Source organism: Lissotriton vulgaris, chromosome 9 (genome assembly GCF_964263255.1).
Source record: "Lissotriton vulgaris chromosome 9, aLisVul1.2, whole genome shotgun sequence".
Lineage (NCBI taxonomy): Eukaryota > Metazoa > Chordata > Amphibia > Caudata > Salamandridae > Lissotriton > Lissotriton vulgaris.
Window position 1 is genome coordinate 238,416,636 of NC_141697.1, and position 72,089 is coordinate 238,488,724.

The following is a 72,089-nucleotide window of genomic DNA, read 5'->3' on the forward strand; positions in this document are numbered from 1 at the left end:
AAGCCACTCACATTGTGTGATAAGACATCGGCTGCTGTAGTACCTATGTTGCAAACATGTAAACCAATCAATATTCTGGTAAGCAAGATACTTTTAGAGACTCCTACTTCCTAATGCATTTCATTGGTCAGGTCAATGAAACAAGGAAACATATAGAAATTGTATATAAGACAGTAGTACAATGGCTCATTCAGCTAAGGAATGACATACACAGAAAACTGCCAGGCAACCTTGAACAGTTAAAAAAGAGAGGAACATCTTGCTCATTGCATTTTCGAAGGAACTCAAATATTACATTAGAGACACCACCCTTGATGCCTCATCTCAAATGGTTTCCCTAAAATGCAAACATTTAAAAGCATACAGAGAAAAGCAAAGGCTTGCTCACATAAAACAGAGTTCCACTATTATTCTGCAAAATGAATAGCTATCAGTTCATCTGACTGCGGCCTAGCAATGCTATTAGAGACAAATTTAAATTTAAGCATGAGTTTCCAATTAATAAAACTCTCCTAAAATACTCCCTGTGATAAATTTACAAAACGATTATCATACTACACTACTATAGAATTTCCTCCATTATTCTTAATTTTGTCAACTTCTTTTGTATGTCTGTTAGGTCATCATAAGCTCTCGATTTTATCTCAACAAGCACAATTTCCTTCTTTGTTCGTACAGTTGACCTTTTCTTCTTCCTGTAGTTAATACCTAAGATTCCAATGCAAATGTTTTTTAAAACATTACAAATCAGTATGACACTCCTTTGTGATTAATATTATTAATATTATTGTTAAAATTATTAGTATTTGTATTATTAACCCTTTTTCAAAATCACCAAATCATGCATTATTTTTTTCCCACACACATTCTTCCATAGTATAAATCTCCTTCATAATTTAGTAATAGTATCAATATATTGATTAATACTTTCTATGTTTATACTCATTTTGTTTTATTCATGTTACTCACACATGTTATTCTTTCTCCATCCAAATTTTAGAACTTGGATGTATCTGTGAATTTTCTATCACTATTTCTTCTTTCAAATTAGATTTCATTTCCTCTGCTCTTCCCAATCTTTCCTTTGATCTCTTTCTATTGTATTTTCTAATATATACATGCTGAACTTCACAAAATTTACATTCATTCTTTGAATTCATAGTGTTAGTATTAGTACTATAACATGATATAGTGCCTGTGAAATAATCAGTTGATTCAGAATTTCCAAGCACAGGTAATTCTTTTGGTATTACATTCATAATCTATATTGTTTTTTTCTAAATATTCTTGATGAATAATGACAGAATATATAATGGAACAAGACACACTGTGTCTAAGAACTAACTGAACATAACTCACACCTTCAGAAACAGAAGTGGTTAGCTGAGTACATATATAACAGTCAGATCAATTCATTAGCACGCGCTATCAGTAATTTTATAGAACAATTTTTCCAAAAAGGTTTTCACTGTGACTATCTATATTATCCAATGTATGCAAATAATAGTAGTATTATGTGACATTGAACTATTAACATATAGAGTTACTGAAATAAAAACCCTAAAAAATATTGAGAAAGTCAAGTAAACTTTTTCTCTAGTTGAAGCCATCTTGCTGTTCAGTGTCCAGTTTCTCAATAAATCTTCAATATCAGAAGCCAGGTACAAAATGTAAAATTCTTCAGGCATCTAACAGAGAGTTTAAGTGGGCATATAGAGGAAAACTTCAAAAATAGACTTCTGAAAATGCTTAATGTGGGCAGATATTAGACAATAAATGTGAACCATTAAAAAGAGAGACTGAAATTGAAATCCAAATTCTCAGAAGCAATGCTGGCGTAAACTTTATTATCAAAATCAATTCAGTTTTTTCAAATGTCTAAATAAAAAAATAAAAAATCAGAGTTCACAATTTCATAACGTGTTTCACTTATCAGTTCATGTGCCATTTCATTGAGGTTCTTCAAGGAAATATGTTAAATCCTCCAGGTCAAGGTTTCTTTCTTCTAGCGTAATGTTTGTCAAATATACTAATTCAGGAGCTGTGTCTTTCTTGCTTAGCACTCTTACCCTTAATTTTTTTGTTTGCATCAGTTTATCGAAGTTTGGAAGTTTTACATTTTACAGAACAACAACAATGCTTTTGAAGATCAGTGCAAATGATCTTGTAACATGCAATGACAATGTCTAAACAAGGCCTCATGGGAAAAATATTGTAGCAAGATGAAAATGGCAGACCGTCTGGCAAATCATGCAGACAGATTAGTACATTTTGATAGTAATGAAACTAAATTCTTTCTAACAAAACAACTTAATGGAGCATCCAGCTTGACTACCCATCACCCCTCCTGACAGTTGCAATCGCTGAAGGTTAGCATGTGACTTACCCAGCGTTTAGGACTTCGGAAGGTGTATGTGTGAGGTACATCACAATGGATAAGGCGGTTAGGAGCAACCAACAGTCCCAGTTACATGTTCAGGGTCCCTACCACATTGGCAAAGCTAGTATCAGAGTACTGTATTTGATTAGACTGCATGTCAGATAGAATAGTATCCCAGTAGGTGGCGATGGGATATTTTCTCAGCCCTAGTGTGTCTTCTCTATACAAGACTACGCTTTCAGATAAGCATTGAGTGTTCCTAGGCCATGAACAGTGGGGGTTCAGAAGATTTCCATCAACGTGTAATAAGACGCTTGACCACTATAAAGCCCAAGTCTAAAAAACGAGAGGTCACCCTGTGTTGTATGACTATGGTACAAACCCAGCAGACATATTTCCTTCTTATGGTGATTCGGTTGCTCTGTACACACAGAAAAACTAGAGGTGAGGCTTGTCCAGTAGTTATGCAGCCTATGGCAGACCCACAGCATATGCAGTAAGTAAATCAGAAAGAGCACAATGTGGACAGGCTGCATCCACTCTGGGATATAATCGGTTCCCTTTAGCAGGAGTAAGGTAAGCCCTGTGTAATAAGTAGAGCTGTATAAGCTTAAACTGGGCATTGTGAAGCACTTGTTTTGAGCCCTCTAGTAAAGAGGCCCATTCCTTATCGGTCCAGGGTCGTGTTAATTCCACTACCCAGCGTTGCCATATTGAAAGGAGCTGTGGAATAGTATGGGAGTGGATGGAGTCCGCAAACCAATGCAGGAGGTGCCTACCCCTCTTCATTTCATGTAACTATTGAATAGTAAGGTGAATGGGCCGTTCAGTAGTCAGATCCCCCTCAGTGGTTCCCTGGTGTGACAAGCAATGAATTGTGAAGTAAAAATGTACCCAGGGGTAGGCTATGTTCCTCAATCAGCATCTTAAATGTCACGGTTAGTTCGGCTATTGACATCGGCCCACCTGCCCTGGGCGTTCTTAACAGAGCCAAACCCAGTCCATAGAGCAGCACATGCTTAGTGATGTGCCTAGAAAATTGTTACATTTTTTATATAAAAGGCATGCATGGTAAAGGCAGATTCATTGTAAAAGTATGCATGGTAAAGACTCATGCGCTGTAAAGCCTGAGTTTTACAGCATGCATGGTTCAGATGTTATTGTAATGGTTGTTTCCCTTTAAAAATGCTTTATCGGGAAACCAATGATGTCATTTCCTGTGTAAAGGGATGATGGAAAATACAGTGATGCCACTTCCTGTGCAGATGGATGGTGGGAAATGCAGGGTTTGTCACTTCCTGTGTAGATGGACAATGGCAAAAAAATTCCTATCCAAAATACAAAGCTGTGTTCTGGTGCGATGATGGGCCACATGTTGTTTCACAACCTCCTGATCACCAGCTGAAACAAGGAGCCAAAGGTTTGTTTCCTTTATTTATTTCCTTGTAGAGCATACACCATGAATTCTATCCTGACAGTAACTGCCAGCAACTGCCATATCACTCAAAAACATCACCTTCTGTTCAGATATTGATTCATAACCGAAGTATATGTAACTCTCTAAGCAGTTGTCACTGGAGCAACACCATCTCAAATGAAAGAATGGGATTGCGTATGTTGATTAACAGATGCCATCGGCTAGACTGAAGGAAAGTCAAGGTGCTCCCACAGCTTTTGCATACTCTCTTGTGTATTGTTTAGTAGGGATGCTATCTGGGGGCGTGGCCACGAGCCGAGCATGGCGGACGCGTTCTGAGGTAGCTCTGTCCTCTGCCCGGAACATTAGCTGTTTATCCTAACTTCCCCGTATCCCACGGGACACCCACTCAAGCCCCGTGAACGCCGTGGATGAGGCGAGCGAAATTATACAAGCTGTGTGTCCCGGAACTCCCCCGGGTGTGAGCGAGACGGACGGCGCCGGAGAGGCCTAGTTCCGAGAAGCGAGCCGCGGCCTAAAGTTGAAGAGTGAGCCGAGCTCAGCGAGACCTGCCGGTGACGAACCGAGTGGAGGCCGCTGCAGACGGGCGGTGTCCTGCTCCGGCGGTATAACTGATGAAAACTGCACCCGATACCACGACTTGCTGCCCAGTCTGTGATAGTGAAGCACAGCGCACATACTGTATATTGAGCCGGCTCTAGAGACAACACTGAGGTGCGTGAACGAGATATTCAGCGCACCGGCACCTGGAGAGACGGAGGCCCCACGGAACCAGCGGGAGAGCTGCAGAAACACTGTGAGCGGTCCCGGGAACCCCACAAGACACTGCCTGGTATGTGCGGGCCCCGAAAGGGAGCTGAAATCCGGGCCGGAAGGGGTGCGCGCCACTGCGACCGGGACTGTGCCGGGGACGCCATCTTGGGCATAGCGAAGCGACCGCCATTGCTCTTTTGTGGCCGGAGCGACCTCCCTGCGGCCAGTCGAGACTGATACTGGGACAATAGTGAGCGCACCGGAACGCCGACACGGTGAAGAGCGCTGCCATAGTGCCATACGGAACGTAACAGGAACAGGTGGGTTCTACTTTGAGCCTCTCCCTGCAGCGCCTTGGCTGAGATCATCAACCTACTGTTTGCATGTACCACCGGTCCCTAGAGTGCTGAGAGACGCGGTTACCAGATTCCCCGGCTATCGTGATACGCTGGAGCTCAGTGGGGAGAGCCACCATTACACACTGCACGCTGAGCGACACACGCTTGGGGGACCCGCGGAACACCCAGCAGGCACGGGACAGTGGCACTAATAGGGTCTGGAGGTTGGACCGGACGCGATTCTAGAGCTGCGGTACACCTGCCCCATCACAAGTACTAGTACCAGTGGGAGTGGCTGCGGTTGGTGGGTGAGTGGCGCCCGAGGACACCCAATAGTGCATTGACATTGGGAGCGCAAGCGGGACCTCACCTCCGCCATCCTGACAACGAGAGCCATGGGGAGGAACAGGGCCAAGATGCCGGACCAGGGCACAAATGTGGACATCCAGTCCACTGGCTCGGACGACCCACTGGCCTCCTCAATATTGAAATGATACCGCCGACAGGCAAGTGCACACAGGACGCTAACCTGGACCTCATACTGGCTGAAATAAAGGCATCTAGGGAGGCACTAGAGACGCGTATGGACAACATGGCGACCGGCTTGTGGCTCCTGAGGGCAGACCACAACAAGCTAGCTGAGATGGTCTTGGAGCATAAGATCGCACTTGACGACTGGATACCGCAGCAGACGGATCACTCCACAAAAATAGAGCATTTGGAGAAACAACTTAAACTAATCTGGGAAAAGATGGACGATGCGGAAGGGCGGGCCCACCGCAATAATGTGCGAATTCTAGGAATTCCGGAGCGCAGTGAAGGGAGGAATCCCACGCAGTTTGTCGAGGATTGGCTGAACAAGGTCGTTGGACCACAAGATCTTACCTCGTTGTACAGCGTGGAGAGGGTGCACAGAATGCCAGCGAAGCCACCTAGGCCGGGTGCACCGCCGCGACCATTGATAGCGCGCCTTCTGCACTACAAAGACAGAGACTCAATACTGAGAGTGGCGAGAGAAAAGGCACCATTGAGATACGAGGATAAGACCATCTCAGTACATCCAAATTTCACCCCGGCGGTACAGAAGGTCAGGTCGACATTTCTGGGGGTGAAGCGCAAACTGCTGGATAGAAACCTGAAATATGCACTGCTATTCCCGGCCCGCCTCGAAATAATACATGGAAGCAAATCATATTTCTTTGACACACCTGAGGAGGCGTTGGAGTGGATGGAGGTGGCTCTGACACCGTTGAATATGAGGAGGAGGACCAGGGTGGAGGACCTTCGCGCCAGGAGGAGCAGTGGACTGACACGAGTGAAGACCACGCGGAGAGGTCAGCGGCAAGCGTAGGAACAACGTCGGATCGAGCTCGGAAGACACCGGAGATAGCCCGGCTGACCGAGGCTGCGCTGGCTGATCACGACGCGAGGAACAAATCGGACATGGGCAGCAACTCGGACTCACACACAGAGGTGTCGGGCTCTGCTAACAGCCGGCAGCTCTTTCCCAAAATTACTGCACAAGTGGCGAATGACTTCTGATTGTAACCATAGAAGACACCGGCTGGTAATGTATGAGATTTGCATAGGGACGAGAGTGGGCAGACAGGGACTGGGAACACACTGGCTTAGGGCACGCTGCAGTAACACCAACAGGTCCTGAGCGAGTGTACGTGGGTACCACCCCCCCAAAGCATAGACATGTTCTGGTTTAACTGTTGCCCATGTTGGGCGATAATGTTTGGACCTCAGGTTTTTTCACTTGGGGACCTCGAAGTTCGGGGATTACACGTTTTGATGGCACTTGGGACACTACATAGGCTGTATGCAACCTTCCTGGTACGGGGCCTGTTGACATCACCTGACACGGACCGCAATGGGGACTCTTAACACCTACAAAATATGCACCTGGAACGTGCGAGGAATGGGGTCCATCCATAAGAGACATAGACTTTTGGCACAACTTAATCGGAGGCACGTCATGGTAGCATGCCTTCAGGAAACTCATCTGAACAATGCAGAGAGCGTAAAGCTGCTTAAAAAGTGGAAGGGACAGTTGTTTGCTACCACTTATTCTGTGTTTTCGAGAGGGGCGGCTATATGGCTAAGAAACTCTGTTTCCTTTAAGCTGGTGGAAAAGAGACTGGACACAGAGGGTAGATACGTGTTCATCCGTGGGATGTTGGATGGCTCCCCTGTTGTGATTGGCAGTGTTTATGCGCCGAACTCAGGCCAGTCGGACTTTTTAACTACCCTTAATAGAGTGTTGGCAGACTGGGCAGACCATCATTGGCTCATAGGTGGGGATTTCAATGCAGTCTTGGATATATCACTAGACAGGTCGCACCCACCACTTCAGGCCACTGACAGTAGGAGACAGGCTGACGTGCTCGCCCAATAGACGGAGGGATGGGATTTGGCTGACGCATGGAGGTGCACACACTTGCTGAACAGAGAATATACCTTCTATTCCCGGCCCCATAGACTGCACACCAGGAGAGATCATGTCTTCTGTGCTAAATCATTATTGGGGACGGTGACCACAGAGGAGCATATGGGTAAGACTTTCTCTGACCATAACCCAGTGGAAGTCACATTACAGTGGGGTAGGGTTCCAACGCCTATACCAACGTGGCGCCTCACCCCGGAATTGCTGGAGGACACTGTTTTCCGAGCGTCGATTGCAGACGCAATAACACGTTACTTTAACATAAACACTGGTACGGCTAGTTCCCGGCAGGTGGAATGGGACGCTTTTAAGGTGTCCATAAGGGGGAGGCGATGAGCACACGGGTGGGCATGAGATATACTGTTCTGGAGAGACTCCGGGAGGTGGAGGGCCGCCTGGCTATGCTGGAAAGTGAGGCTGCAGGTACGAACTTACCCTTCACGCCACTACAGGAGGCGCACATACAACACGCAGAGCTGCTAGAGGAACTGCGTGTGCTGGATTATAGGGAGTACACATGCAGGCAGCACGTGCAAGCAGAGAGATCGGGGCCTTTGCTGGCCCGTATAGAACGAGATGATCCAGTACACTTGCCCATTCTAGAGGTCATTGACCAGGGAGAGACGCCAGCCACGACACAAATAGACATCAATACTGCCTTCAGTGGCTACTATGGGACACTGTACAGCCCACACCGACAGCTGTCAGAAGCGGCGCTTGAGGAGTTTATGGCGGAGCTCGACTTGCCACGGCTGGGGGACCATCAGGGGGAGGCCCTGGCACGCCCTATCATGGTCGCGGAGATACGCCAGGCCATACGTGCGCTTCTGCGGAATAAAACCCCTGGGACGGACGGCCTCCCCGTCGAGTTCTATGGGGCCTACATCGACCTACTTGCCCCATGCTTACATGTAGTGTACCAGGAAGCGCTGAAATCACAGGGACTGCCGCAGTCGTCTGTACAGACGTTGATAGTATCACTTCCGAAGCCGGGCAGGGACGGCTTACAACTGGCTAACTACAGGCCTCTGTCCTTACTAAACACAGACTATAAAATACTGAGTAAGGTCCTTGCGACAAGGCTGGCCCAGTACATCCCACAACTAATACACCCCGACCAATGTGGTTTTGTACCTGGCAGGAGTACGGCCATGAACCTGCGGAGGCTCAGCCAACTCATGCTACACGAGCAAGCACCTGAAGGGACGGAGGGCTGTGATTCTCTGGACCTGAAGCAGGCATTTGATTCCCTCAGTGGCTGGCCTACTGGCTGGCGGAACGTAACTTGCGTGAAATTGGCATGATAAAGGCGGACTGGGCGAGGGGGGTCATCCACACCCTGTTACTGCCAAAGGCGGAGATCCCTAGGTTGACGCCTCCCCTGCTTAAGCTCGCAATTACCTGCTGGAGGAGTGCGGTGAGATACACGACCCCTACGTCCTCTTATGCTCCCACGATACCACTCTTGGGACTTCCGATAGGGACGGGCCCGCTGTCGAATCAGATACTCACTGCGTGGCACGACGCGGGAGTGCTGCAGGTGGGGGACCTGTTCGCGGATGGCCCCGTTATGTCTTTTGAGGACTTTCGCGGCATGCAGCATACCCCGGGAGGACTGTTCCTCGTGCACGCCGGGATGCGACGTTATATTGCGATGACATGGGCGCCGAACGGAGACGAACCACCCACGAACCCGCTGCTCACAATGCAGTACCTCATGGGATGGGGCAGTCACCTGACGAAATGGATAACGACTGGTATAAGAACGGGGAGGGCGACCTCGTTACAACCTTTGCGTGACAAGTGGGAAGGTGATATAGGAAGAACAGTCAGAGACAAGGAGTGGGAACAAATCCTCAAATTCCCAAAGAAAGTGTTGAGGAACCGGAAATTTAAATTCATTCAACTTATGGTCCTACACAGGGCGTACCTAACACCCCATCGATTACACGCAATGTTCCCTAACACGGCTGACACCTGCCCCCGATGCGGCGCGGATGACGCGCAACTACTACATATGTTATGGAATTGCCCAAAACTGGGGTACTATTGGAAGACGGTCCATGATGCTTTGCTTAGACTGGCTCCTTCCAAACCGTACGCTTCTTTGGAGTATAACTTACTGGGGCTGGGACCTACTGAACGGAAAAAAAGCGTAGCCACACGTTTTACTGATCTGGCCCCACTACTTGCTAAGCGTACTATAACAATGAGATGGAAGTCGGCTAGACTGCCAGACCCAGAGGTGTGGAGGGCAGAAGTAGTGCGCTGGGGGAAAGCAGAGGGTATGACACTACAGCGCGAAGAGCGAAGGGGCCTCAGGAAGACCCTAACCTTCCTTAGATTGGAATGCAATGGTGGGGGCCTTTGATGCGGGTGGTGACAATGCATCTTATTTATCAACTACTGATGGTTGAGATGAGGGATGGTATGCTTGGAATATGTGGAGCTTCCCCTATAATCGGTGACACCCCATGCTCCGGTGGGTGAGAGTAGTCCCAGGTGCAGAGTACGTAGAACATTTATGTATCATATTGTATATAGTCCTCTATAGGGCTGTGGCACATAAATGATTGCGAACTAGATATGATAAGTTGAATCCTGTACCGTGAATGATTAAAATGTCTAAATGTTATTGCCGGGGGAGGGAATGAATGGGTGGGGGGTGTCTACAAGGGAATAGTTGGGACTACGTAAAAATGAAAATGTCTGACAAATGACTCACTATTACTGACGAGTGGGAACTGCAAAATACGAAATTTATACTTACAACGGAACTACTGTATTTGTTCTTGCTTAATCTGCTAATAAAAAAGATTTAAAAAAAAATAAAATAGTAGGGATGCTATGTTACGTATGTTACTCCCACTATTTCCAATGCATCATGGCTCATCCTCCGGAATGTATGTATCCACACTGCACAAACATTGACCACTACTCACTCACAATCAATTCTCTGCTCCCTCCCCTGAGTCACTGGACATGCACAATGCGGTCCTTATGTAATCTGTGGATTCAAAGAACATGACACTCATCTTAACCTAGGTCTGACCACACAACGAGAACTACACCAACACACAAATTGCAATAGAAAGGGGTGATCTATCTTATCACATGCCTTTGCATACAATGGTAAATTGGGATGATCACACAAAAAATGTAAACCTGTATCATGGAACATAGGTGTTATGTAAGGTGTTAACGCTCCACGACAAGGACATTTTTTACAGTCAGACTATCAAGAGCATGACATAACGTGGAAAGCCAAAAAATCATCGAACCGCAATCTCATGTACTCAGTCGCTTTCACTGGAAAAAAAACAACAACGGGTCTTCAGATTAGTGACCCACAATACTGGCTCCAACAATAACATTCTGTGGGTGTCTCTGTCAAATATATGAGATCATGCTACCATATCGCTCAGAAGGTAGTTAGAGTTATATAAGTTGTTGGGCAAACAAATATTACCCCACTTATTAGACCTCTTTCTGGGGGTACAATACCACTCAACTTCACCAGAGTCTTGGAAACACACTAACATAGCGATATTTCCAAAAAAGGGGAAACCCCCCCAGCTTCTATCTTCATACAGGCCTATTTCCCTCATAAACTCTGACTCAAAGTTATACGCCAAGATACTTGCAAATCGGCTGAGGGGGGTCATCGAACATCTTGTATCCCCGTGGCAGCATGGCTTTATCCCTGAGCGGGGCACGACTGATCATACCCGCAGAGTCATCTCCCTATTTGACATCATGGGCGCCACGGGGGGAGAAATGTCGATGATCCTACTCGATGCCGAAAAGGCATTCAATCGAGTATCTTGGCGGTTCCTATGGGACATTATGGAATTTAACAACTTTGGCCCAGGCTTTATTAAAGCCATAAAAGCCCTGTATATCAATCCTAGGGCTAAATTATCCATCAGTGGCTTGGAGTCAGAGTTTGTCGAGGTACAAAGAGGCACTAGGCAGGGTTGCCCTTGCTCCCCGATATTATTTGCCCTAGTAATTAATCCTTTAATTTTAAAGCTTCTTGCTTCCCCTCAAATTCAACCAGTTAACGTGGGTCCATTTTCTACTAAAATTCTGGCATATTGCCGTGCTTACAACCAATCCGGCTGATGCAGTAGTAGAAATAGAGCAAATAACCCAGGTTTTCGGATCCTACTCTGACTACTCCCTTAATAGGGATAAAACCATGGTTCTTTGCACAAATAACATCATATATGAAAGCCCATATAAAGTTAAAAACGCAACTTATCTCGGTGCTAATCTATCTCCTGAGGTGAAAGAGATTAATCGGCTTAATTATGATCCTCTGATCAAGCTAGTAAAAACTGATCTTAAGAGGGTAGATAATCTACATCTTTCAATAATAGGAAGAGCGAATTATATTAAAATGAGCATATTTCCTAGAATACTCCATTTATTAAAATCTTCGACTCTACAGTATCTAAATTTATATGGAACTATGGTAAAATCAGGAGAGCGCTACCATTACTAACTCTCCCCTTACATAGAGGCAGCCTGGGCATCCCGAACTTGACATTTTATCTTTGGGCGACACTACTCCAGCAAATGGGCCCGCTCTTTAAAGTTAAACCTTCCAATCCATCCAACATAGACTCTTATATCCCTTCTATTTTTGAACTTGGGCTAGGTGTTAGATGTCAAGGGCTATTTTTGAAACAACTTGAAGCATCATTATAAAAAGACTAAATTTAAGGTGATTGGTGACTCGTGGAAAATTTGGAAACTTGCCTCTAAACAACTAGGCATACCTAAAATAACTAGATACACCTCTCTATGGCATAGTAAGATCATACCTTCATGTTTAAATGATAATGTCTCTAGGAAATGAGAGAATCTAGGCATTTATACAGTAGGTGATTTTTTTGGACAGAATGCTATTCCATCTTTTGAAGGGTTACAGCAGAGATTTGACATTCAATCCACAGATTATTTAAAATAGTTTTTACCAGTATCCGCAACTCTAAACTTAATATTAATTTAGATAGCTTTCATTTTTTCTCTATTATTGAGAAACGAGCTACCAGGATAGGTACCTTATATGACATACTTTCTGAATCCTCTACTGATGACCTAGATCGTGTTGAGCAGTCTTGGGCACTAAAACTCGGAAATCCAGATGTGGATATTGACTATTCCTTAACCCTTTACACAACATTATTTTTAGCTCCTAACCTTAAAGCACAATATTATAAAACTATTTACAACCTTTACTTGACTCCGTTTAAACTTTTCACGTGGGGACTGCGGGTAGATGACTGCTGCCCAAGATGTAGACAGGGGCAAGCAAATTTAATCCATATGTTCCCCGAGTGTCCGAAACTTGATATTCTACAGACAATGATTGGAGGATTTTGGGCTCAAGTTTTTGGGTGGAATCTTAGATCCTCCGCTACTTTATATCTTTTAGGCCATGATGAATCCTTAGGCTACAGTATGGAGGAACAGAGGATTGTCTTCCTGGGTACTGCCGTCTTTCGTATTATTCTGGTGGCCCGATGGAAAGATTCTAATGTACCCACTTTTCAGATGTGGCTTAGTCGATTTCTTGTCACATACAAACAGGAGATAGCTATATATAGCACAAGAGGTAGAAAAGCTAGAGCCCGGGGTACTCAGATCTGGGCCCCAATCTCCGACTGGTACTCCAATGTAAGATCTCCCCACTAATATGAAAGGAACTGATATGATGATATAAACTATTACATATTTTTTTTCTTAGTTGTACACATGTATTGGGTGTCAATGTTTATCTGTCTTTTTTTTCCTTTTTGTCTACCCGTTACTGATGTATACATTTTCTTCCTATTATTTTTCTGGATGTATTATCATTTCATTATGCTGTTATTCTTTTGTAAAGAAAATGTTTGATTGATTACTACAGATCATGCTCAATAAAAAAAACAAAAAAAAAACAGAAGGTATCATAATGATCAACGACTTCTGTGCATTCACACCTCTTTAGTTGTATTTCTACGGATTAGCACCGCCTATTCTAGACTCAGATAATATACTCTTTGACCTCTTGTCCCAGTTACAATATTGATAATTCAGTACCCTAGATGCATTGCCAGGCAAAATACACTCTTACACTCTAAATTCTAATTTTCACTCACTTACTACCTATGGAAGTGTTCACTGTGCTAAGGATCTACGTTTCACATGGTCATATGTACTTCTAAGAGGCAACAACACTTGCTGTCTTCCACCCCTACACAATATTGAGCCAGACTCTTTGTTTTCCGATACTGCACTGATGCCATCTGGACTGCACTTGCCATATTGTTTTGAGCCTCGCCAGACACACAGAGTCCCGTGCTCTCCACACCACTGGAGTCAAGCTATCCTGGGTGAAGACGGCTAATAGCCAAAAACCGGTCCTAGGATGCTTGATTCCGGTCCAGGGAAGACATGACTTGGCAGTTCAGGCTGGACTGTTCCCATGAGGCACAGGGTCAAGGCTGATTTGCATATGGCCATGTCTGAATTGGGGTGGTGTGGAGTGCAAAAAAACTATGGATTTAGGCCCAGATCTCTGTACTGGGGTGAATGTATGACATTGTTCCACATTCTGTCCATCAACTGTTGGGTTTGCATTCGCCAGACACAAAGCATCTCCTAAGCTTGGTGCAGCATTTGAAATAAACGACAACCCAAACAGAGGTAGAACTCTTACACTTGGGGGGCATGCTATCCCCCTTTCAAAGCACTCCTTTTTGTTTACAGCCACCACAAACCTGCTAGCCTGCTGCCTCACAACTAAGGCATGTCTTGTTTAACTGGGGTGGAGGAATCACCTTCCCTTCCTTAAACCTTTGGACTGTTTGATTGGCTATTGCGTAAAATTAGCCTTAATCCTTATATCTCCTGGGTACATCACTACACACCCATCGATGGGGACCTTTCACATGTATGTCCAGTTAATCTATATAAAACATAGTCAATGTTTGGGGTCTAGGGTGCAGGATTACACTGATCACCTGTTTGCTTTTTGTGGGAGTGCAGGCTTGATAAACAGGCGTGGAGGCTGCAATAAGGGTTTAGAAATGGGTGTATTGATAGTATGGGAAAAACACGGAAGAACATGGGCGTCGTTGTAGTCCCCGGCGTACCTGCATTTTCCGGGTGAGTGCGAAATCTTCCTCACACCTTTTTACTTGGTTTTGTCGTGAGCTCTCAAAATCAGACTTTTTCAAACAGTAAGTTAACCCATCTGCTTTTGTCCACATTGAGCATGTTATTTTCTTTCGCAGAATTTGTGAAAGTGTCATTTTAGCTAAACAATAATTAGTCATAATATCAGGTGACGCAAATCTGCGAACAACTACCCAATATCTGCGTTTCTAGGTTTGTCAGTAGATATGTAAGGTAAACATGAAGTCCGGGTTGAAGTATTTTCATCTTGCTGGTTTAAGCCTGTTACATCGCGACTTTGGAAAGCCCCACTAGACTTTGCAATATAGACCAAAAGTCAGTGGTCAATCATATATAGACTCATTAAATGAACCACTAAAATTGAGGGACCTTCACACCAGGTTGTCATTAAGTATGGGCGAATTTAGCGAATCTCGCGTTCGCGAATTTTGCGGATTTGCGAACTCGCAATCCGCAAAATCTGCGAATTTTTTGTGTTCGCACGTGTTTCTGCCAGTATGGCCGAGATACCCGCCACCCCCTCTCAACACAATCCCCAAGAATTTGGGAAACCGGAAACAGTTCTTGAACTTTTGGAAGGCGGGAAGGGAGTCACCCTTCCCGGCCGTATTTATTAAAATATGAAACAAAATAAAACATTAAAATAACAGTTTCATATAATGTACAATTTCATTTCCACATTACGATGTTGGCTAACCTTAACAGATCTCTAATACAAAGGTTCTCCTAGCCGAACTAACATCCTACAAAACATTTGACTTGAAATTGTACATCCTAACGTTAAGGGCCAACGGCAAGGTCGTAACCGGTGTCAGATCCCTAAACCAGAAATACCCCCCTCACTTGTGAGAGGGGCGACCGCACAGAGGCGTACCTCAAGTGCATTTACCAATTTCCCTTTGTACTTGACGGGGGCCCAAATAAACTCGACGCCATTTAACGGTCGTTCGAGGACTCGTGTGAGGTGTCTAAAAGGTAGCGTAAACCCCCTCCCGCACCCCACACAACTTACCCATCTGCCGTCGCAGATGTCCTGGCCCCGGGAAATTCCCCAGGAGGGGCCGTAGCCCCTCCTATCCAGGAAGGGGCCTTGACCACCTTTCCTTTCCTTCCGGCGGCCTCTCCTTAGACAGGACCGCCTCCCCGTTGAGGGGCCAATTGGCCACCTCCCCCGCGCGCTCCCATCCGTAATGGGTGACGCCCCCTCATAGGGATCTTCCAATTACTGCTCACCGATCATGACCTTACCGCCCGACCAAAATAAATACGACAGTTCTACCTAAGTTACTAAGATCAATAAAGCAAAACAACATTCATTATCAAGCGTAAATACTGATCAATCCTTGTCCAAAATTACTTTATTAGCAAAAGCATACTGAAAATAATCAATCTTTATTGCATCGATAAGAACTTTCACGACAATCATCACAACCTGTAAGAAAGCAGAGAAAACCAAAAGATACTATATCAACTGTATTTACAACGAATCGCTGTCCTCAGGGGCTGGTGGGTGGGTCAAAATTGCTCTTCGTTCCGTCTCGAGCTCACGTGCAGCGGGGAGGTGCAGCTTCAGAGCACAGGAACAAGAGGATGCTTTGTTGGGTTCCGCTCCTCTTATCCGTCTTCAGGGTGGGCGTGAACCCGCCCCCGCCTGCCTCCAGGGCGTGGCCGGCCGTGTTGGTGTCTAGGCCAGCCCACTCTAGGGCGGGAAAAAGGCGCGCCCCGGCTACGCCGCTTCGGGCATACCAGCCGAGACTCGCCTCCCGCCCAAGATAGCTTCCCGGGGGGATCGTGGTACTCGACCATACGTTCGGGGGGACCGATTGGTCGCCCCTTTCCATATGGCCGAGATACCCGCCACCCCCTCTCAACACAATCCCCAAGAATTTGGGAAACCGGAAACAGTTCTTGAACTTTTGGAAGGCGGGAAGGGAGTCACCCTTCCCGGCCGTATTTATTAAAATATGAAACAAAATAAAACATTAAAATAACAGTTTCATATAATGTACAATTTCATTTCCACATTACGATGTTGGCTAACCTTAACAGATCTCTAATACAAAGGTTCTCCTAGCCGAACTAACATCCTACAAAACATTTGACTTGAAATTGTACATCCTAACGTTAAGGGCCAACGGCAAGGTCGTAACCGGTGTCAGATCCCTAAACCAGAAATACCCCCCTCACTTGTGAGAGGGGCGACCGCACAGAGGCGTACCTCAAGTGCATTTACCAATTTCCCTTTGTACTTGACGGGGGCCCAAATAAACTCGACGCCATTTAACGGTCGTTCGAGGACTCGTGTGAGGTGTCTAAAAGGTAGCGTAAACCCCCTCCCGCACCCCACACAACTTACCCATCTGCCGTCGCAGATGTCCTGGCCCCGGGAAATTCCCCAGGAGGGGCCGTAGCCCCTCCTATCCAGGAAGGGACCTTGACCACCTTTCCTTTCCTTCCGGCGGCCTCTCCTTAGACAGGACCGCCTCCCCGTTGAGGGGCCAATTGGCCACCTCCCCCGCGCGCTCCCATCCGTAATGGGTGACGCCCCCTCATAGGGATCTTCCAATTACTGCTCACCGATCATGACCTTACCGCCACAGGCCGGATAGTTGACCGGCTATCCGGACCCCCCACAAAACACTCCTACCTAAAGGTCATGCTGTAAACTCCTTAACCATGCTATGAAGTCACCTATGAGTAATTCGTTCCCCACCCGGGACAAATGAACACCGTCCCCCAAATACATACTGTCCCCTTTAATACAACCATGCGAAACAGAATGCAGTGTACTTGAACGAAACAATCTACTCATTTTATTATTAATTTTCCTTACTGAATGATTCAGCGCAGAAACAGAAATAGCCCCCCGCCACACTTTCCGTGGGATCATATGGGACCATGCAATTGTGCACCCTGGAACTCTTCTCGCCAACCAACTTACCGTGGAAAGCATCGCCTCAAGAAGAAGTCGTCTACCAGTGGTCACCAAATCATTGCCCCCAAGATGTACTATGACTACAGACGGCGGTGACCTTGTCCGCCCTAACAAACCCTCGAAAAATGATCGAAACTGGTCAATACAGAGCCCGCCCTTTCCGTAGAAGGACACACTGTACCCGTATTCCCCAGCCACGTGAATCATGTCACCTGCTTTGAATACGTCCGCGGCACGCCTCACGTATGAGTGGCCCACGACCCACACCTCCTTTTTCACAGCCGGTAATGTCTGACCGCTGGCCCCCCGGTGTCGGGTCGACTGGACAGTCCGCCCCGCCTCGTAGGCTTGCGCAACTGAAAACCAAACAAAAACAAGAAGCGTGAGTACATCGTTACAGCTTTACAACATGTGCGACCGTACATACCTCTTATAACAGTTCGAGGACCAACGCCCCACACGTTTTATTTGTTCAACATTCAGACCCCTGGCTGTAGCTTCCGTAGCAGCCCCTATCCGAAAGGAATGGGTCCCAAAGTCGCCGGGGTTCAAGCCCGCGGCAGAAATCGACATCGCAAGCACCCGCTGAAACTGAAACCTCGTCAGTGGGGTGGCGTCAGCGTGTCTTAACAAGGTCCCCCCCATGCTGCCACCCTCTGCGCTAAATATGCTTCTACGCACCCGACAGGGCACATGGCAGACCCGGGGATCCTCTGGATGATTACGCAGTCCCCGATTGCATCTTGATCGGATTTGGATTTTACAAATGAGACCGTCATCGTCTCCTCTCTGACCTGAATGTGTTCCCGGCACAGTCCCCCCATCGTATCCTGCTTGTTCTTTGCCACTAATTCGCTTACCCGCATAGCCCCGTGGAATGCTAATGCAAATGCAGCTCGGAACAACACTGCTTCGTACTGGGATGAACACGTTACCGGTAGCACGGATAATAACAGGGCCAACCTATCCAAACCTATCGGGTGCCGATCGTCTACTCTGCGACCCTCAAGGCGTTGCCACCCACGTAGCGCTTTCTGCACAACGAAAGACGCTGTTGGGTCCTGGATCCCATGAGCCTTTGCCATGAAGGAAATGGCGGCCCGATGCCTCTGGGCCGTAGCTACTGACTTGCCTGCATGACGTAAAGAGAGCAGGAATCTTACTACAGACTCTTCCAGACCCCAAAGCCCCCTCCCGGCAGTACCCAAAAAGGCCCAATAGGAACGGAACGCCCCTTCATATGCCTTCCTCGTCCTGGGTGCTAAACTCTCTCCCACGAGGTCTTGTAGTTCAGGGCACCGAGAGACCAGAGAGCTTCGGGAAAGGGTGCCGCCACCGGGTCCGCTGTGGGCAGAAAACCCCAGAAGGCCTGCATACGGAAACGAGAGAGCGCATCAGCCGCTTGGTTCATCACCCCCGGCACGTGTCGCGCCCTAAACAGTACATTTAGTTGCATGCACAACAACACAATTTCCTTGAGTAGTCTCAGAATCAATTTGCAACGTGCTGCCTGACTATTGATACACTCAACCACGGTCATGTTATCAGACCAGAAAACCACAGAGTGACCCCTAAACCTTTCTGGCCATGTTTTCAAGGCCACCAGAATAGGGAACAGTTCGAGAAAAGCAATGTTACTCGTCAACCCGCACTCATGCCACCATGACGGCCATTTTTGAGCCGACCATTGTGTACCCAATATGGCGCCAAAACCCACACTCCCCGCCGAGTCTGTCCATAGTCCCAACTCCTCGGAAGACACTGCTGGTTTATTCCAGACAATTCGACCATTGAAATCCGCCAGGAACGCGATCCAAATGCGCATGTCCTGGCGAACCTCTGCCGAGAGTCTCGTACGATGATGTCCTTCCTTCAAGCCGACCATGGACTGTGCAATCGAGCGGGAAAAGGGGCGTGCCATCGGCATTACTCTTAGGGCAAAATTCAACTGTCCTACCACCTGTTGTAATTGATGTAAGTTCACTTTCGTTGCACGAATACATGACTCAAGGGATAACCTGAATTTTAACACCTTTTCTTTAGGTACACGAAAACAACCTTCCACTGAGTCGAGTTCGATCCCCAGAAACTCGATTAAGGTCGAGGGACCCACCGTCTTACCTGGCGCCAATGGCACACCAAATTGATTCATTAGGACACAAAATTCCTGTAAGGCCTGTCCACACTCAGAATCCCCGGCTGCCCCCAGAAACAGAAAGTCATCGAGATAGTGCATAACATGTTGAAAACCTGTCTTCCTCGTGAATACCCACTGCAGAAAACAACAGAATTTCTCGAAATAGGCACATGAAATCGAACATCCCATAGGCATACATTTATCCATGTAATAGCGACCCTGAAACTGAAAACCAAGGAGACGCTGATCGTCTGGGTGTACCGGGAGCAACCGGAACGCTGACTCGATGTCCGATTTGGCCATCAGCGTCCCGGGCCCCAGGCGATTCAACATGGCAACGGCCTCATCGAAAGATGCGTACCGCACCGAACATACTTCCGGGTCTATCGCGTCATTCACGGAAAGACCATGTGGGGCTGACAAATTGTGTATCAGCCGAAACTCACCCGGGTCCTTCTTGGGAACCACCCCTAGAGGAGAACACACAAAATTAGCAACTGGTGGCAAATCGAATGGACCGGCGACACGACCTCGAGTCACCTCTTTCCTAATCTTTACCTGCACCACAGCCGTGTGCTGTAAGACCGACATTTGATTCTTACAGTCCGGTACCCCCTGAAAATCCCCCACTGGGATGCGGAAACCATATGAAAACCCGTTCCGCAACACCCCAGCGGAAGCATAATCTGGGTATTCGCTGAGCCAAGGAATCATTGCCATGGTATCAATCGGGGTCGGTAAAGGCGCCCCTCGGACTATATTAGACCTGTTTGGCGCCTCCCTTACCACCGTTATCACCCGTTTTGGCTCTGCACATGGACTCAGGATGGGATGGCTGCCCGCATCCCCCACACTCATGTCTGAATTTGCATGACCCCTGGGGCCTGGTACATTTGCCCCTGTTAAAATTCCAACAGATCCCCCTTTTACCTGTGTTGCCACTCGGCTTCGTGTGGGACTCGTTACCTGTACCCGTCCGAAAGGGTGTCCCAGAGTTTTGGCGGGAGGATTCCCCCCCGTTACTCCCTACTAATGGCACCTTCAACATCCCTGTACTCTCCATTTTTTGCCAAGACACAGAGTCGTAACAGTCCCAGGACAACAACGGGTTGTGTTCCTTAGCTTTTCTAAACAGATTATCATAGCAGAACCACTGATTCCCCCCATATGCCACAGAATACTCCATAATACGTGACTGATAAATGGGTAACTCGGTCAGTAACTCAGGTCTGCGCTCCCCCATGATGGAAGTAAAAATTCCCCACGCTCTGCCCCAAGTACCAATGGTCTCATCAACCTTAAAGGCGGCCATTTTAGCGCGCCAAACACTCGGATGCATGAGCTCCTTTTGACTCTTTACATGCTCGATCTCGTAATGGTCGGTAAGCAATGAAAACATGTTTACATATTTGTCCGCCCAAATCAATTCCTTGACTTCTAGTGGGACGTGCTGGGCAATCTTCTCTTTTCGAGAAGGTGCAGAGTCCCCCCCCCGCAATCGGCAATGGCCGCTTACCTGAAGTAGACCCCACGCTTGTCGCCGAACTTGGGCCTGCTGTACTTCCAACCGCTGGGACCTGCGGGGGAACAGGAGATTGAGTCTTCGCAGCCTCCCTGGATTCCCGCAGTTGCCTCATCACTGCCCGGGCGTCGTCAGCCGTGGCGCCCTCGCTATCGTTTCCCAACCACGCTGCCAATTGCGCCGCTAACTCGGGGGGCATATCCCCCCTGTTCGCAGGGGTGACCACCACAGGGATTAGGTTCCCCTCCTTTTGCGCCGGGGTTGGCTCCTCTCGTGGCGCTTCGGGAACCGGGGTCTCCCCCCCAAGTGCTCCCCTTCTGGGCCTCTTGCTCTTTCCACCGGGAATTGTTCCCTGTAAAGGCCGTTTCGGTCCTCCCTCCCCGTCCTTAGCCTCAACCTTTCTCTTCAGATCGGCTATCTCCTTCATGAGCATGCGGAGCATCTCCTCGGTACCGACCCGCTTTCCGACCTTCTTGGGCATTCTTAGACGGGATATCTGTAAGACAAAAAGAGGGATTACAACGCTCAAAATTGCTCTTCGTTCCGTCTCGAGCTCACGTGCAGCGGGGAGGTGCAGCTTCAGAGCACAGGAACAAGAGGATGCTTTGTTGGGTTCCGCTCCTCTTATCCGTCTTCAGGGTGGGCGTGAACCCGCCCCCGCCTGCCTCCAGGGCGTGGCCGGCCGTGTTGGTGTCTAGGCCAGCCCACTCTAGGGCGGGAAAAAGGCGCGCCCCGGCTACGCCGCTTCGGGCATACCAGCCGAGACTCGCCTCCCGCCCAAGATGGCTTCCCGGGGGGATCGTGGTACTCGACCATACGTTCGGGGGGACCGATTGGTCGCCCCTTTCCATTCGCGAGGATTTGGTAGTAGTTCGCAATTGCGAACTTACTTATCGGCTCGCAACGGTCGCGACTATGTTGTTTCTACGTCTGGTTCATCATCACAGCCTCCCAGCACCCTCTGTTTCACCACTGCCACCCTCTCTTTGACCCATGCCACCCTCTGTTACATCAATGCCACCCTCTGTTACATCATCACTGTAGAAGATGGGGGGGAAAAGCAAGCACACCTGCCCTGCTTCAACTGACATGAATTAATTTGGGGTTAGTTTACTAACAACACCTGCCCTGCCCCAACTGACAATAATGAATTAGGGGCCAATTAATGTGTCACTGAATTTGAAGTTCCAGCCTGGCACCTGCTTGTCTGCTCCCCTAGCTGTAAATCAGGAGTCAGGACCTTTGTGGCATACAGTTAAGGTCATAGCAGGGTCACACAATTGTTGCAAGCAGGCAACCGAATTCTGGAGGGCCCCCTCAGGAAGCACAACAGGGAATCGTTACAAATCATGAGATTGACCTTTTGCACCTGCCCATTTGTTTTGCTTTTGCAAAAATCGTTCTTCGGTAATTTCGCGCTATTTGCGAGGCTCGGCGTCGTGCGAAACCGACCGCGGAAGCCGCCAATTCATGCGAATGAGCTTTATATTTTTTTTGCAGCGTGTTATTTCGCGAGTTTTTTTGCAGTATTCGCGAGCCACTTGCAGCGCAACACCCGAATTTACCCCAAGGTCGAGTACGGGCGCGGCCATTTTGTTTGCGTGACGTATTTCCGTTTCCACCCGCTATGTATAATCTCGCGAGGTAAGCGCATTGCGAGTACAAGTTCGCACGAGATCGCGAGGAAAATTGCGTGCGAACTTACTTTCGCGCTTGTGAACGGGCGGCCATCTTGTTTTTCATTCATTTCCTGTGTCTGGGCATGGTGTTTATCCTCTTGCTATCTTTGCCATCCTTTGCTTGTTTTCAGTTTTTTTTCAAACGATTTTGCTTCTTATCTATCCCTCTCTTTTCCTAGCTGTATATTTTTGTCTTTTCTGCTGTTTTTGTTTACTTTTAAACTACTTTTTAAACTCTTTTCTTTTCTTCTTCCCTATCCTATTCGTTCTTAATTTTTTACTTCCTACCTTACCTGCCCAGACCATGGTGAAGCCAGGCGCCGTGAAGCTGCCCAGGCACTTGAGGGACGCAGCGGCGGCGGGGAGGAGGAGTCCTGGACCCCGTGCCAGGACAGCATGCGGGCGATTGAGGGGGGAGCAGGTGACCCGACGGGAGATCTTCAGCCCGGAGGAAGTGGGCGCGCTGGTCTACTTCGTCCAGCGCCGCCTGCCCAGGACCATCGCAGGAGGCGGCAGGATCGCGGCCAGCTACAACATCCGGGAGCGCCGGAAGCGGTGGGAGAAGGTGTGCTGGGCCATGTCCCAACTCTCCGGGGTCCAGCGCACCTACAGCCAGGTCACCCACCGCTGGACGGACGTCCTGGACAGGGAGCGCGACCTGCTGGACCAGCTCGGCTTGGAGATCCCCGGGCTTGGTGAGTAGTAGTAGCTATTTCATCACTCACTACTATGTTTTCTCCTGCTCTGTGTTGTTGTATTGCAAATATTTGTTTTTTACATGGAGCAAGCCAATAATGCTGCTGACGATTACATTGTAGTTAAATTATATTTCAAAATCTTCTGTGCATTTTAGGTGCACTGCTCTCCTTCTCAGTGGCGTTGCTACTATGCTTATTTGTTTTCTATTTTGTGGTCTCATTGGCCTGAGTAACAATTATGTATGAGTGTACTTTACAGAACTGCGTAATGCTAGACACTAGGGGGCTGATTACATTTACAAGCCCCTTGCGCCACGTTTACGTTGCCTTGCGTGACGCAACAGCGGCGTAAACGTGGCGCATCCCTGCGAGTCATTTACAGCGTGACGCATCTAGGGAGATGCGTCACGTTATAAATCCATGGGCCTGCACCACAATGGGTGCGTTCCTAGTATTCAGGGTGGGCGGTCCTGCGGCTGTGCTCCTCGCAAAAGTGTCTGCGTGAAATCTACAAGATTTAACGCAGGCACTTCTGCGACGCTGCTACGTCAATTCAATTCCTTATGCCTGCTTGAAGCAGGCGTAAGGACTGACACAGCATGTTAAGTATTGGGTGGCCCTGAGCATTACTGGAGTTGCATTGCGTTGGCGACGTGACTCCAGCGATGCGCCGCTCTTACGTGATGAAATGCATCATGCAAGTGCCTACCCTTGCGCCAGGGCGCGCCGCATTGTAAATGAGGTGCATCTGCCGTGTCGCAAGGGTAGTTTTGCGTGATGCATTTGATCTGGCGCATCTCTGGAGATGCGCCAGAACGCGTAAGTAAGTATGCCCCTAAGGGGCAGAATTGCAATTACCGTCGCATCCCTGCAAAGTAGCAGGGATGCGCCAGTAATTGTGCGGCCCGCTACCACCACCAAACATGGTGCGCCGTATTTGCAATGCGGCGCACAATGGGCCCAAAACATCACCGAAGCTTTACTGCTGGAGTTGCGTCGCAACGATGGCGCAGCTCCAGCAATGCTCTGGGGTACCCTATCTCCCCAATGCTGGGTCAAGCCATACGTCTGCTTCAAGCAGGTGCAGGGTTTGTGTGACGCATCATTGTCCTCAAGGTGACTGACTGAAAATTTGTAGATTTCCCTCAGCCCCTTTTAGGATGTGTTCCAGCGCAGGAATGCCCTCCCTTGCGCCAGAACGCCCCCTGATGGCGCAGGACTTTATAACGGGATGCATCTCCCAAATGCGTCACGTTGTTATATTATTATACGCCGCACCATGGTGCCTCTTTTGTTTAGCTGCTGCGTCACAAAAGTCACGCAAGAACGGAGCAAAAGAGCCGCAAGGGGCTTAAATCTGCCCCTTCCTTTGTACCCCTGACAATAAGAAAAATAGTGGCGGTGGATTGATAGTTTGACTATTTAAATGACTGGTTATGCAGCAGGCAACTGTTAGTGTTGTCACTGATCTGACTGAAATCACAATGGAGTTTGTCTGTCACTTTGCGTCTTGCCTGCGGACTGCTGCCTGCCAGTCCTAGGTGAACCTTTCAGTACTTTGTTTAGTGAGTTACGTGAATTTCGAAGTCGCAGGTCCGCAAATCAATGAAAACTAACCCTAATGAATATAATTTCGCGGAAATATTTTGTTATTGTTGTTTTGAAATGTTTGATTTGGTTGACATTGACAAGCAACAATCATCCATGTTTTCTGTTCTTTCTTTCATGTTGTACGTCAGCTCCCCCCAGGGGCGAGGGGACACAGGAGCAGCAGGCGGCGGATGCTGTTGAACAGGGCCATGATCGGGCAGGCGAGGGCTCCTTTGCTGGCCCCAGTAAGTTTTCATTTTAGACTAGTACCTATTTTTCCTAGCGTTCCTCATTTGATTTTTTCAAAATCGTCTTTGATCTTCTTGTAGTCTGTATCTAAATTCTTATCCTGCCTCTACTATGACTCCCTGTGGTATTACTAGATTATTCTTATTAGTCTGTCTGTGTTACTAACTAAGATTGCACGGTTGGCGAAACTCCCATTCTAGTCAGCAATAGCTCTATCAACTTAGTGCAGTGCAGTCCTCTGGGATTGTCCATAATGTCTTTTGAAGTGTTCTATCTGCTTTGAAAATTCCCAACTATAAAATGTGAATGACCACCAAGAAAGAATAAGATACTACCTTTTGGTTTGGATAGGAGGACAATCCATACCACTACTGTTGAGGGGACAATTCTTCTGCAGAAACAACTATGGACAATAAATAGTGCATTGGTTATCAATTATAATAGGCGCTGTTAGAGTTTCCACATACCTCTGTGATAACAGACTTTGAACCCCCAATGTCCTTATTGAGTGACTACATAGTGTGGCACAGTCATTTACCTCCCGAATTCATCCATGATTGATCCCCAATGATGATTATCCAACGTAGCTCAAGAGTACGGAGTCAGAGTCAAGAAGTGTCAGAGGCACGGACTCATGCTTGCAAAAATTGCAAAACCTTTCGCTCAGTCACTCTAGTCTGGACCAAAAAACACAGAGTCTATTTAAGTTTAAAAGCTTTATTAAAAGTAAACACATTTATTAAAATGAAGTCATAATAAAAAAACTAAACATTTAACTGAGACTGGAAAAGAGGTTAGTGCTGACGATTAATTGAAGACATTTCTTGTGGTCGAGCTGAGCTCTCACCTTGTTTCAACTTGATCTTGTTGTTAGAAGTCCATCTTCTGTCTGTGTGGAGAAAAATGGTGCATGTTAAAAAGCCAGCCTTCATCAGTTGTACCAAAAAGTGCAGCAAGACAACACCCTTCCCTGGAAAAAGGGACATTTTTTTTTTACTTTAGAGTACACAGTCACAAATTACATTGTTTTCACATGTCTTCATTCCTAGACCAAATACTAGTGAGTGGTTTAGTCTAACATTCTTAAATGTACTTTGTAGGTGGAACATCTGGTGGCGGGGCCAACGCGGAGGTGGTGGTGCTCGACACGGAGGCGGAGGGCAATTCCTCAGGGGAGGATGCGGCGGTTCCAGTGCCGGCTGTGAGAGTTCAGACGGTGGTGGTGGCGGGCAGAGGTAAGCTCTTATATATTCCTTACTTATTGAGATTGAAGACGTGGCTGGGAAGGAAAGAATATGAGATGCATGGCTGGGTGAATGATGAAGCAATGATTGGTGGAAGGACAACAGCCTGGGTGGGTGACACAGAAACTGTATGTGTCCATAATATACCTGGATCATGCTACTATCTGACTCTTAGATAGCATATGTGTATCTAGAGCAGGGGTACTCATAGTATGGCCCGCGGGCTGGTGGCGGCCCGGCAAGCCTTCCTTGGCGGTGCGCAGACCTTGCAGACAATCACTGCTCCCCCGGCCCCCACAGAGCAGAGCCTTTGTTGTATTTCACCTGTTAGCGCCCCTGCATCGCCACTCTGACAATCACTGCTCCCCCGGCCCCCACAGAGCAGAGTGGAGATGCAGGGCCACAAAGAGGTGAAATAGAACAAAGCCTCTGCTCTGTGGGGCCGGGCAAGCAGTGATTGTCAGGGTGGAGATGCAGGGGCGCTACAACAAACAAAGCCTCAATAATATGTTAATGGTCTTTTAAAGACCTGTTAAGTACTTTGGTGTGGCTGTCTGTGTGTGCGCGTTGAGGAAGCTGTCTCAGCCCGGGCTGAAGGCTGACACAGACAGACACACACACAGTGAGATGACAGAGGGGGAGAGAGAGGGAGGGCAGGAGGGAGAGAGATGGAGAGGGAGGGCAGGAGGGAGAGCAGGAGGGAGAGAGATGTATGTAAATGCTGGGTCTGGTGGCTCAGTGGATGAAGGCATCTGCTGCAGGGACCTGTGTGCAACCTCATGGTCACAAGTTTTCGTTTTGCTTTTGCCCCGCCCCCTCTGACTCCGCCCCCACCAGTGCGGCCCTCGGCCACAAACTACACTGTAAATTTAGCCCCTGAGAGAAAGTTTGTGAGTACCCATGATCTAGAGAGAGTAGACGGTCAGTGGATGAACTAAGTGTAACTTTGAAGAGCATGTAACACAGCACCCGCAGTGTAGGAAAGGCAAGGAAAAGAAGTTGTAATTTTGTCCAAATACTACCATCAATAGTAGCAGTAGTTTGTATTGCAAGCACAGCATAGATCCGGTTATTACGGTGGCCACTCCCTACCTCTCCTAATAAGTTTAGTAGTACTCAGTCATTCATGTGTGGATGTATCACTGGTCACTCAATAAAAAGCAAAGCACCTAAAGTCATCCAATATGTAAGCAAAAACATCCCATGTGAAGTGATAGATAATCAGATTATTTATCTTCTTCATTTTTCCATTTCTAGTACTCATTTGCACTGTAGGGTGAAAGTTAAATTAATTAAGCAGTAGCCCTTGTAACAGAGTATTCTCAGTGCCACCCGTAATAGAAAAGTAAGAGCTTCACCACCTGCATGTACTGGACCGGTACAGTAACGCAAGTCTAGGTCACTCATCATGGCGTGCGTCTCTTTTTCTCGGGTGCAAGTTCGCTGCGCTGGCATTATGCCGGCTTGCAGAAGATAACGTACCAATTTTCCTAAACAAGAGACAAGAAGAAGAATAAGACTGGTGTACTTTCATAGTCGACTCCAATGGAAGTCCATAGTGCTCATAGAATTTGTTCCTTAAACTCCCACTAATGTTAGAGCAAGGATGAAGAAGTGGGAGGTTAGATAGATACTGGCCTCAATAGTTATGTAATGCGCTTGCAAGTTGCTAGTTGTACTGCAACACAAATTTCTGCTGAATGATTGAGTTAATCTTAAAGAGCATTGGTTACAGACTCTGTCTTTCTTTCTTCATATAGATGCTCCTTCCAAACAAAGAAGGAGGAAGGAGCTGGCTAGAGCGGCCCGGCAACGGAGGATCGCTGCCACTGTTGCAGAATATCGGCGGCTGGTGGCCCTGGAGGACGACGAAAGTGTGCAGTCGACCACAACAACAACGTCGTCTGCATCGGCCTCCGTGCCCCCACGGGCTGCCACCCAGCACAGTGCTCCAGCCAGACTGAGCCGGGCTGCCAAAGCCAAACGCCACCGCCGAGCAGCAAGGACAACAGCTGCCTCTCACAGCCATTGTAACTGCAAGGCACGCCTGCGCCGCAGTACCCTGAGGGTGTCCCGCCTTCAGCAGGAGCTCCACCACTTCACAAACGTGTTGGAGGGGCTCCGCGTAGAGCACGCCTTGCTCCGCCAGGAGTATGATGCCCTGGCCCAAAAAGTAAACAGCATCCACCCATAGTGTCCCTTGCTCCTTTTTTAGAGACATTTGGGGGGTGGGAATCGGGAGTTGGGTTTGGGACTTTTAAAGGACAACCGTTGGGGTTAGGGAGGGTCTTGCGGGAGATTATTTTGTTAGGGATATAAATATACTTTTTCAAACTTTATCTGAGCATACCTGTTTTTTACTGCTTGCCTGGTGGGTGGGGGTTTAACAGTAACTTTGTTTTCCTGAAAGTTTAGTTCCATTTTCTTCCTTTAAGTGTAAATGCCCAAATGTTTTAAACACTAAGTGCCTCTCACAGAGTAAGTGAAGTGAATTCAAGAGTCCTAGGACTTTAGTAGTACTACCGTCAGTCTCTCATCTCTCCTAAAACTCCATTGTACTCCCTCCCACCAAACGCTTATCTTACCTGTAATTTGTGTTTTAAAGTAGGGCTAGACCCAGGGCTGGCTCCAGGGGAAACAGCGAATAAGGTTGGCGATCCTGGGCGGATAAAATTTCCTCATAGCGGTGGTACTAGTGGTGTGACACAGTGGCAGTTGCATGCCTATGAAAAAAAAGAAAATGAAATCTGGTTTGTCCTCCTGAGCAATACAACGGTACAATAGAGAATATAGCAGGTGACAGTACACTAGAACAGTGCCACATTGTAGCCTAACAAATGGTAAAGTATAACTACTAATTCGGTTGAAGTTCTTTGACATTAGCCATGGGTCTTTGTCAAGCAGAGTAAGAATATATCCTCGGATTTCTTCACCAGCCTGTTGCTATCACCTTATCCTCCCCTGCAAGTGTGTGGATTTATTGCTGTAATTTAGTCACACATCAATCAAAACCACAGAGCCCGGGGGAAGAGGGTTAGGGTTTGAAAAATGGATGGGTACGGGGGTTTTTGGGAAAGGTTTAAACAAGAGACAAGAAGAAGAATAAGACTGGTGTACTTTCATAGTCGACTCCAATGGAAGTCCATAGTGCTCATAGAATTTGTTCCTTAAACTCCCACTAATGTTAGAGCAAGGATGAAGAAGTGGGAGGTTAGATAGATACTGGCCTCAATAGTTATGTAATGCGCTTGCAAGTTGCTAGTTGTACTGCAACACAAATTTCTGCTGAATGATTGAGTTAATCTTAAAGAGCATTGGTTACAGACTCTGTCTTTCTTTCTTCATATAGATGCTCCTTCCAAACAAAGAAGGAGGAAGGAGCTGGCTAGAGCGGCCCGGCAACGGAGGATCGCTGCCACTGTTGCAGAATATCGGCGGCTGGTGGCTCTGGAGGACGACTAAAGTGTGCAGTCGACCACAACAACAACGTCGTCTGCATCGGCCTCAGTGCCCCCACGGGCTGCCACCCAGCACAGTGCTCCAGCCAGACTGAGCCGGGCTGCCAAAGCCAAACGCCACCGCCGAGCAGCAAGGACAACAGCTGCCTCTCACAGCCATTGTAACTGCAAGGCACGCCTGCGCCGCAGTACCCTGAGGGTGTCCCGTCTTCAGCAGGAGCTCCACCACTTCACAAACGTGTTGGAGGGGCTCCGCGTAGAGCACGCCTTGCTCCGCCAGGAGTATGATGCCCTGGCCCAAAAAGTAAACAGCATCCACCCATAGTGTCCCTTGCTCCTTTTTTAGAGACTTTTGGGGGGTGGGAATCGGGAGTTGGGTTTGGGACTTTTAAAGGACAACCGTTGGGGTTAGGGAGGGTCTTGCGGGAGATTATTTTGTTAGGGATATAAATATACTTTTTCAAACTTTATCTGAGCATACCTGTTTTTTACTGCTTGCCTGGTGGGTGGGGGTTTAACAGTAACTTTGTTTTCCTGAAAGTTTAGTTCCATTTTCTTCCTTTAAGTGTAAATGCCCAAATGTTTTAAACACTAAGTGCCTCTCACAGCGTAAGTGAAGTGAATTCAAGAGTCCTAGGACTTTAGTAGTACTACCGTCAGTCTCTCATCTCTCCTAAAACTCCATTGTACTCCCTCCCACCAAACGCTTATCTTACCTGTAATTTGTGTTTTAAAGTAGGGCTAGACCCAGGGCTGGCTCCAGGGGAAACAGCGAATAAGGTTGGTGATCCTGGGCGGATAAAATGTCCTCATAGCGGTGGTACTAGTGGTGTGACACAGTGGCAGTTGCATGCCTATGAAAAAAAAGAAAATGAAATCTGGTTTGTCCTCCTGAGCAATACAACGGTACAATAGAGAATATAGCAGGTGACAGTACACTAGAACAGTGCCACATTGTAGCCTAACAAATGGTAAAGTATAACTACTAATTCGGTTGAAGTTCTTTGACATTAGCCATGGGTCTTTGTCAAGCAGAGTAAGAATATATCCTCGGATTTCTTCACCAGCCTGTTGCTATCACCTTATCCTCCCCTGCAAGTGTGTGGATTTATTGCTGTAATTTAGTCACACATCAATCAAAACCACAGAGCCCGGGGGAAGAGGGTTAGGGTTTGAAAAATGGATGGGTACGGGGGTTTTTGGGAAAGGTTTTGGGAGACAAGAAAAAATAGCACAGCATGGACAAACAATTGTGAACATAAACAAATCTTTGGGTACAAACCTATCCATCAATCTTTGAAAGTGCATGCACTACTGCATGCATGTCAGTGAAAAGTAAGTAGTACTTTCGACAACTGTGGAAGAAAGAATGCGACAGTACAGGGCGTGTGTGGAAATATTGATATATATTCAACATAAGGTCTCTGTTGCCAGATACCTGAGAGCCTTGCTGGTCACTATAAATCCATTCACAACACTCAATGGGGTTGGTCTGGAAGGTGTAGTAGATAGAAAAGGAGAAATTGCTCTTTTTCTAGGTGTCCCCTCACTCACCAGGGTTGCCCCTTGGTGACATGCTTCATCATTGGGGCCATCCCAGTCCTCTACGGGCTGGGGCGTGCTGCGACTTGCGAATTACGTAGGAGCACTTACAAATGACTATGTGTGGTGCAGATGTGATAGTGGAGTGGACTAAGTGATGTGTTAAATGATCAATTTAGAAGCAGAGAGAGATCCAAGAAATGCAGTCACAGTCCTAGAAAAACACAATGGATACTGTATCTGTATGTTGTTGTAGTTGTCCTGTTGAATTTGGTAAGTAAGTTGCATGCAGAAAAAAATCCTCTTATTAGCGGCACTCCTCCATTCCATCTGACGCTTCGTCCATCAATGTTGGTGACCAGAAGACACCCTGTCCACTCCCTGCTTGGCGGATGCTGAATTGCAGCTCGCTAATGTGAAGCCTGACTCCATCCTTTTTTCCCCATTGAACAGACTGAAACCCGGCCTGTAATTATTCAACGAAAAACAGGAAGTGATATAATATTACAACACCACTGATAAATAAATCTAAGGTATGTAGGCTGTGGAGTGCAAAAACTCACACTTTGATTTTCCTAGTAGACAGTACAATATTTTTGACAGTGCGTACTCTGTCTGAGTCACCTTTTGAAGTATAAATAAGTATGGGCAAATTAATGTAGCGGATCTTTCCCCTCAAGCTAGGTGTACTGTAAACTGTTTTAGAACAAAATTAGATCTTCCCAGCAGTGCTCCCACCCAGACCCGAACTAAAGCCAGTCGCAAAAATGTAGAAGACCCCCAATCAAATCGCAAAAAACGAGGCCTAGCAGAAAACTGGTGACAAAACATACTTTGAAAGTAAAAGTAGGCCCAAATACCCCCTTACCCACCGTGGATTGCATTCAAACCACTTGCAAGCAACCAAGCAAAAGTATCCATAGCCAGCATCGCTCCAAGACTCGAAACCCCCCCACCCAAACACATGCAATCAAAATACTGCTAACCCTAATGAACCCTAAGTTAAGAATAGTGGCAAAGGCTTTCTTTAACTATGCCAAATCCCCCCTTTCCCACCCAGGATTTTCTTCAAATGACTTGCAACCAAAATTACACATTCTCACGAGTGCTCTAAGACCCCAGAACTCAGTTGCAAAAATGTAGAACACCCCGAAACACATGCAATCCTGCTGCTAGGGCTAACGAACCCTAAGTTACAAAAAGTGCCAAAAGGCTTTTCGGCGTGGATTTTGTCCCAACCACTTCCACCCTGTATTAGCACTTCCCTGGAATGGCCCAAGACCCGCCAACCCACCCGCCAAAAAGCATAACACCCCCAAACAGGCCAAAAGCAACATCTCCTACTTACAATATTTCTCGGCCTTCGGTCCAAACGCGCTGCGTAGCTAGGCCATAAGTCCGGTTTGCCACCACGGGTTTCCTGAAAAGCAAATGCAATCAAGATTAGAGTGTCCCAGCAGTGCTGACAGACCCCGAAACTCACCCACAAACAGACAGAACCCCCCCTAAGAGCACCTGAAAGGCAAGCAAGTCAGCAAAAACACAAAAAAATTTGCGCCTCGGATTTGGTCCAAACGACTTTTATCCGGTATTAGAGCTTCCCAGCAATGGCCCCAGAGCCGTCAACCCAGGGGAAAACGAGTAGAAGACCCCCAAACAGCCAAAGAGCAAAAGTACAAAAATGGGGACGTAGTCATTTTTTCCCAAATTTCCCAAATCACTCCGCGCGCGCTCTGCAGCTAGGCCCTAACTCCCCTCTGCCACCATGGATTTGCTTCAAACCTCTTGCAAAGTAAAGTATCCATAGCCAGCAGTGCTCTCAGACCCCGAAACCCACCCACAAACACCAGGAAGCCCCCCAAACAGGCCCCCGAAAATGCTACATTGAGCAAAATGTCAGAAATAGCAACAAAAAAAATCGGCCTGGATTTTGTCCCAACCACTTCTACCCGTAATTAGACCTTCCCAGGAATGGCCCAAGACCCGCCAACCCACCCGCCAAAAAGCATAACACCCCCAAACAGGCCAAAAGCAACATCTCCTACTTACAATATTGCTCGGCCTTTGGTCCAAACGCGCTGCGTAGCTAGGCCATAAGTCCGGTTTGCCACAACGGATTTCCTGAAAAGCAAATGCAATCAAGATTAGAGTGTCCCAGCAGTGCTGACAGACCCCGAAACTCACCCACAAACAGACGGAACCCCCCCTAAGAGCACCTGAAAGGCAAGCAAGTCAGCAAAAACACAAAAAAATGTGCGCCTCGGATTTGGTCCAAACGACTTTTATCCGGTATTAGAGCTTCCCAGCAATGGCCCCAGAGCCGTCAACCCAGGAGAAAACGAGTAGAAGACCCCCAAACAGCCAAAGAGCAAAAGTACAAAAATGGGGACTTAGTCATTTTTTCCCAAATTTCCCAAATCACTCCGCGCGCGCTCTGCAGCTAGGCCCTAACTCCCCTCTGCCACCATGGATTTGCTTCAAACCTCTTGCAAAGTAAAGTATCCATAGCCAGCAGTGCTCCCAGACCCCGAAACCCACCCACAAACACCAGGAAGCCCCCCCAAACCGGCCCCCGAAAACGCTACATTGAGCAAAATGTCAGAAATAGCAACAAAACAAATCGGCCTGGATTTTTTTCCCAACCACTTCTACCCGGTATTAGACCTTCCCAGGAATGGCCCAAGACCCGCCAACCCACCCGCCAAAAAGCATAACACCCTCAAACAGGCCAAAAGCAACATCTCCTACTTACAATATTTCTCGGCCTTCGGTCCAAACGCGCTGCGTAGCTAGGCCATAAATCCGGTTTGCCACCACGGATTTCCTGAAAAGCAAATGCAATCAAGATTAGAGTGTCCCAGCAGTGCTGACAGACCCCAAAACTCACCCACAAACAGACGGAACCCCCCCATAGAGCACCTCAAAGGCAAGCAAGTCAGCAAAAACACAAAAAAAATTGCGCCTCGGATTTGGTCCAAACCACTTTTATCCGGTATTAGAGCTTCCCAGCAATGGCCCCAGAGCCGTCAACCCAAGAGAAAACGAGTAGAAGACCCCCAAACAGCCAAAGAGCAAAAGTACAAAAATGGGGATTTAGTAATTTTTCCCAAATCACTCCGCGCGCGCTCTGCAGCTAGGCCCTAACTCCCCTCTGCCACCATGGATTTGCTTCAAACCTCTTGCAAAGTAAAGTATCCATAGCCAGCAGTGCTCCCAGACCCCGAAACCCACCCACAAACACCAGGAAGCCCCCCAAACCGGCCCCCGAAAACGCTACATTGAGCAAAATGTCAGAAATAGCACAAAAAAAATCGGCCTGGATTTTGTCCCAACCACTTTTACCCGGTATTAGACCTTCCCAGGAATGGCCCAAGACCCGCCAACCCACCCGCCAAAAAGCATAACACCCCCAAACAGGCCAAAAGCAACATCTCCTACTTACAATATTTCTCGGCCTTCGGTCCAAACGCGCTGCGTAGCTAGGCCATAAGTCCGGTTTGCCACCACGGATTTCCTGAAAAGCAAATGCAATCAAGATTAGAGTGTCCCAGCAGTGCTGACAGACCCCGAAACTCACCCACAAACAGACGGAACCCCCCCCTAAGAGCACCTCAAAGGTAAGCAAGTCAGCAAAAACACAAAGAAATTTGCACCTCGGATTTGGTCCAAACCACTTTTAGAGCTTCCCAGCAATGGCCCTAGAGCCGTCAACTCACCTACAAAGAGGTAGAACAACACCCCCACAAGTGCTGAGTCTTTCTTCATTGGGCGTAAACCAGCCCTCTGCTTTGATGGAAATAGGAGTCTGGAGGAGGAGGATAGAGGAGCATGTTCTTCTGAACTTGTGAACCTGAGGAATGCAGACTGCGGCACCTTCAAATCAATTAGCAAACAAGTGAAGACAGTTCTGCTGATGGGCTTGTTTTTGTGATTATCTGATTAAAGTTTGAATTATATTAACTGTGCACAACAAAGAAAGACAGACACGCAGGAATAAAAGTGAATAAGGACGAAAAAGAAAGTTATTGATTCGTTGTCTCATTTTCAGGGCTCGGTTTCACGGTCCAGGAATGAGAATAAGGCTTTGTCATCATAATCTGCGAATTCAGGCAGGGTGAGCTCAGTGTCACCTGACAGAGAAGAAATTCCCTCATCTATGTTGCGGGCCACCTCGTCTTCATCCGGCGCGCTTTCTCGTACTCTGAAATCTGGTGGTATGAGGTGCTGATTCATCTTGATCATTGTTAACCTCTCCACATTTTTGGGCGAGAGGCGGCTCCGTTTGGAAGTTACAATGCCACCAGCAGCACTGAAAACACGTTCAGAAGACACGCTTGCGAGTGGGCAAGACAAGTAGTTTAAAGCCAGGTTGGTGAGCTGTGGCCACAATTCTTTTTTCCCATGCCAATAAGCCAATGGGTCAGCATTAACATAGACCTCTGTTGAGTCATTCAGATAGTCCTTGACCATCGAATCAAGGTTCTCCTCCAAGGTTCCTCCACTTTGCTTAGCTGTTGCTGTGACCTTTTGAGAACCAAACCCAAGCCGAGCTAGCCAATCCTCTTCAGCCTCCAATGTTACTGTTGTGTCTGGTGGTGCAGATGATCCGGTTGCCGGTCTCTTTAATGGCTGAGAGGCCACTTGTGCCGCAGCCACAGGTGCAGAAGTGGATTTTTTTGACTGGGGATGGCCTGCTGATGCTGATGTAATGCCTTTTCCTTCAATTTGCTGCCGTTCTCTTTCAAACCTCTTGGCTGAGGAGGCTATGCACTGTTTGTACTTTGTAACATCTTCATCAGCAAAAGGAAAGAATGCTTGGCCTGCCAGCGCCTTTTTGTAGCGTGGATCCAGAATAGTAGCACAAATCTAATGCTGGTTTGAGTGGATCATTTTAAGACGTTCATCACCTTGTAGGTGCTCTAATAATTTCTCAGCCAGAACAAAAGGGTCTTGTTTTTTTTTATCTTTTTCAAACACAGAACACACCTCCTTCAGTTGGTGCTCCAGCATGTACAACAATGGGATATCTTTTCCCAAATTACAGGCCTCCTTGCTGACTGCACGCGTGAAGAACTCAAAAGGACGAAGCATTTGTGTCAGGCTTTTAACTATGTTCCATTGCGCCGCACCCATCCTCAGGTCCTCCTTCTGAGCTGTACCCTGTGTTAAGAAACAGTGATCGAGTACCGTATACTGCTCATACAGACGCTCAAGCATGTAGAAGGTTGAGTTCCAACGTGTTGCCACCTCCTGGATGAGTGCTTTCACTGGCATTTGACGTTCATATAGCAGGCTCCTCAGATGCTTCCGGGCCTTAAAAGAATGGCTGAAATGGTTGCACATTTTTCGGCAGGTGTCCACTACTCTGTACGCTGCACTGTCTTTATCACCCAAGAATTTTTTGACAACCAGGTTTATACAGTGCGCCAAACACGGTACTCTGAAATAGTCACCCAGCTGCATGGCCTTAACTATATTGGAGCCATTGTCCGTGGAAACATAACCAACCTGGCGTTTTTTGGGGAACAGCCAGTCAAGGACCTTTGTGTTGAAGACATCCAAAATGTTTTCTGCTGTGTGACGTTTCTCCAAACCAAACATGGCTAGTGTTGCATGTTTCCGAGCAGCTTTAAAAACAATGTAACACAGCAAGGAGATTTTTACATTTACCAGGGAGGTTGGGCGCACACCTGTATATCCGCAAAGTGGAGAGCACTGTGAAGTGGCTGGTACAGGCAAAAGGGCGAGCGGTAATCTCACACAACCGCTCAAAGTTGGACCAAGAAGATCCACACAAATAACAATAGAACAACAATGCCCTTGCACTATACAAATTCAGAACATTTTAGTAATGATAGTGTTGAAAGATATGATCAGTTTGTATACATCCACACTTTCGGAGTGACTTTAAGAGAATCAATATATCCAAGTTGAGGTATGAGAGTTCAAAAAAGATGTTCTGTTCCTGGTGTTTAAGTATATGTTTATTGTTCCTTTGGTTATGCCAACACGCGTTTCATCGCAGGAAACCCACTGCGAATCTTCAGGGCCTCATGAAGAAAGTATGACACTAGTGCTGGACACTGCTCTGGTTAATTTTCCGGGTGGTTCGAAATCTGATGACACGCTGACTGCGTGATTAAAGGATCTTGATCACTAATGGTGTAAGTAGTTACCGGGAGGAGTCGACGAGTGTTTTGGAGAGAGTGAATTATGTAGTTCTGTTTCCTTAAAGGCGGGTACACCTTTTTCGCGCTGGACTCCCTCTTAAGGTTCCCGGTGCCGGTGCCGGTGCCGGTGCCGTTATTGGAAAACCACCCCTTGTTGTAAATATTTTTGTCCACCCTAAGCGTGGAAGGGTATTCTCAGATGTGAGACCCTTGCTCATTGCACCATCAGGATTCAAGCAAACCGGGCCGAAGACGGCTGTAATGCCAGAAACCGGTCCCCGGGAGCTTGTTTCCTTCCCAGTGTAAGAATTGGCTTTTGTAGTTTGGTTTGCCCTGTTCCCATCATGCACTGGGACAGGAACAGACTAATTTGCATACAGCCAGGTTCTGAAACTGGGATGGTGCAGTGAGCTAAAAAACGGTGTTGGATCTAGCCCTGATCTCTTGACTGGGTGAGAGCTTTCTGCTTAATTCAGAGACTCTGTCCCTCACCACCCCTTGTTGTAAATATTTTTGTCCACCCTAAGCGTGGAAGGGTATTCTCAGATGTGAGACCCTTGCTCATTGCACCATCAGGATTCAAGCAAACCGGGCCGAAGACGGCTGTAATGCCAGAAACCGGTCCCCGGGAGCTTGTTTCCTTCCCAGTGTAAGAATTGGCTTTTGTAGTTTGGTTTGCCCTGTTCCCATCATGCACTGGGACAGGAACAGACTAATTTGCATACAGCCAGGTTCTGAAACTGGGATGGTGCAGTGAGCTAAAAAACGGTGTTGGATCTAGCCCTGATCTCTTGACTGGGTGAGAGCTTTCTGCTTAATTCAGAGACTCTGTCCCTCACCACCCCTTGTTGTAAATATTTTTGTCCACCCTAAGCGTGGAAGGGTATTCTCAGATGTGAGACCCTTGCTCATTGCACCATCAGGATTCAAGCAAACCGGGCCGAAGACGGCTGTAATGCCAGAAACCGGTCCCCGGGAGCTTGTTTCCTTCCCAGTGTAAGAATTGGCTTTTGTAGTTTGGTTTGCCCTGTTCCCATCATGCACTGGGACAGGAACAGACTAATTTGCATACAGCCAGGTTCTGAAACTGGGATGGTGCAGTGAGCTAAAAAACGGTGTTGGATCTAGCCCTGATCTCTTGACTGGGTGAGAGCTTTCTGCTTAATTCAGAGACTCTGTCCCTCACCACCCCTTGTTGTAAATATTTTTGTCCACCCTAAGCGTGGAAGGGTATTCTCAGATGTGAGACCCTTGCTCATTGCACCATCAGGATTCAAGCAAACCGGGCCGAAGACGGCTGTAATGCCAGAAACCGGTCCCCGGGAGCTTGTTTCCTTCCCAGTGTAAGAATTGGCTTTTGTAGTTTGGTTTGCCCTGTTCCCATCATGCACTGGGACAGGAACAGACTAATTTGCATACAGCCAGGTTCTGAAACTGGGATGGTGCAGTGAGCTAAAAAACGGTGTTGGATCTAGCCCTGATCTCTTGACTGGGTGAGAGCTTTCTGCTTAATTCAGAGACTCTGTCCCTCACCACCCCTTGTTGTAAATATTTTTGTCCACCCTAAGCGTGGAAGGGTATTCTCAGATGTGAGACCCTTGCTCATTGCACCATCAGGATTCAAGCAAACCGGGCCGAAGACGGCTGTAATGCCAGAAACCGGTCCCCGGGAGCTTGTTTCCTTCCCAGTGTAAGAATTGGCTTTTGTAGTTTGGTTTGCCCTGTTCCCATCATGCACTGGGACAGGAACAGACTAATTTGCATACAGCCAGGTTCTGAAACTGGGATGGTGCAGTGAGCTAAAAAACGGTGTTGGATCTAGCCCTGATCTCTTGACTGGGTGAGAGCTTTCTGCTTAATTCAGAGACTCTGTCCCTCACCACCCCTTGTTGTAAATGCTTTCAAAATGGCCACTTGCCTCCCAGCACATGGCCAGGGCCTGTAGCAGCACTCAAAATGGCCCCCAGCCACATGGCCTGTCCCTCCCCATGAACACCCCCAAAAAACGAAAATCACTGAAAAATCAGCACAATCCCATTCCATCCATGCCCTCCATGATGTTTAAGTTCAAGACACCCCACAGAAAGACTAGGCCCATGCTAGAATCAATACCCCTGGTGAAAAGGCCACAAGTACAGCCCCAAAAAACGAAAATCACTGAAAAATCAGCACAATCGCATTGCATCCATGCCCTCCATGATGTTTAAATTCAAGACACCCCACAGAAAGACTAGGCCCATGCAAGACTCACTACCCCTGGGCATAAAGGTTGGAAAGTAGGCAAAATGGTTGCAGGCCTAACAACAATGCCTGCATTCAAAATGGCCACTTGCCTCCCAGCACATGGCCAGGGCCTGTAGCAGCACTCAAAATGGCCCCCAGCCACATGGCCTGTCCCTCCCCATGAACACCCCCAAAAATCGAAAAACACTGAAAAATCAGCACAATCCCATTCCATCCATGCCCTCCATGATGTTTAAGTTCAAGACACCCCACAGAAAGACTAGGCCCATGCAAGACTCAATACCCCTGGTGAAAAGGCCACAAGTACAGCCCCCAAAAACGAAAATCACTGAAAAATCAGCACATCCCATTCCATCCATGCCCTCCATGATGTTTAAATTCAAGACACCCCACAGAAAGACTAGGCCCATGCAAGACTCTCTACCCCTGGGCATAAAGGTTGAAAAGTAAGCAAAATGGTTGCAGGCCTAACAACAATGCCTGCATTCAAAATGGCCACTTGCCTCCCAGCACATGGCCAGGGCCTGTAGCAGCACTCAAAATGGCCCCCAGCCACATGGCCTGTCCCTCCCCATGAACACCCCCAAAAATCGAAAAACACTGAAAAATCAGCACAATCCCATTCCATCCATGCCCTCCATGATGTTTAAGTTCAAGACACCCCACAGAAAGACTAAGCCCATGCAAGACTCAATACCCCTGGTGAAAAGGCCACAAGTACAGCCCCAAAAAACGAAAATCACTGAAAAATCAGCACAATCCCATTCCATCCATGCCCTCCATGATGTTTAAGTTCAAGACACCCCACAGAAAGACTAGGCCCATGCTAGACTCAATACCCCTGGTGAAAAGGCCACAAGCACAGCCCCAAAAAACGAAAATCACTGAAAAATCAGCACAATCCCATTCCATCCATGCCCACCATGATGTTTAAGTTCAAGACACCCCACAGAAAGACTAGGCCCATGCTAGACTCAATACCCCTGGTGTAAAGGCCACAAGTACAGCCCCAAAAAACGAAAATCACTGAAAAATCAGCACAATCCCATTCCATCCATGCCCTCCATGATGTTTAAATTCAAGACACCCCACAGAAAGACTAGGCCCATGCAAGACTCACTACCCATGGGCATAAAGGTTGAAAAGTAGGCAAAATGGTTGCAGGCCTAACAACAATGCCTGCTTTCAAAATGGCCACTTGCCTCCCAGCACATGGCCAGGGCCTGTAGCAGCACTCAAAATGGCCCCGGGCCACATGGCCTGTCCCTCCCCATGAACACCCCCAAAAAACGAAAATCACTGAAAAATCAGCACAATCCCATTCCATCCATGCCCTCCATGATGTTTAAGTTCAAGACACCCCACAGAAAGACTAGGCCCATGCTAGAATCAATACCCCTGGTGAAAAGGCCACAAGTACAGCCCCAAAAAACGAAAATCACTGAAAAATCAGCACAATCGCATTGCATCCATGCCCTCCATGATGTTTAAATTCAAGACACCCCACAGAAAGACTAGGCCCATGCAAGACTCACTACCCCTGGGCATAAAGGTTGAAAAGTAGGCAAAATGGTTGCAGGCCTAACAACAATGCCTGCATTCAAAATGGCCACTTGCCTCCCAGCACATGGCCAGGGCCTGTAGCAGCACTCAAAATGGCCCCCAGCCACATGGCCTGTCCCTCCCCATGAACACCCCCAAAAATCGAAAAACACTGAAAAATCAGCACAATCCCATTCCATCCATGCCCTCCATGATGTTTAAGTTCAAGACACCCCACAGAAAGACTAGGCCCATGCAAGACTCAATACCCCTGGTGAAAAGGCCACAAGTACAGCCCCCAAAAACGAAAATCACTGAAAAATCAGCACAATCCCATTCCATCCATGCCCTCCATGATGTTTAAATTCAAGACACCCCACAGAAAGACTAGGCCCATGCAAGACTCTCTACCCCTGGGCATAAAGGTTGAAAAGTAGGCAAAATGGTTGCAGGCCTAACAACAATGCCTGCATTCAAAATGGCCACTTGCCTCCCAGCACATGGCCAGGGCCTGTAGCAGCACTCAAAATGGCCCCCAGCCACATGGCCTGTCCCTCCCCATGAACACCCCCAAAAATCGAAAAACACTGAAAAATCAGCACAATCCCATTCCATCCATGCCCTCCATGATGTTTAAGTTCAAGACACCCCACAGAAAGACTAAGCCCATGCAAGACTCAATACCCCTGGTGAAAAGGCCACAAGTACAGCCCCAAAAAACGAAAATCACTGAAAAATCAGCACAATCCCATTCCATCCATGCCCTCCATGATGTTTAAGTTCAAGACACCCCACAGAAAGACTAGGCCCATGCTAGACTCAATACCCCTGGTGAAAAGGCCACAAGCACAGCCCCAAAAAACGAAAATCACTGAAAAATCAGCACAATCCCATTCCATCCATGCCCTCCATGATGTTTAAGTTCAAGACACCCCACAGAAAGACTCAGTCCACCCACCACTGAGTACCCCTGGGCAAAAGGCCCCCAAACAGCCCAAAAATCGAAAATTCCAAAATTGTAGTTGCAGCAACTGTAATGCCCCAAACAAACTTACTTGTGAAATTTCTAATCCAAAAGTGATCCAAAGAAAGTCAAAAAGGCCTCAAATCCAAATATCCAGCAGCATCCACAAAAAGTAATCCTTCCAGCTCCAGATCCAAATGAAAAGTGACCAGGAGATGGACAAAGCACTGGGAGGAGCCTGCTGGACAGGAACAGGAAGTTGAAGACTGTGGGGCACTTCCTTCCTCCCACCCCCCCCTCCCCAAAATGGACTCCTCGCAAAAAAAGTGCAGGCAAATGTCAACCTAAGGAGTTATTCAGTTAAAAATCATCATTTCAAGAAGGTTTATGCTGCTTGCTGGTGGATTTCTTGTGCAGAATTGCAAATGTTATATTTTCGTGTGTGCGAGATTGTTGCTGCTCGCCGCATCTCAAAGCTCGCAATTGCAAAGTACCGCGATACGTGATCACGGCGTACTCGCGTTGACAAATGCTCGCTGTAAAAGTTGGCAAGCCGCGATTACGTAATCGCGCTTGCCAAATTCCCGCGGGATCCCGCAGCAAGATCCAAAATGGCGCAGCACTCGCAAAATATCAAGAAAAGTAACTCGGCAAACGATGATAAACGCCGCGCGCCGCAAAATTGTATCACCAAGAAAAAAAAAATCCGCTGCGTGCGAATTTGCGGATTTTGCAGGAAATTCGCAAATCTCGCGGATTGCGAATTTACCGAAAATCCGCAAAATCCGCGAGCGTAACAGATTTTCCGCCCATACTTAGTTGTAATAAGAAATCCTGCCAGACTGTCAGAGAATCCATTTTATGCCAGGAGTCGATCCATCATGTATTTCCCTTCTGAGAGAACACGGTCTCCCGGCTCAAGTCTGATAGCCACAGCGGATCCATTGTAAATAGGAATGCAGTTCACTGGGCCCTAAGAAACACTAGAGGCAACCTAGCTATTTCATACTCCTGTAATGTAGTTCATTAACAAAACTTTAGAGTGGTATGCTGGTATGTGCATTCTAAGCATGTTAGAACTGTTTGTTTCATTCATGCTGGTAGCAACATGCATGAGTGCTGTTTTAATTATACTCTGTGTGTTTGGTATTTACTTACTAAGGAACAGGAAGAAACAGGAAGAAACTGTTGAAATAAACAATTGTAAATAAATACCTTTTTTCTTAGTGCAATGCTTGAATGTGCTTTTCTGAGACTGACATTTGGCCTGAATTACGACTGTAACCCTGAACTACTTCAGGGACTGTAGTAAACCAAAAATAATTGTTTGGAGCTACAGTAACCTGGAATTCCTTATTCAGAGATGGTTCATTAAACTAAATGCCTTCACCCAGAGGTTGAAAATCCAAGCCTTGCAGACCTGGGCCCTATTCCCAGGATGTGCAACAGTTTTATTCCACTAAACTGTAAAGATTGTTCCACTTTAAATTCTTTTTGGATATCAGTTGTGTTGATGCCCTGTCTATTAAGAGCTGAGTTGAGGCCCAGACCCAAGGTGAAGTAGATAAGCATCCCCCATTTCCTCTTTTGGCTACCAGTTATAAGGATGGTGTCATGTTTGAATGCAGGTCCACTGTTTACTTTCACTACGTCGCACTGTGTATATTCAACTACCCTCTTCAGAGTCACTACTTGTGTGTGTGCACATTTTATTTTATGTAATTTAATGTCTGCCTATTACTTCCTGATTGTTACAGGTCCAGCTGCCAGTAAATGAGGCACCATTGGTTGTATGTATCCATATTATTCTCTGTCACTATATTTGCAATCTTACAGAAAGGAATATCTGGTCCTAATGAATCTCTTCAGATGTGTGCTAAGAGTTTTCCACAAGCAAAAACATTGTGAGGGCTTATATTGGAATGAATTACACCCCAATTTTTAACCACTACCGTTTGGGACAAAAATAAAATTGTATAGGTCCTCCAGGAACAATTTTTTACAAATCTCTTTCCTTTGATGTCACTTCATTATGTATACCTATAATGAAGCATGCCGCCTCATGGTGGCTAAGAACTTTTGCCCTTTAATCTATATGCACTAACTACAGACACACTGACTTACTCCGCCCCGGTTGCTCCTTTTTTGAATCACTGACCACAAGCACATTTTGGCTGTTTTGCATACTGATGCAGCACATGCACTAAATTGGGGTTCTTCTGAATTGTGATAGTATACAGTTGTATCCAGCTTCCATTTCCTACCTGCAGATCCACTTGCTGATACATCTATGAAGTATGAAACACAGCCACACTAGGAGATTATCTTATCATTAACAACTCCTGACAGAATACCTCAGGCCAAGATCCTTGAGTATTGTACATCTGGACTGAAACACAAATTAGGACTCTGCCAATCACAGTGATAAGGTTCACTTCTAAGGACTCTTTATTTTAAAACGAGTCAGCGTTACAATAATTTTTTTAGATGTGCTCACGTCACGTGTGAACTCCTGTGTTGCTGCTGGAGACGATTGTCAGGAGCTGGTAATGATGATTAGATCATCTACTAGGGTGCAGTGTGGAGATGTCATACTACAAGACATAGGTATGACCGGTTACTGCTTATAGCGTAAAGATAAATTCCCCCTTTGACTACCTCTTGAAGTATCTGTATTACTGTGTGTTCCTGAAGAAGGTGATTGGATGTAATCAATGCCCACACCGAAAAGTGCGTTGACCGTTTTTGGAAAAGTGACCCCAGTCCACAACGCTGCGATGGATAAAAATCAAAAATGCTTTTCGGTTGTTGTTTGTCCAGTGTATGTGTAGAATGCTAGGTCATAGTATGAATGTAGTGTATGAATGTAGTATATGATATGGAGGGACTTTGGATGTTTGTATGATAAAGCGGAGTGTTATATGGGGGTTATTCTGATTTTATGTAAAATTGTACATTATTTTCTTTGTTCTGAGAAACATGTCTGTCACAGTACATGGAAGAAATTGTTAAAATATAAATATAGACTTTTTAATGAGATTTGTTTACCGAGACCAATGAGTATATAAAATCTAAGAAAGATGAATAACATGGTCTGTAAAAAGATACTGCATATGTAGCATACATTTATCTAGGTATCACAACCAAGGCAGTTGTAAGATATACGAAAAGAAATAGGGAACTTTCTCCAATATGGTGGAAAAAAGAAAGGATCTGAGGAAAAGAAACAGCAGATTGATTTTCTAAACCTGGTAGATGCTATTGAATGTGACACATTTGCAAAACCAATTTGTTGTCAGGAGAGGTCTTATCAAGTTGGATTACAATCTAAATAAAACTGACAAAGATGTATGGGTGCTTTGTTATTGTGTGAAAGCATAACAGCGGTTCATTGTCTAGCCTGGGGTACCACCTCATGTTAACCACTGTTGCTGCGTCATAAAGGAGGTCCAGGCTGCTCTGGCTGGGCTCTTTAAGAACCTGTCAGAGCAGTGGTAGAAAGCAGGGAGCACCCCTTCGGGAGAAGAGGGAAAGAAAGGGGCAGAGAGCGGTGGAGGTGGATGTGCGCCTGGATACCGTATATTTTTTATTTTTTAACGGACAGGGGGGAGCGAGCATGTTATATACAGATGCCCTACTAATCCTCTGCTTCCTACGTAGCTGTTGAAATCAGAGGTTGATGATTTCGGAGGCCACACATAACCTAGATTATTGACGGGTAAATAGTAAATTAAGGGGATATATTGCACCTTGGGGTTCTGAGTGACATCATAGACAATTTGACCTCTGATCTTGTCTATTTCATGTCACTGATAAAATCCCTCAATTGAAAAGATTACTGTAATTCACTACTACCCTTCTATATAATTCTATATATGTGCTATTGTTTACAATGGGTGTTGGGTTAATAAACAATCAACATTTTGAATCAATGAGAAGGAATGTGTAGATGACTAAATACAGAAAGTTGGAATGAGGCAGCGATTAGATGGTGCATTCTCCTCTTTGAACAATTGCTCAGATCTTTTTAAAAATACCACTGAGTGGATGTTTACCCTGAGGGAGTGGCATTAATTTTCTGCCTTAATAATACTGTGGAGAGCACTGACGATTAACACAGCATTTTTCATGAAAAGAGCATTGACGCAGACGAGGGAGGGTCACGACCTTGAAAGTCTGCAGCTGGTGATGCCTTCCTCTGGTGTATTGCATGGGCGGCAGGGAGCTCCCGCACTAGGATCTGCTCTCTGTGCATGGTCCAACCCCAGATCCGGAAAAATTAACATAATTATTTTAATTAAAAATAATCACAATTATTCTCCATTGCACTAATTTAACCGTTTATATCTGGCTCATCTTGATGTGCTGTGCCACCACCTGACTGCATTTAATGACTCAAACTGCCTTTGATAGGGCGGGGTCTTGCCCAAGGGACGCACAGCCACAGCCAACGCTGTATATAAATACCAAACTCTCAGCAAAGCTTTCAGATTCTTGACTGACCCTCCATTCAGGTAAGAGATGAGCTCTGGAAATGTGGTTTGTGTTGGTGGAAACTCTCTGATGTGGGTGCATGTTTCAAAGTCTTGATGCAATTGCACATATGTAGGTACATGCATAATTTAGGCATCAGTAGTACTTGTTAGTATGTTTTCGATATATTTATCTGTGCAAGCTGAATTTTTGAAGTTGATTTTTTAAGTCAGAACTTTGTGTGTGTACTAAAAGAAAATGAAATTCGCTGGAGAAACTAGACAACTCCACGTGTTTCATTAAAATAAATGTTGTTGGCCTAGAAGGAAAAAGGCACTTGGAACTGCTAGCACAATTTTTTTTTTTGTCATTTGTCTAGTAAAGTGATTTGAAAACTGGAGCAGTCAGATTGCTGCCACAGTTATTAACTTTAACAATATTGTAATTTCTTTTATCAAATGTTTTCGCCTCAACAATAGAACCTAAATTGCCGTCCAAAGCACCCCCTGCCCTCCTAGCGGCCCGTCTTCTTACATCTTGGTATCTCTCAATCTAATTCTAAGGGCTTGTTATCTCCTCTGACATGTTCCACAAATGCCGCCCTGTCCAAAACCCAAGTACTGGTCCCACACTTTCCGAAATTGTCTTTCCCTATTTTCCATCTCATTAGCTAACATCTCCATGCTCAAGAGTGTGGGTCCTAGTGACATCACCAACCCACATCGTTGTATGGCGCCTACGAAAAGTATTAGGCGCTTGTATCAAATCAAAGGAAGACAAGATGTGAGATACAGTGACCGTCCAGGTTCACACAATCTGAATAAGATGATTTGCTGGAATATAATTCAGGTTTTCTGATTTCTGAGCCTCTAATTTGGCACCTAAACTGAAATTTCTCTGCACATTTATGCAAATATCAATAAATACACTTAGTAAATACATGCTACCTAAGCATTAAACAGGAAAGAGACATTCCGCTATTGTGTTTTCAGCTGTAAAAACAAACAAATGCAACTAGGTTGGCACCATTTAAATCTTACCAGATGCATATTTCTTTGTGGCAGTATGAGTGTATGTTCACAGCTCCTGTCGGGAATTAGGATACAAATAAGCCCACAGCCCTTGTGCTGCATCAGGGTTATGTTATTGCTGAATAATAGATCGCTACAGTTCAAAGATTAAGTTTCCTGTTCATTGTTTTGTTTTCTCTGATGGACTTTTTTTTCCCATCACAGACCCTTGTTTTTTCTTTGGTGACATCGAACCACAACCTTGAAAGTCATGGACCACTGTAAGTGCTTGTTGTTTATTGGCAATTTAAATAAATCACATCAGCCCAATCGGTGACACACCATAGTAAACCAATGCAAAATAAATACATTAAAAATATAACAAAGTGTTCAAAATAATCTCAAACTAAATTAACAACCATTGTTCTATGGTAATACAGCAATAATGTAAATAAATTGGATTATTCTGCAATACAATCATAGAAACAGGGTAGTAATGAAGGGTTAGGTGAACTGTGTTCACGCAGTAACAACATGAATGTTCATTTATACTTGTGAGCCTTCATCATATGAGCGCTTGAATACACTAGCTAGATTTTCTGTTGTTCATGTGAAGCGAGTTGCCTGGACTTTTAATGTTACTCTTGATTAGTTGCAGGCTTACTGGCAGATTATACAAAATTGCAGCACAATCAAAGACTCGATCATTGATCTTCGAGCCAAACTGAGCAAAAGGCCAATAGGTGTTCAATACAATCAATTTGACCCATTTTGATGCCATAAGTGTCAAAGTTATCGAAATTGTCCACACATTGACAGGGAAGTGGGTTGTATCCTCACTGGTGAGACTCTTTCTAGCCAGTAGGGTTAGTGATAATAAAAAAAATCAATTGGCATTTAATTTTTTCAAAAAGCTCAAAATCTAGCAATTTACTTGAAATATACATTTGCTATTAATCACTTGTTGATAAGTTTCATAGAATGAAGAGTGCTTTACAATATAGGTGTCGGTGAACAGTTCATATATTGTCATGAATCAAGCATTTCTAAACGTCTTGATTTAGAACTAACTCCAGAATGTGTTTTAACTTCCATAGTGGAAAGAGGGAAAGATGTTTGTCCTTGTCGCTCACAAAATAAACTCAAACGTAATCTACAAAATAAAAAATTTTGAATAAAATTGCATATATAAGACAGTATCAAGTCAGCAACTAAAAAATTGGGTAATTGGCTCTAATGCATATTTCTTCTGGCGCATACGGTGAAATAAAATATTTACACATTATATATTCCCATTGCACATCATTGCGTAATGCAGCTGTGTCTCACAGATGTATTTACTTAGGGGTGTTTACAAAGCACAACCATCAATCACTCTGCTAGAGTCTCTTGTGATCTTCTTTTTGATTTTCCAAAGGTTGCCGAATCATATGAAGGTGTAAACCAGCAGTGTTTGGCATCCAGTGTCAGAATTACAGGCTAAACATATAAGAAACATTCGCATAAAATATAATTAACAGATATAGGCAGTCGGTGGGAAGCAGCTCACAAATCAGACATGGATCAAGCTGTATGTTGGATGTCCTTGGTCAAAACAAATGTTTCTCAGAGACTCATGTGCCCCATTAGCAATGGTGAGCAATGTAAATGACCTGATAACAAAAACAATTTCACTAGAAAGTCACTTTTATTCATGGAATAATAGAATACTGTAGGGAAAATGCAATCCCGATTAACAAAGGCCAGGTTGCAGCAGTTTTGCATGTGGAGAGGTCACTTACAAAATAGTATGTTCTGCCACTTCTGAAAATGCTTCTGCATTTGTTGATAACCAGGGGAGGAAGTGTGTGTGTTTCACAGGCAGCGTCAGTGGACAAGGACAATTAAGAACCCAACTTTCACAAAGTCATATATTTATGCCAGGAGTAAAAAGAAAGCTATTAAGCACACTCTATGTTTTTTTTATTTTACACACTTTGATGAATCCATACTCCCAAAGTATATTTCTTTTCTTGGATAAAAAAATTCTTTCTTCAATAACAAAAATGAATATTTCTTTAGAAATACTTTACTATCATGTCCGAGCAGAGGTAATACTGTGCATTAGTAGAATAAACCCTGCATTAGGCAACCATGTGGCACAAATGGAATTTTGTTCAAATACATCTATTCAATTATTAATTCAATCCATTATTGTCTTTTTGATTTGCAGCACAAAAGCAGAAGCAGGTAAGAAATTGTACTCTATACATTTTAAGATGGTACAAACTTGGTGGCAGAAGTTAGTTTTCTATCATGAAAACTCCTACAGATTCAAAGGGTGCCATTTACTTTCCTCATACAGTGTGCAAAATAAATCAAAAGGAGAGTAGCTTTTGACACAACTTCCGACTGCAGACTTTCACTTAAGTGTATACTTGAGTGTCTCCATCCCTTGAAATCAGGGAGTGGAGCCATCTAATGCTGATTTTACAAGAGTAAAGTGCCTATTAGTAAATGCTCCTACATAAATGGAGCTCTCTGCCAACTGTGCGAAGATATCCCTAAGGAAAGATAGCAAAAATAATTACAGTATATTAATTGAAAAAAGATCAAATACAATGTTAATGCAAACTATAAATGTAAAATAATTTTACAATTATTTATAACGAAATAACATACAAAGTTACAAGACATAACTCATCAAAAGAAACTTTTATTAAATATTGTAAGTACATTATTTACTTTCTAAAGATAACCAAAATAATAAATCCTACCTTAAGTAGCTTTAATATTTTTGATTAATATTTAAGAAATTCATTAAAAAATATGTTTAACGAATGTAAATTATTTTTTAATTTTATGAAAAGCTTAAAAATATTATTGTACGTTTTTTAAATAAGGTATATTTTAAAATAATAAAATATTCAATTATCTATTTTGTATATTTTTTAACACTAAATTATTTCTAATTGAAATGCCAAAATCATTTATTTTTACATCATTTTCCATGGATTGTTATTTTAAGTCACATCCCCCATTAGTTTCATAGGGGTGTGTTGCAGTGATTGGTCATTTGTGGTACCACACTTACTCCAAGGACGGGCTGCAATACATTTAATCTGTTTGTGGCCTTTTGTGGTTTAGTAAGTTTAGAAGTGAAGTTTGTGAATGGTAATTGTCTCACACTTTTGCGGGTGTGTTTGTATTAGCATCTATCTGCCTAAATCGCTCCATTGAGGAGCAAATATTCCCCATGTTACAGCCACTACTGCTTGTCACTCCCACATTAATTTCTAAATCATACGCTTATGTGTTCAGATATCTCTGCCACTAAGAAAAGATCCGAGAAGTAGAAGCGCAAGTCTAGTATCGTAGGAAGCGTATGTAATTTAATAGCTTTTTGTAGCACACGCGTAGTACCACTGTAGGGCTACCACACATACTATAAAATGCAGTTTGTGACTAGGCCTCAGTGTCTGTAATGACCTGAAGTGGAGTAGTCACCCTAATGGAACACTGGAAGATCACCACACCCAGAAGAAAGACTCAATTTCTTCTCCACTGATCAGTGACCATGGATTTTACAATTCCCTTCTGAAATCTTATTCGTTTAGATTAAAGATTATTAACACATATTTGGGAGAAGCAGCTGAGAATCTTTAATCTTCTAGGCTTTTGTTTGTTTTTTATTTGGGAGTGCGGATATGTCCCCTTGGTCACACCATTGTAGCAGGTTTACGCCTCATATGTCCATGGTGATGATATGTGACCTCTTCTTCCTAACCAAAGTCCTGCACTCTGACCTAACGAAAGCCCTCATCTCATGATACTAAATTGGACTTATTCTTGTATCTCTTATTACCATTCTACTTCTAATCTGCTAGAGACTCTTTAGCATATGTTTTGCTGTAAAGCGCTCTGATAGCCCTGGGTTGTGCCAGCGCTATATAAAACTCCTAAAATAATAAAAATACAATAATCTCAGTTGGAGCTCTCTTTACTTTAAAAAAGTAAATTCATTACATAACATGCCTTGCCTAGGTAATTTCCTTGGGGGGCTGACTTATAAAATTATCCTTTGAATTTTTATCAGAAAAATATCCATTAATCTCTTAGCATCTTTTAGTAGTTAATGTATGTAGGTTTCAGAAAAGGTTAGATAAAATGTTTGCAAAAGTGTTTGCCACAGTGGTTGATGGTAAATATAATTATGTAAAGTGCTTGCAATGTTCAATACTGTAAAAGCTATCCAACTCAAATCCGTCAAGTCTTTCTTAATAATTTGTTTGCTATGTCTTCATATGTAAATGTCAACCTATTTTTATTAAATCTGTAAATTACCAATCACATTGGTCATATTGATCAAAAGTCCATAAAACAAATACAACATTCATATATTCAGATAAGCATTGCTTCAATCTGACCTAAACACAAGTGGAGTTACCTCTCTTTTCAATTGGGAGGTTGTTAATTCTGTTAAATTTCTGTGCCCCTGATACAAACGATCTCCCTTACACATCTATTGAAGACTGGTGAAACTTGGCCTGCGGGCAGCCGGCACATAAAGCAGTTGACTTCCAAGCATTCAGTCCTCTTGATAACACCCACAGAGCTCTCCACAATGTCATAGAAAGTCAAATTCAGTTGTGTTGCTGAGCATGTGCACTCAGCTCAGCTTGAATAATCTCTCAAATATAAGCATTACATGTATTGTAGAATTGTACAAATGCACTAATTTCAGTTGATTTTCTTACAATACAGATATTTTCCCCTTAAATACCAGGTTTTATTTGTTCAGTAAATAAATACCATTGATAACTTTATTTCGACCACTGTGGGCCATAAAAGTACATATTAAAACAAACATCGTAACATAAAAATCCATTTGCAAATGGTATATAAAATTTGATTAAAATGAATTTCATATATATACACCTATTTACAAACAAATCTATCATTATTAAAAATAGAATTAAACCAACTGATATGTTATCAATGCAGTACAGAACATACAGTGCAGACCCGTAATCTATTTCAAGTCATTAAATGGGTTCTGCGTTTAATCCACATGCAATGTAAAAAAACGGGAGACAGCAAAAACAACAAGGGGATTTGTGTCGTATTTTAAGACTCTGAGCACATGATCACACTTACGGAAACCCAAGTTCTTACAGATAGGTTTAACCCAGCGACGGCATGCCAGCCCATATGCCGGACAGACAAAGAACACATGACTTTCATTTTCCAAAGAGTGTTCGCACACCGGGCACACAGAACATTTATTAGCGTCCCAACGGCTAGTTAGTGACCTTCATGGTAGTGTACCCAATCTAAACTGTAAGTACAGCTTTCTTACTTGGGGAGGATGTATCATGTCAAGGAATTCTTCTTTTTTGTATTCTACTTTAATATCGAGGAATTGGGTTGTTAATGTACCAACTGAGCGGCTAGTTTGCAGAATCATCAGGTTAAGTGACCTGTACCTTTTTATCAGATCCACCCTGGAACGCACAGGGCAGGCTGATTCCGGGGATTCCCATAGCTCTGGGAGGCCTAACCCAGCACACAAATCCTTGATGTGGGATAACCATGGTATTTTCTTAGTTTTGAGGGAGACCCAAACCAATCTCCTTCATCAGATTATATTTTTCTCAAAATAATGCATTTCATATTCCTAAATCAACTTGTAATTTTTAGTAAAGTAGTTTATTTTTCATCAAATAGCCACTATTGTCTGAGCATACTCTGGCCTTCAAGTACAATTTCTCATGTATATTACCCCATCTATCGCTTTTTCCACCCAATAAAAAGCTTGACATTCTTTTATAATATCCCCATTGTCAACAAACACCAGCTCTTCATTGTATGTACATTAATTAGTTTGGTCTGCAATGTCAACATATCAGCTTATTTTTCTCATCAAATATTCACATTTAACACTGGTCCAAATAGACAGATCCAGCCGCTCCTGCCCATGGGTTACCAGATCATGCCGGGTGGGCCACTATATGCCAGGGATGCCCCTCAAGAAGCAAAGGATGCCCGTCATATGCCCATTTGATGTTAGGTATTGCCACAAGATGTCACCAGGGATGTCCACTAGATTTAAGGTGTGGATACCAGAAGGGCCTACTATATATTAGAGATCTCTGTTCTATGCCAGGTATGCCCAATACAAGGCAGGATTTTCCATCTTTTATGGTTGTCCATCAGAAGCCAGGCATAGTTTCCACAGCAAGGGATAGCCACAAAATGCCAAGAATACGCTCCAGGAGCCAGCAACAGTGCCACGTACCAGGGATGTCCATGAAATGTGATTGACCCAAGAGATTTTTAGGTGTCACTGCCGGATGGATGTCAAGGCTGTCAATTGTTAGAAATTGGGTTCCTAGTTGGCTGGGGTATAATCCCTGGTCAAACAGTAATCACAACCTCACTGAGGGAAGGGACAGGCAGTCCCTAAATGAACCTGTGCTCTCCCTCTGGTAGCTTGGCACAGATCAGTCAGGCGTAACTTTAGAGCAATGTGTAAAGTATTTGTGCAACACTTCAAACAGTAAAACTGTTAAAACATCACACAAAAGCATTCCTCACCAGGTTAGAAAAACAAACAAAATACAATAGGTGGAACTGGAGTAATGAATGTTTAAAGAATTAACGGTAAAATAGAGTTAAAAAGCATACAGCCCCAACTGGGGATATCTGGTTGGGCTGGATCGGGTCAAATCCAAAAGCTGAGGCCAACTGCGATGGAGCGCGGGTACAGTACAGTCACAGATCACTCCCACTGAAGATTTACCTTCTCAAGTTTTGTGCCAAGACTGCCATTCTGTGGGGAAGAAGCTTGCTGGGAGCAAGGAGAGCTTTGCTGGCTATGGTCATTGGAAATCCAAGAGCCAGCCAGGTATCACGGATGGGTCCGCTGGAGCCTCGCCGTAGTGATCCAGGGCCACGGACAATGCTTGCTGTGCGAAGACATTAACTTGCAGCAGCTCGCACTGTTTTGTTGTGCGAGAGGCACGGTTCCAATGCGAACAGGCCCGCTAACTGTTGTAAGGATCTCAAAAGCTTGATTCAAAGGAATCAAGAGCCACACCAAGGGCTCAGGACCTGGAGGCACCTCGTGGGAGTAAGGAGCTCATTGAAGACAGGTCCAGGGGTTGTGGGGAGCCTGCGATGTGCCTGAAGCTCAGATTAGGAGGCCAGCAGACTAGCCATTTGAGTCACTCTGGGGTCCTTGGTTCAAGATGGGTTCCAGCATCAGTTCTTCCTTCTAAAGTAAGGGGCAGCAGGCCAGCACAGCAAGTCCCCATCTCCTTCAAAGTAGCAGTCTAGCAGTGTGGAAGTCCTTTCAGCAGAACAGCAGTCTTTCATCATGGAAGAGTTTCCACAGATCCAGATGTATACAGACGTGGTAGTGTCTGAGGTCCAGTTCTTAAACCCAGTGGTGCCTCTGAAGTGGGTAAACTTCAAAGAGATGCCTTGAAGTGCACATATGCCCTGTCTCTCTGCCCTGGCTCCAGACTCACTACAGAGAGGTGTGCAGGCCTTTGTGTGGGGACAGGACACAGCCTATTCAGGTATAAGTGAGTCTGGGTCCAGCTCCTCCCTCCCCCCTGCTAGGATAGCCCATCAAGTCAAACTTAAGCTCCCATTGTGTGTGGCTGTCTATGTGGAATACACAAAGCCCAGCTGTCACCCACCCCATACATGTGATCATAGACCGGCAGCACACATCAAATGGATAAAGCAAAAAAAATTGCAACATTCTAAAAGTGTCATTTTCAGAATTGCTAATTAAAATCCTACTTCACCATAAGTTGTGATTTTAAATTGTGATTGTGAAACTTAGGAGACTTATTTGTTCCTGAATTGGAGATTAGACTTATACAATGGAATAAGCAAATCCCAATGTTATCCTATGTGAGAGATAGGCCTTGCAGCGGTGAAAAGGGATTTTAAGGATGTTTCACTACCAGGACATGTAAAACTCAAAAGTACATGTCCTACTTTTTAAATACACTGCACCCTTCCGTTGGGCTGCCTAGGGCCAACCTTAGTGGTGACGTATAAGTATTAAAATCGATGGTTTGTGCCTGGCAAGAGGTTTAACTTTCCAGGTGTACATGGCATTTTGAAACTGCACACACGGGCTCTGCAGTGGTAGGCCTGAGACATGTTTAAAGGGCTAATTAAGTGGGTGGCACAACTAGTGCTGCAGAATCACTAGTAGCATTTAATTTACAGGCCCTAGGTAAATGTAGTACACTTTACTAGGCACTTCCCAGTAAATTAAAGATGCCAATTGTTGATAAGCCAATGTAACCATGTTTAGGGAAAGAGTTCAAGCAATTTAGCACTGGTCATCAGTGGTAAAGTGCACAGGATCCTAATGCCAGAAAAAATGAAGTCAGCTAAAACAATAAGTCATAAGGTAATAATTAGGGAAAACCATGCCAATGACGGATGGTCTAACACACACCCAATGCTAAAAATACCCACCAGATGCCATTAGTAGCGATGTGACATTCGGAGGCTACAAGCAGCTATTACATGTAAACGGTGACTTAAGAATGTCCAATTAAAGTCAGGGATGCCATCAGAGAATAAGAGTACCCGCTTGATATCATAAATATCAGCCAGATGCCACTGGTACTCAATATAAGCCACTGGTGGCCACTAGTTATTAGGGATGTCCTCTTCATGCCAAAACACTCACCAGATGCAAAGTTAGACCACCAGTTGATAAGGCGGCCACCAGATGTCAGGGATGCCTATCCTGTGCAATGAATGGGCAAAATATGCCAGGGATGTCCACTGGATATGAGAGGAGGAGTAGATGGCAGAGATGCCAACCTTACATACAAGAGATGCCAACCATACAAATATGCACAAACAGATCAATATAAACAATAGCAATAAACATCTACGCAATATTGTATATCCAAAATTGCCTCTCACATTTTGCTTTACTAGTTGCCACCTGTATATTTGCAATTCTCACTCTGCTGCTTAGAAGAATTATATAGCTTAGCCCCAGAGGGGATGAGGATGTTCCAAGAAGCACAGACACACCCAATCAAATGGTGAAGTGCTGCAGAGCCTGCCTTAAATCCGGTATTTGTAAAGCATGAACAACTTACCCCATAGGATCTCAAGGTGCTGGAGGCCATCGGGGAGATTAAGTGAGCTATTGCCCAGAGTCACATAGTGCTGAGCTGCCACCTGGGATCGAACCGTGAGCCCTGCGCTCCATAGTCAGCTGCCCTGGCTGCTGCACCACACCTCTACTTTGCCTTGGCATAGACAGCAGGAGGGCTGCAAGCTGCTTTTCTGTCTCCTAAACTAGATGTTGGTGAGGTGTCTGTACAGTCCCAAGATTTTTTTTAATTATATATATACAGTGTAATAGTAGCCACTTTGTCGTTATGGTTAAGGTTACCAGAAATGGGATTTCCTCAGATTTTTCAATATTCATATATATGTGTCCAATTGACTCCACAAAACTATTGTGTTTTCTACATTGGAGGACGATGGAAGGTCTTGAGGTGACTGGTCATGGAAAAGCAAAGATAAAAGGGTGTAAAAGGGGGTCCCAACAAGTGTTTGGACACCAAAGCATTTTTCCGTAGACTTTGAACTCATGCAAAGCAGCCAAACGTCCAGTCACATTTTCCATGAAATGTGGTACATTTACACATTATGGTGTGCTGGAGGCCCTTGTGGCCTGTGATGCGAAGTCCTGCGTTGGTGATACATTATGCACTGGCTGGTTCTGAAGGAGCTGTTGAAAAAGAACTTGCAATTTGAAGGACTGTCTTCAAGAAGTGTCATGCAGTGGTGCTTCTAATGAGGCTGTGGGCTGCGATGGAAGTCCTGCACCTGGGACAACCAACGCTCTGGTCAGGAGGCCAGCCAACTAGCCCTTGTAGTCACTCTGGTGGTTCTGGGTTCAACCTCAGACAGCCAAGCCTCACATATGTACTCTTGGAAACCTTAGTGAATTATCAAATATTACATGTGTATGCCAATGTTAACAATAAGGTCCTAAACAATGTTTTTAGGGGGGGGGGGTTAATATCTGTCACACTTTGCCTTTTTAGTACTTTTAAGTAACATTCATAATATTCTTCCAATGGAAATGAATAAACAGGAAACTCTATTATGCTTAGCTTCTAAATAAATGAAAATTAGGAAATAACATAAAGTAGATGTAACCATTTCCAGTTCATTTTTATTATTTATTGTGTTGTTAGAACGAATTACAAGATATGGCTTCTCCCTCCTGCACCCTTGTGAGTAAAACCAGAGCAGAATTGAGGACACAGCATTAATTGATGATCTGCCGAGATCTATATTGCCATATGTGACTTCTGATCTCATTGACGATGACATCAATTGCGTAATCAATGGCAAAATGTTTGGTGATACAAATCTTTGAAAATAGTTGCTGTACTAAAAATGGTCTAAACTGTTCATGATAATCCAAAATTTTAAAAAATGGAAAACATTTTTCATGTTATTTACGTGCTCATACGCTGCGAGTATTTGTATGAAAATTGCATTCTTTTACATGCTGTTACCGTTCCCAAATCAAGGGCCAATATTACATTAAGATAAGTAGGTGTGGTTGCATTACTGTGCCATCACAAGATGCCATATGAGGATGTCGGATTATACCAAGAGACTTTACAAATGGAATTTTTGCCACAGGAGACAGAGCCTCACAGTGGGAAAATATCATTTTGAATAAGGCTCTGAGAATCCTTCACTGGAACTGCTGAAATATACAGAAATTGTGGTGGTTTAAAAGAGACATGTATGCTTGTTCTTTGAAGGTTTGGTATCATGCAGGTCATTGCTTCACTGATCACCCAATAAACATGAGGACTGTGTGCATTGTGCATGTGTATTGTGGATGCTTCTTTTTGTTAAATGACTGTGCTTTACACTTAACAGAATTTTGTTAACCATAAACTGATCATCTTTCCATATTATTTTCTATCTCTTCTCACTAGGGAAAAGAAAGTGAAAGAACCTGCAGAGTTCAAACAGACCTCTCTGGACGAAATCAAGACCAAGGACAAGACAAAGGACAAGAGAAGGGTCATGGCCAACAACAAGGGCAAGGAATCACTCCTGGCAAGGAAAAAGATTATGGAGCAGGACAAGGTCATGGCCAGGAACATGGGAAACAAGGAGTTGAAGAAACATGCTATGGAGTAGCACAGGGACCCGGTCAAGGAAAAGGTGAAAGATATAACCAGGGAAAAGACGAGGGATATGGACATGGAAAAGACCACGGAACAGACCAGGGAAAAGACCAAGGATATGCTCAGGGAAAAGCTGAAGATAAACATCTTGGGGGTGGCCTGCGACAAGACCAGCGGCAAGGCTATGGAGACAAACTAGGAAAGGGCCAAGCAGAGAACAAGGGAAAGGGTCAAGAACATGGAAAAGAAGGAAAGAGTCTTGAAGAGGGCAGAGGACAGGGACATGAAGGAAGGTGCCAAGGGAAAGACATGGGACAAAAGCAGGGAAAGTAACTCAGCCAGTTTCTAAGAAGAGAACGTGACGGGGAATCCAGAAAATAAAAGCCGTAATCCATTATTGCATGTTGTACCACATAGGCATTCCACATGCATCTCTTCAATTAAACATCCCTAAAACTGTACAATCAAGTTCCATCTTGATATTAAGATGTGACATTGTTAAAATGGATAGAGTTGCAATGTATACTTTAAAATAAATGCATGAATCAATTATCACCTCTTCAGTGTATTTTTTGCCGAACATACATTTTCATTGATTTTTAAAACCCTTCTATCTTGAATTATGTAGAACATTAGAGAAAAGTATTTGCATTGTAAGCTCCAGGAGCATACTGCGTATTTATAAGTTGGGTTTAACTCCCTTTCAATAGCTCAAGAGCTAAAACTCATCAAAAGCACATCTACGTTGTTGATTTCTATCCACACAGGTGTTCTGTTAAAGCAGTTGTAAAAGCAATGCTTTGAATTTGAGAGAAATGTAGTTGCGCAACTTTATCTCTCACATCACATATTCTTTTAAATCCACAGGTCATGGTACAAGTCCAGCCCATTCAAACTTCTCATCCACACATAAAAAGCCCTACACAACACACAACCAGAATACCTGAACATCCACTTACACTTTCACCAACCCACCAGACAACTATGCTCTGCCTCACTCTCACTAATCCACATTCCTGCATCCGCAAAAGTAAAACTGGAGGCCCCTTATTCTCCCACATAGCATCCAAGACATGAAACAACCTTCCTCAACACCTCAGAGCCTCCTCCTGACTTCCTGAATTCCTCAAGATGCTGAAGACCTGATTCTTCATATAAACACCTTGAGGACCACAAACCTACATACCGATCCAAACGCCTGGATAGCCCTTCGGGTGATTAGAGCACTACTTAGATCAATGTAACATTACATGGTGAGCTTCTGTGGCTTTAGTAACTCCCTTAAATTCTACAATAAACTCTCCCTCGTGTGATGCTTTTTAGGATGAGATGATAAGAATGTAGCAGTATTCAAATAGAAGATGTAAGGAAAGAGATGCAAAAATAATAAGAAAAGCTCAAAATGGGCGAAAGTTGAACAGACAGAAGAGAAATAGAGCGAGAGGTGTAAGAAATTGATCTGCTTAGTGTACATTTCACTATAATTCTTTGTTTCGAACTTCTGGGTTCTTGACATCTTGTGTTGAAAGAGACCTGTTGAAACACTCCCAAACACATATTTGGTGGTAAAACTGGACACCTTTTATTAAATGCAGTCTCTACTATTGTAACATTGATTTGACTGCTTCTTAGACTCTCACACTTCCACTGGAACATAGTAAGATATGAGTACCGTATTGTAATGCAACACCACCCTGCCTGTTCCATTTGGGTCAGTTAGAAATTAAGCATGATATTTTTTCCACACTTCATAATATATGTCATGCATTCCAGAGCGCTTTCTCAATCCCTAACAGTTGTGCTGCAGTACTCCTGTTTCATAAGGATAAAATACAATAAAATAGAATATCATATTGGCGTGAAAAGATCAAATATTTTCTGTACGTCATTAGTCAACTTGTTATTGTAGTGCTTATGAGGAATTGAATGTTGTATAACTGGACCAGTTTAAAATAATGTTTAGGCATTCACACGTTTGACCTAATGACTGCCCATCTGTTCAGGCCGCTTAGCAAAACTTCACCTACACTGTTAGAATCCATGTATTTGATGGGAAATACTCACAATGCCCAGTAAGAAAGGCTGGGGTGACAACGCTTGCTGTCTTCTAATGTACTAGTGAATACCAGTGCCATCATTGTTTCAGGAAGAATTTAATTCCAGACTCTACCTCCTCTACTCTGTGTAGCATCGCGTGGAAGGGCCAGCAGAAGTTTAAATGCCTTTAAAGTAGGCTCAGCTGAACTGGTTTGTGGTAAGTGAAACTGGATAGCAGAAGAGTTTCCCATAGATGCCTCAAGTCAAGCAGGACTTTTATTTGAAAAAAGTTCTCGTATAATCAAAGTAGCACTGGACATACTCTTAAAACAGGAACTGCGTCAGCTGTAGAAAAAAAGTAGGTTTTTAGACCAAGGGAACTTTTTATAGATTCTACTTAGATAACCTAACATATATATAATGCCCTTCTTTTACAAAATCTTGCCATGAAGGCTAATGGCACTTCAGAACTAGCCAGTAAGAAGCGAGAGGAAGCCTTTGACTCCAGATAACTAGAAGCAACCCTGCTTGTTTGAGGAACACTGGAAGACCTAGTCCTACCTCTTCCTGAATTGCTCTTACCCAGAAATGATTTCCAAAATGTAGAGAATAGTTGTTCTAAGGTTGTGCTATGAGTGATTGGGACCAACCCTGTTTAGGGCAGATGCCTCATTGCCAAACGTACTTGGCCTCCGAGTGCCCAAAGTCCAGAAAGTCCAGGATCAGAAGAGGTGCCTGCCAGTTCAGATAATCACTGTTACCTAGAGTGCACACAGACATTTGTACATCAGTTTTGGGGAGCCTCTTTCAACTTATTGAAACAGGATTTGGATCTCCTTTCCATTTGCTATTGTTACTTAAACTATGTGTTGACTTTTAAGTTCACTAGGGTATACACTGCCATTATAGAGGGAAGGGGTGGACACAAGCTGTGTCAAATTGTGCTAGTGCACTGAGTGGGCTAGCCCTTACTCCCTCCCTTTAACATAGTAGTAATTCAATTGTTGTACATTATAGGGGAGTTGTCATGAGAGACTCAGGTTAGTGACAATAGATTTGGAATTCACAAACAATACCATGCAGTTATTCACAAAATGAAATCAACTGAAGAGGTCTGTATTAAATATTGGAAAAGTTGCCTAAATACGAAAATGCACGTTTTGGGGACATTATGGTCCCAAATATTATTTTAGTGTTTGGAAAAATTATAGTAACAAAAGCCAAACGTAGATGGAAAACACTATTTGCATTATTTGCACATAAAAGTTAATTTCTTTTGTTCTCGAGTAACCCCTGAGAACTACTTTCATATGTATCAATCATAATCCAGTCATGAACTTCTACAGTTTATCTTCAATGCCAAAATATGTTTACCCTTAACTCATCCGACCGCTACACAAAAAGTGATATGGGAATCCAAACCACAACATCAGGCTGCAACTGTTTGAAAAATAGAATTGAGCAAAGACGCGTTACAATTTGTGATCCAAGTGCCTAAAGAGTAACATGGGATCCCAGGCAAAGCTCAGGCTATCAGTGAGGAGACAGAGTGATACCTTATAGCTTGCACCCAATGGGTTTCACTTGTCTTTTGGTAACAACTGGTTACAACAATGAGTTCACTGTTGAAGGGGAAACCATGGGGCCAGTCAATCCCATTGGGCTCAATGGCAGACGCAGGACGAAGTCAAACTCCCATTTTTAGGATTAGGGTACAAATGGTGATTCCATTAATAATAGTTAGGATATCATACATCACAGGGCTTTGATCCCGATGTTACAGGACTCAACCTGACCAGTCTCATCCAACAATAAACACCCATATATGTAAGGTGAAAGGGGGAAACTCTTACAGCTCCTTTTGGAAACAGGAATGGGTGATACTGGCTTCTACAAAATCAAGATAGGGTCTTCCTCCGGCTACCATCCTGTCATCCTGTGCATCATTAGGTCAATTGTGCTCACTAATAGCCAGTGGGTCAGGTGTCCAACAACAGGTTGAGTTGGTGATGTGGGCTCGCCATCAGGTGCAATTGTTCAGTATCTCGGGAACAAACTGACATTTCTCAAGATGCAGATTTGGTCATCCTCCAATGGGCTGCAGGACCCTGTGGTTTCTGGACAGCCTTTCACATGGAATTGTCTTCCATTCAGGTCTCAGTCAGCTAGGCCTACACCGACTGAGATGCCAAATAATGGTTGCCTGTCAGATCCCTGACAATGCATCAACACAGCTTTTCTTTCTGCTGCTAAAGGCTTTAAACTAGGCTTTCCTTCTCCAACCCCTGTTTCCTAAGGGAAGTGGTTCCCCTGTCTTTTGAAGAAAGTGGTAGGCAAGCATTTATAACCTGCAATGTAGGGGGTAGGTGCAAACCCTGAGGAAGAAACCAGAGCATAGATTTTTGCCAGATATTATGAAGGCAGTTTGACTTTCCTTCATTCACCATACTGAGTTGTTACCCGTGAGGTTCCTCAGTGCTCCTTGTACAGTCCTACCCTATTGAACATATACGTAGCACCTAAATTATTTGATGCAAATCAGAATCATCTATGGTTTAACTTTCAGAATTGCATACTTATTCTCGCTAAGTAGAATAGCAACAACCACCTTGAGAGTAATTCCAATAAGACAGATGTTCTGCTTTTTAGACTGGCTCTCTCATGCTGGCCAAATAACTGGTGGCCTCGTGAGATGGACAACTGACCCCCCCCCCCACCCACACACACACACCAGCTAGCTCTACTTACGCTCTGGGTGTAATTTTCAATGATTCACTTTTTGTGCAGCTTATAGCTTAACGACAATGTCCACTATTTGAAGGAGTAAAAACATTGAGCAAGGATTTGCCATTGCTATCAAATTATACATATTTTAGTGCTATTCAAGCCACAGTCAGATCCAGACTTGTTTATTGTAACCGTTTATATCTTGGTTTGTGAAAATGCCTCAACCACTGACTGCAGCTCATCAAAAACGGTGCATCGAGACTTCTGCCTAATTTGCCACATCACATACTCTGCATTGGCTGTCTAGTGAAAGAAATCTGTATTCAAATGTTTATGCACTGATCTTTAAACACCTCATAGTTCTGGCCCAGAATCCCTAGCCGGCCTTCTTCAATTCCATCAACCTTCTAAATTGCTTCGCTCTACCAATTATTTTACTCTTACAGTCCATAGGATCACGGAGGCCAGAAGGGTGGCCAATCTTTCTCCAATCAGACTTCCAAGACCAGGGATTCTTTTCTTATGTACATTCGCTCATTGAGTAACCCAGCCATCTCCAATTCCGAATGGCCTTAAGGACTTGGCTTTTCACTGTAATGCCTCATTTGATAATAACGCCCTCTATAAACTTAAAACATAAAGAAATAAAGAATTAGATCAGGCACAGACTGGAAATTAACAGAAAGGTTCCTTGGGTTTCAATTCAAACATGGTGTCCCTTCATGTTGTGGTTGCATTTTTATAGCATTTTTGATCCACAGGACAGGGTGCTGAATTGCCTCAGTAGAAGCGAGTGCTTGGTTGGTTGAATATTAGATTGCAGTGTGGCATATGTGGGGAGCATTTTGGTGTGCTGCCAGAGTGATGTTCTTATCTTGCCTTGGGTTGCTGTGCCTAAGCATGTATAAGAGTGGAGAGAAATACAAGATACAACACATTACAGGTGGGCGTAAAATCCGTTTCGCGGGCGAATTTGCGGATTTTCCGCGATTTCGCGATCCGCGAATCTCGCGAAATCGCGGTAAAATCCGCGAATCAGCGGGGACGAATTTTCAGCCAAGCAAGGGTTACAGCAGCAGGTGCAAAAGTTGAACCTAATTTCTTTGTAACCTTTTACAAAAGGGTTACAAACAAATTAACTTCAACCTGGACACCTGCTGCTAATTGCTTCCTGGTGCCTTGTTGCCTACTTGCAACTATTCTCTGACCCTGCTCTGACCCTTGAAGCAGGGTCAGAGAATAGTTACAAGTAGGCAACGAGGCACCTGTCCAAGGAATTAAACCTCATCAGGAAGATCTTACAGATATAAAAAATAGGAAGAAGGGAGAGGATGGCAAATACACCCATTTTGAGTTGTCAGGAGGGGGTTAAACTAAAAGAGACCTTTGCAGCCTAATTTTCATATGTATTTTGCTAAAAATAAAAAGCTGTATGTTCTGTAGGGGCAACTCAGGAATCTGGCCCTTCAGAGATCCGGCCTCTCTTTCTTTCTCTCGTTCTCTCTCTCCCTCTCTCTTTCCCTCTCTTTCTCTCTCTTTCTATCTATCTATCTATCTATCTATCTATCTATCTATCTCTCTCTCCCTCTCCCATAAACGACTGCATGGGTAACTTCGCTATGCAAGCGGCTCGCAAAGACGCAAAAATCCCTGCGAACACGCAAAAAACCCCGCAAACACGCAAAAAACCCAGCGAACACGGAAAAATACAAAAATCCGCAAATTCGCACAAATTCGCGAATTTTGCGGATCGCGAATTCGCAAATCTGCAAATTCGCGGACCGCGAATTCGCAAAATTCGCCCATGCTTACAACACATGCCTATTACATTAATCAGGGAGTCCCATGACAGGCTTGCTCATTTTGTGTTCTACCCATTTCACCAGGCACAAGAGCCTGAAATGAGAATTTACAGAGAGAGGTTAGAGGTCTGCATTGGCATACCACATACTTTGTACATGTGCACAAGCCATCTTCTCGTGCTGTCGCTGCTGATGCTCTTAATTGGCATGCATACCAGTTCTTTCATCGGGCACTCTGCTTGAGTATGTGCTTGTGCACCTTCCTTTAACATCACATATGTTAAATCTTCGGAGTGGTGGTCTTGAATATGTTCTATTTATTCTTTCTTAACAGACTGCGTCTGCACACCACAGGCAATAGTGCCAGCGAAGTGATGTTGCCTCCTCATATCCATGCAATAAATCTTGGTGGAAACAGGATCACATTGACTGTACTCTTCCACCAATATCACAAAGTTTCCAGGTAGATCAACAACAGGCCCTGATATTGAATGAGCTCAGGTTTATACCACTACCCTTAAGAAGGTGCCGGAGGGAGGTAAGAGTATCGAAAGAAACAGGTCTTGCATGCATATGTGACCTTGTAGACATGTACAGGATTGTATTGTATTGTATATTGGATTTATATAGCGCTTATCACCCAGGGGTCTCTAAGCGCTTGCCTTGGGAACCCGTCCTGGCTTTTTTCCTGTGAGATAGCCCCTACAGGGCATCCCCAAGGTGAAAGCTAGGCATCCCGCCGCGGGGGGCCGTTGTGCAGATTAAGCAAGCTCAATGCCCAGAGTTGCAGAGTGTGAACCCATGATTAGGTAAGGCACCGAAGCGAGAATTATCGAGTCCGTGGACATTTGAGCTCAAGACCCTGCCGCGTCGGGAATTGAACCCTGGTCCCGGGTCTGACCTCTGCTTCAGGGTCTGCCTGCTCTAACCAGTGAGCCACACTTCTCCAGGATGATCAAGCTATGGACATTAATTCACTAAACTGAAAGGGAAAGTGTAAGTGAAATCACACACCTTTTGACATGACAGGGTTGACACCTTGCCCCACCTTAGCCACTCAACAACCTTCTATTTGCATCTGAGGTATTGGGAACAGCATGGTGTGGAAAAAATGTAAGCTGCGCTCCACAGGATCTGTCTAACTTCTTCCTTATGCAGCATTCCTAACCACGAAGACAGGAAGATAGCTAATAACATGCCAGGGATCTTGGTTGCTACCCCAGGCGGACCTTTAAGGGCATCTGTGAAAAAACCCAAATGTCTACAAAATATCAGCAGTATGCAGCAGCTGAGAACAGCTGTCACTAATACTCCAACTCTACAACAAAACTTATGTATATATATAGTATTTCCATAGTCCTAATCTAGCCAAAAAGCAGTTTAGTGCTGTACATTATCACAGGTAAACTTAAATTCAGTGAGCAATAGGAGAGGAGGCTGCATTGTTGGCATTTAATACATTGGTATTTAGTGCTCTTTATAGAGGTGAGTCATTCCTAAATTGGTACAGTGTTTATGCAGACCGAAAGGGTATGGTGCTGTTATTTCAGATTATGAGTACATAGATGGAAAAAGCTTGTTGTCCTGTTTTCATTTTTTTACACTTTTTAGTCTGATGCTGTCCTGGCTGGAGATGTACCAAGAATCACCAGAGATGGTGAGCTTGTCTTCAAGATGAATGGGGGTCCCGGTAATATTGGCTTCGTAAATGTTGCAGCTGGTTTTGAAGATGGTGGAGGCTGCCAAGAGGAGCTATAGGGTTCCATCATGATGGGGGTGATGTGATTGTATTTCTTCAGGCCCTGGGTGAGACATGATGCAGCTTGTAGGATTCCCCTAATGGGTGCTAGTGTGGAGTCTGTAAGTACCTGGAATACAGCATTACCATCTTCCAAATGAAAGAGTGTAAGAGTACAAGGCCTTGAACAGTAGTTCTGAAGTCTGGAAGAAACAGTTTGATTTTCTTTAGAAGAGGGTGAAATGCTATCAGGCCCTTTTTGTTTTTTGGCAATGTGCTTTTTGAGGGAGAGTTTGTTGTCCAGAGTGAGTCCAAGTGATTTTGGCATTCATTGAGCATTGCAGCTCAAAGCAAAGATGTCAATGTGAATAATGATACATTCATGTTTAAAAATGAAATTGCATCTTTCTTTATTGACTAATTCGCCCGTTGTGAACTCCACATCAACCCCAACTCACAAATGCATAGTTAGGCAGGCCCTGAGACTCATGGCGAGGTCACTGATTGACAGATCACAGGTGGGTTAGCACGTAGACAGGAGACAAACATACAAACAGGAAATCCCACAGATAGGTGCTGCAACACCACAAGGGTCCATGGAGATTGGCCCCAATAAAGTATAAAAGGCCAGAGGGGTGCTCGTGTTTCCATTAAGTCAGATGTCAAATGAAGTTAGGAACACTTAGCCAATCCAGACATAGCACACACAGTACAGTACATACAGCGATCACACACTCCCCATGCCAGACATCTGGACATATTACCTACTGACCATATTGTGTACCCACAAGGTTGAGGCCCACCTGGATTTTTCATCTAATATCTTAATTTATGGCTCCAAAGACAGAGGTACACATTCCTTACCAAAAGAGGATTGCCTGAAACATTTTAATGCATTCAACGAACTGTATAAAAGTCTATGTTAGACCGATTGTAAATTCGGATAGTCCTCAGACCCGATGCCTGTGACTGTGCTCCTGGCCGCATTGTTTAATTAAACAAACTGTTCCTGTTTTGCCAAATGCCTCTTGTGTTTTCAAGGTATTTCATGTTCAAGCAACAATTTCATTGAGCTAGGGTTGTACTGAATCTTGTTTTTGTCCTATACAAATATTAGGAATTCTGTCTTGGTTGGGTTGAGCTTCAGGAAAGCACTGGGTGTCCATGTCTGGATGAGGTGCAAACAGTGTTTGTTGAGTTGGATGCCTGAAGCGTAGGAGACTTTTAAGCAGAGGTGTGTATCATCAGCATTTTGGTGAATCCTGATGCCGTTATCTATGAGTAGATCAGCAAGCAGCTCCAAGTAAGTGTTGAAGTTTATAGGAGACTGTATGGAACCCTTGGGTTTGCCACATGTGATAGCGATCTTTGGAGACATTTGAGGTACCCATTGGAACAAAAAGATGTCAGTTGGAAAGGCGGGAGGAGAACCAGTGAAGGATATTCCCAGTAAATTCCATTTGCAACATATGAGGGTGGGATGGTCGACTGTGTCAGAAGCAGCTGAGAGGCCCATCAATGTCAGGAGGCAAGGTTCATCTTCATCTGTGATCAAAAGGATCGTAGGACATTTTCTACAATGTGCAAGTTAATGGCCGTCATGCTACAGCATGATCTGAAGCCCGACTGCTGGCCATGCAGGACATGGTTATCATTGATGTGATCTTAGATTTGAACACAGACTGCTTCATCAGTAATACTGCAGATGAATGGTAGGTGAGTGATGAGGGGTAGTTGATGAGGTTGTTAAGGTCTGGTGTAGGGTTTTTTAGGAGTGGGAGGATCTGACCAGTTTTGAGATCTTCTGGGAAGATGCCTTGAGTTTGAGAGGCACTGGCTATGCTAAATAGGGTTAAGGAAGTATTCCCAGAAAGAGCATTGATTAAGGACAATGGTAAGGCCTCTTCTTCATAAGAATTTGCTTCAAAGAAGTTGAGCATGTCAGTCAGATCTTGGAGGGATTGCGCTATGAAGGCTGTCCATTGCAGGATGCTATGGAAGGGGGTGGGTGTAAGAAAGGAAGCATGCTTGGTATTGCCAGTTCGCTGTTGGATCGTCTGTATTTTTTTTCACTGAAGAAGAGTTTGAGTGCATTGCACTTTTCTGTCGAATGAAGAATAGACTCCAAGTGATTATTGGCATTCAGTGAGCATTGCAGCTCGCAGCCGTCCAGGTTCTAGCAGTAGGTTTATGCAGAGTTTGTTTGTGTTGAACAGTGTTCTGCTTCAGTTGGTGACTTCATTGATGGTGATGGCATAGTACTGTGCTTTGGCTGGTGTGATGAGCTGTCTGCATGTTGCACAGTGGACATTCGCTATCATGAGTTTCTTGGGAGCTAATTTTTCCTACAATTTATTTCCTGTCTGAGGATGGATAATTTATTGTTAGCAAGGTCGTTAGAATACCATGGTGCTGAAGGCTATGGCTTGCGCTTGTGTGTTGTAAATGGGCAAGGATATTCACATAGTTTCCCCACCAATTTATTTTTTAAAGATACAAGGGTGACAATGTGTGTGTGATGAAGAGGGTGTCAAGCTTGTGATAGGTGATAAAGTCTTCAATGTCTGGTTCGTGGAGTACTCTAGAGCAAGCTTTAATGAGTATAAGTTGAAAGTTATGTTCTGTAGTTTAGGAGTGTGTCATAGTTAGTGGGATATGTATTAGGTTGGGTCTATGTGTTGTGTGAATGTTATTTGAGTGTCTGCCTTGTGCACATCTAGGTGTTATCATGAGGAATGGCAACATGAGGTGCTAGGTGAGGCATATGATTATAATCCTATCTTATAGATTTCACTGGAAAAGGGGTCCTGGTCTAAAGCCCTTCCAGGCCCTGATCGGCAACAACTAGCAATGCCCTTGTCAAAGTCTTCTGTTTGCTATGGATGCCTGGGATACCCTAAGGGTAATTGAAGTTGGGGAAGGCAGGAAATCAATAAACACACTAGCACAGAGTCTGCCTTCTAAGGAAACCCAGAAAGAACTTTGATCTCTCTTAAAGAAAGCAGCTTTTATGAGGTTTCAGGGTACAGAACTCACTCACATTGTATGACACGTTTGACCACAACATCTTGCTTCATCGTGTTGAACAGGCTGGCATCCAGGGCCTTGCCCTTAGCTGGATCCAGTCTTTCCTGACTGGAAGAACACAAGCTGTCCGCTTCGGCCCCTACACAGCACCCAAAACCCCTACGTCATGTGGAGTCCCCCAGGGCTCCTCCCTGTCACCCCTACTGTTCAACCTTTACCTCCGGCCCCTAATCTACTCACTTCGTAACTGGGATATTACAGTTTATAACTATGCCGATGATCTGCAGATCATCTTCCCTCTTAACTCCCTGAATGCCGCGGACAACTTCCACTCCGCCATGCTTCACATACAGGAAAGGATGAACTGCAACCAGCTGAAATTGAACCCTGGGAAAAGCATTAAATGTCATTTTAATGTCCCGTTCCACTGTGACCTATGTCTTCTTTAAGGTAATGTTAATTTTTCCACACCTTTTGCCTCCGGTGACTGTTCATTCTCCAAGATTTATTCTGAATGTTTTTCATCCAACTCTCTTTCTAGTTTCTCTTTCCTCCCCATGAACCTCATTATATGGAGGTGGTCTCATCATGATGCTCAAATAATCTATAAAGTTATCCTCTTTGTTAGAACCCCTCTTATTCGCACTCTTTTTCTCATACTTCTTCTCAATGTTGTTGTTTGTTTTATTCTCCTTTCGTTTTGTTCTTGTCTAAGTAGGTACCAGTCACATGAAACATGGCCACAGTTTCCAACACATTCTCACTTCATGCCTTTTTCATAAAAACAATTGCGCTTCTAGCCAAATACCGACTTGACCCTTCATCATGATGTCTTTTCTCATCACCCACGTAATCCACACACATTCGATGCCTCAAACTGTGCTGGTATTGGTTGCAGTCTTATATCAAACATGCAACTTTTCAAATACTAATTTCTTCACATTATACTTAAAATTCTCAGAAAAATGCAACTTCTTATTACCTTTAGTAGCTTCATGCCATTATTTAGGCCACAGACTTGTATGTACACCATGATTCAGCAGAACATATGCAACACTTCCTAATAGAGGTGGAGATTCTGAAGCATGGAACAATTAATTTTATTTTATTTTTGTCCTCATATCACCATAGCGTATGCAAGTCTTTTATACTTGCTAATCGCCAAATGGCCTGTTGCATTCACGTTGGGCCCGCATCACTGACCCAGCCAACAGACCTGTCGCCTAGAGCTGTGCCTTGGTGTAATCATAGGACATCTTGTTCGAATCTTCTCACTGTGCCTTGGTGTAATCATAGGACATCTTGTTCGAATCTTCTCACAAGATTCCACTCCACCTAGTGAAACTAGCCCACACCTTGATCCCTGTTCCAGGCTTTCCCTCTATATCCAGATGACAAGTCCAATTTGCCACCGTGAGACAGTCTGTGGCACATGGGGCAGATTGATCAGTCCAACATTTACAGATCTCCCTCCTGGCTAGAAGCTCCAGGTAGAACAAGAGGTCTCTCTGCCGAAAGGGCTGCATGAGGACATATCCACTGTCATTAGAACTAATTCAG

General features: G+C 44.7%; 1 protein-coding gene across 1 annotated transcript; it reads left to right on the plus strand.

Annotated features, from left to right (window-relative positions):
• Positions 1 to 8,994: 8,994 nt before the first annotated feature.
• LOC147689897 (uncharacterized) lies at positions 8,995 to 59,750 on the plus strand. Its single transcript, XM_086939451.1, has 3 exons — positions 8,995 to 9,115; positions 50,216 to 50,232; positions 59,004 to 59,750. The coding sequence occupies exons 1-3, from the start codon at positions 8,995 to 8,997 to the stop codon at positions 59,529 to 59,531; spliced, it is 666 nt and encodes a 221-aa protein (XP_086795577.1). The 3' UTR covers positions 59,532 to 59,750.
• The last annotated feature ends 12,339 nt before the right edge of the window (positions 59,751 to 72,089 follow it).

Bases quoted from the DNA above. Each gene is read 5' to 3' on its own strand.
- LOC147689897 (XM_086939451.1), top strand. From the start codon at position 8,995: ATGCGACGTTATATTGCGATGACATGGGCGCCGAACGGAGACGAACCA.